At 33.7% G+C, this 53,028-nt stretch overlaps 1 protein-coding gene across 2 annotated transcripts; it reads right to left on the bottom strand.

Moving 5' to 3' along the window:
* Window positions 1-11,075: 11,075 nt before the first annotated feature.
* Window positions 11,076-48,490, bottom strand: LOC143053594 (serine/threonine-protein kinase NIM1-like). Of its 2 annotated transcripts, none has more exons than XM_076226387.1 (4): window positions 48,373-48,490; window positions 40,178-40,610; window positions 20,050-20,318; window positions 11,076-15,689 (listed from the first exon to the last, which is right to left on the bottom strand). In XM_076226387.1, the coding sequence occupies exons 2-4, from the start codon at window positions 40,470-40,472 to the stop codon at window positions 14,961-14,963; spliced, it is 1,293 nt and encodes a 430-aa protein (XP_076082502.1). In that variant the 5' UTR covers window positions 40,473-40,610; window positions 48,373-48,490; the 3' UTR covers window positions 11,076-14,960. The 2 variants fall into 2 exon arrangements, with proteins under 2 accessions (XP_076082502.1, XP_076082509.1); XM_076226394.1 differs by having other exon boundaries at window positions 48,378-48,489.
* Window positions 48,491-53,028: the final 4,538 nt, after the last annotated feature.

Below are 53,028 nucleotides of genomic sequence, written 5' to 3'. Positions count from 1 at the left end.
GTTTCAAACATTTGCTTGGCCTTGGTGTGTGTTCACTACTGTACAGCTGTTCTCTGGGACTAGTGTAAAGTTTCAAACATTTGCTTGGCCTTGGTGTGTGTTCAATACTGTACAGCTGTTCTCTAGAACTAGTGTAAAGTTTAAAATATTTGCTTGGCCTTGGTGTATGTTCACCACTGTACAGCTGTTCTCTAGAACTAGTGTAAAGTTTCAAACATTTGCTTGGCCTTGGTGTATGTTCACTACGTCCTCTAGAGCTAGTGTAAAGTTTCAAACATTTGCTTGGCCTTGGTGTATGTTCTGTTCTCTAGAACTAGTGTAAAGTTTCAAACTTTTGCTTGGACCTTGGTGTATGTTCTGTTCTCTAGAACTAGTGTAAAGTTTCAAACATTTGCTTGGCCTTGATATGTGTTCACTGCTGTACAGCTGTTCTTTAGAACTAATGTAAAGTTTCAGATATTTGCCTGTCCTTGGTGTGTCTTCACTACTGTACAGCTGTTCTCTAGATTTAGTGTTAAGCTTCAGATATTTGCTTGTCCTTGGTACATGGGTTCATTACTGTAAAGATGTTCTCTAGATTTGGTGTTTTAAGTTTCAGATATTTGCCTGTCCTTGGTGTGTTCGCTACTGTAAAGATGTTCTCTAGATTGAGTGTTTACGTTTCAGATATTGCCTGTCCTTGGTGTGTGTTCACTACTGTACACTAAGCTGCATCATCTGTTTTTACTTTGTCGACATCGACAAATAGTATTTTAACACAATACTGAAGATTTGTAGCAACAGTTTTCATTGTCGTTAAGTTCTTAGACTCCATGTAGTAATCTTTCACATTATAAAAAGAACTGCATTGACTTTGAAGGTTATATTACACATCCACTTTTTTATTTTCATAATTTTTATATACATTCAAAGTCAAGAATATCTGTTAATTCGTATTGCAGTGAAAGTAAAATATCTAAGGACGTTTGATAAGAAATCTAACGATTTGGTGAAATATGAGTGGAAACTTCGGAAATTTTTCTATCTCTGTATTTGCCTTTATTACTTACATAGGAGTAAATGATTGGGTTTTCAAATGAAGATGTATTGATTTTGTATCTTCATGAAGAACGGTTCTTAGAGATCAAAATTTCAACACTTTACAACAACATAGACTGAATAAGAAATAAGAGTAACAAGAAAAGAAACTGATAATGTTCATGATCTCAGCTGGTGCTTACACATAATTATCTGTTGGTCACATACTTTAGTCTCAGGCAGTAAACCTAAACAATTGTTACTGTATTATAGGGTTATTGCATGAATATTGGGGAATATTTTCCCGAGTAGAATTTTATATTGCACGAGCTTGCGAGTGCAATATATGTTCTACGAGGGACAATATTCCCCAATATTCATGCAATAACCCTTTTATTGTATAGCAATATAATATTTGAAAGTAAAAATTGGTTTAAACTAAGATTTTGTCATTGATGACGTCATGAATTTTGAAGATTTATTGCACTAGTGCAATATTAGAATTTACTGCACGCTAACTTTTGGTTACTTTCTGCTGGAAATATTATATTGCTATACAATAAATAGGTTTATCAGTTGCTATTAACCGATAATTTGTATCTTCTCTTTGGACAAACATACGTGTGACCAGACTACCTATTGCGCTACAGGCAATTATATCTTGAAAACTGTTTTAAATTAATCAAATATTTGAAAATAAAACAATACAAAACATTGATCATCTGGGCCATTTTTTGTCGAGCCTGCGATTTTTGTCGCAGAAAGCTCGACATAGGGATACTGATCCAGCGGCGGCGTTAGCTCACTTCTTAAAAGCTTTATATTTTAGAAGGTGGAAGACCTAGATGCTTCATGTGACGAAGTTTCCGTCCGGCAGTCACATGTTCAATGTCCTTGACCTCATTTTCATGGTTCAGTGACTACTTGAAAAAAGTTTTTTTGTAATGTTAATTTCTCTCTTATTATAAGTAATAGGATAACTATATTTGGTATGTGCGTACCATGCAAGGTCCTCATGCCCGTAAGACCGTTTTCATTTGACCGTGACCTCATTTCATGGATCAGTGAACAAGGTTAAGTTTTGATGGTCTAGTCCATATTTCCGATTCTATAAGCAATATGTCTAGTATATTGGGTGTATGGAAGGACTGTAAGGTGTACATGTCCAACTGGCAGGTGTCATCTGACCTTGACCTCACTTTCATGGTTAAGTGGTTATAGTAAAGTTTTTGACTTTTGGTCTTTTTTTTTTCTAATACTATATACAATAGGTCAACTATAGTTGGTGTATTGAAATATTTTATGATCTATATCTAAGTCGCACAGGTTTTACTTGACATTGACCTCACCAATCCATCATTGCTCTGTGTAACGTTTTTTGTGTTTTGGTCTGTTTTTCTTAAACTATAAGCAATAGGCCAACTATATTTGTTGTATTGAAGAATTGTTAGCTGTACATGTCTGTCTGGCATGGTTAATCTGCCCTTGTCTCATTTACATTGTTCATTGGGCAATGTTTAGTTTTCTTGGTTAATGTTTAGTTTATGTGACAGTTGTAATAAAGCTTTATATTTAGGACTATCAACATAATATCAATGATTAGTAAGAAGGCGAGACATTTCAGCGTTGGCACTCTTGTCCTTCTCATCTTGAAAACGGTTAACATTTCAAAACCGTAGCACCACAGTATATCATACAGCAACTGTGTACAATGTAGAAACAGGATGTTCGCTCTATATATATAGTTATAGAAATGATCTTGAACGTTTTTGATAATAAACCGGGTTTCCTTGTAATAAAAAAAATGGGCAGATTACGTCAGTAGGTTAATAACGATCGTGTATGTTGGGCATTCCGGAGTTATGGTCTTTTATTGATTGTAACTTCATGTCTCAAATTCCAAATTGGAGATCAAGAATAGTAATTTTGACGATTTTTATTTCTGCTGTTTAGGCATGTTGCCCTTGTGGCTTACTTCACAGAGCACTAACACTACAGTTAAAGTAAGATACCCAGTTTGTTGTAACTTAACAACCTTTGATATTCTTATTAACACTAAAGTATTTAGACCACATACTCTGTAGTCTGAACTTTTGGCTTTGACAATCTCTGGTGATTGATTTCTCTCGGTTACAAACACTTTTGAACGGAACTGTCAACTATTAAATATCCTTCAAATGTAAATCTTTGAATTATCACTCATTTCTCTTTGTTAACATCTTAGTGAACTAAATATCATCAGAATATTAATATCTTGTCGTCACGGACAGATCTTATTCGACTGATTATTTTATCATCAATGTAGAAAAAACTCCAATAAAGCTAGAAATGTGTGGTATAATTGCCGATAATATACAACTATCCACCAAAGATCAAATGACCACGAAGTAAACACATATAGGTCATTGCAGAGCCTTCAATAATGAGAAAAACGAATAGTCGCTAATTAATGATGAATCGACTAGTTACAACTAGCATTTACTATTTAACACAAATATAGCGAAATAATAAACAAATGTTTGTATATAATACATTGATCTCGTTCTTGTAAAGAAGGTCTTAGCACCAACATTTAGACTAGCTATGATAACTTAACTTCAAATGGTTGAACTGAAATGTAATATTTGCCACTGGACACAAAACACCAATTGATCATCATTAAGCATTGACTTGCGTACGTGAAAATTGATTTACAACTGTAAATTAATTTCCTCTGGTGCGCATTTCTGGATTAGCCTTATGTAGGAAAGTTGAAACCCAAACATTCAAAGCCAGAAATGATACTCTATAATTTATATGGCAAGAAGAGACCTATATGAAATATAGCCAAACTTATCTTAATTGGACATTGCCTGTGGGAATTGGAACCTATAGTTTTTAGTTATCACACTGCTGTAAATTATATAATAGATTGATGTTCTATATCTTGCAGGAGTTATTGTCGTTAAAGAAGATATTTTTCTCTTATTTTAGCATGTTAGCGTTTCAAAGTGTTTTTTTTTTTTCAACAAACAGAAACATAACCAAAACTTATCAGCTATACAGAATCTACAAAACTGTCTCTTTTGCTGAGCAATAAACTTAACGAAAGACGTTTGTCTTTTATTTTTAACACTGAATGGTATACTACTAGACAGAAACTAGTAGTTTCTTTCTATCTTGAAAACAGTTATTGATAAACAGTAAACACCAATCATTGTCAGCAATATAAGATTAACAAGAATTACCCAATATGAATGAAACAATTGACCTACTCATAAGAGTTAATGTCGATTGTTACAATTTTATTGTCTCTGCTTTTGATCTCGTAAACGTTAGTAGCCGTTATATAGTGGGCGGGGGGACTTAAAATATCCTAGTCATTCATTAGATTGTCACAATAATCATAAGTCAATAATTATCTACGATCATGAACAAACTCAAAACAAACAAAAAAATGAATTTAGTAAATTTGGATTAAGGGGACATTTGAACTTTAGTCATATTTTGTTCAAAATTAAACACATCATATATGTGTAGTTTGTAAGATTTTTTTTTGTTGTAAAAAATAGGGTAAAATTATATAGTAATCTAGTAGATTTGTGTGCTTTTATTTGTGTGAGTTTGTGTGTTCTTCCTTACTGTGTGATGGGTGAACAAATTTCACTTCAATAAAAAAAAACCTTCCACGACCCTATTTAGCCAGAGCTTGACCTCACATACTGTAAGAATAAATGGGTTAAGATACGTTTAGAATCTTGCACTCAGCAAATTGTTATAAATAATGACAATTCCTTTTTACCTTGGACATTAAATAGAGTGTCTTATTCACTACTCTTTGATATTGAATTATTCACTATACTTTGATATTAAACATTCGATTCTTTTATAACCAGTCAATGACTCAGTCGTATTAAAATAATAATCTTCTTATATAATGCATCCCGTAAGGAACACAACCATTTCTAAAGGTCATAAAATATTTAATGTGACGTGATACGAAAACATTATAAAAAGAACTGTATATAAAGTATAACATATCGACAAAACAAAGATCATAAACTATGGAAAAATATATAATTTTTTTTTTACTTCTGATATATGAAATTATAATATATTAATAAAAACAGATGAATAAACAAGACTGGATTTGACCAGAATATCAGGTAACCTTCGTAATAAAAAGCAAGTGTTCCTTTTCTTTCTCGGCCGAGAACAATTTGCATACTAGAAGGTTACCACAAACACACTTATCTAGTTGCATTATATTTGGACAAGAAATAATAAAGTTTCAAAATAAACTTTTAAGTTGAAAGCTGATTATTTGTTATTTTCGTATGCCAATCTTTTATATTAGAAGTTCCCAATGTATTCGTCATGTCTGGTCAATGATTTGGTCCGGAGATAATCGGGAACACTTTTCAATGTCTTTTTGTTAATTTTCCTTTCCTTGGTGATGTTTGTACTGCTTGTTCTTACGAAACAGGGAATGCTAATGTACTGATATTTCAAATTGCAAAAATGTCCATTTTTAATAAAAAAAAATAATTGCCATTTGTCTGTAAAAGATTATCATTGTCAGTGTTCACAAAGATTATGAACGAATTTATTGTTTACACTATATTTTAGAAGGAAATGATTGTTTTACTGTAAGGCTGCTGTATTGCTGAAACAATTACTAAGGTCTGACAAATAATAACAGGAAGCAGGACCAAATACGAGATCCCATCTGTGCTTCGGATATAGAAATTGAACCAAATTTCGTCTAATAAGGCTATATAAGGAAATGAAAAAAAAATCTTTATGTTATCTTATCTCTTGAAAATTTGTTCAAAAGTCCGTTATAATATTTTGTTTTCTTTTCCAAAATATATGCCAAATTAAGGTTTGAACCCAGGTACGCTAGTTCAATGAACATAGAAAAGTGCAAGTTTGCGAGCGTGGTATGGTGTCATATGAACACAGATTATTCTTCTATTTGAAAAACGAAAGTACATGGAAACATTGCCATACATTTTATATGTCTCCGAGAATAAGGAGCAAAATATAACTTAGTTTTAATCAAAATTTAAACATGCATGGCTTACAATTATATTTTTGAATTCGCTTGTAAAATCATACGGGATTTCATCTCACAAATTTTGTATGGACATGCAGGTCTCTAATTATTCGACTTCCCTTGAAAATTATATGAGGAGAAACTTTGTCGTTTAACATTTCCATTTCTTGAACTATACATAAAATCTAATTTAAAACTCCAATTTGTCATAATTCGTTTAGAATTCTAATCAAGAAAATGAAAAAGAAAATTTGCATTTATGGATGACTTATTTGCTTCATACTACGTCATTAGACAGATGAGATCTATATGGTATCCAAGAACATATATAAACAGAAAACAACATAATTATTGTAATCAATGAGTGATAGCATAGCAGGTTTGGTGCATTCGAACAGAAGTGATACATTATTCATCAACTTATTATCTTATATACAGTGAAAAAAAATGTAGGTGTTAATCTCTCTGATGCGATATGTTAAATGTTAAAACATAAAATTCTCAATAAATTGTTGGCTATAAAAGTTACAATATAAATTTCAAATTAGATCGCACAATATTGACAATTGTTCTTTCAGCTAAATGCACACAAAAAAATAATGAAATATCGTACGGCCATGTTCCTACAGCTAATGCAACACAATAAAGGGGTTGACTATAGTAGAATGACTAAAGTTATCTTAGCATTTGTCATATTAAGCAAACCTGCCTTTGCATGAAATATGACCTGAAAATATTAAAATTAAAAGTTGTCAAAGTCGAATGTTGAAGACAGTGACTGTTGCTCAGTAACTGGTTTTTGGTTATTTCTGTGACTGTCATTGGGTCACTGTCACATTGGTGCATTACCAACTTTCTTTTTATTCATATAAATATAAGCCTTCCAATCATATTATATGGAACTGCTTGATCACAAACCAACTATTGATCAACATGCCAGTCTTGCTTTAACTGAAAGATTTGTTTACAAAAATGACAATGAAACAAAGCAACCCAACAAAACAAGAAAACAAGAAGCGAACATGTCACTTCATGTTGTCACTCCAAGATTTTAAAATTTAAAAAAAGCAATTGGTTAAGTATAGTAGTAGATTTGTTTTTGTGTTTTTGAACTGCAATTGCTGTCTAATAGACACTTTTTTTGACAATTCTTGTTCAAAGTCCGGTGGTCTTCAGCGTTTGCAGGAGGGGACAATAACTTCCTATAGTCATACTTTTGATCTGAGTTAACTATTTGAAATATCATTCCAGTCAGCTAAGAGGTATTTTTGAAAAATTAATTCTGTTTTGTCTTTATGTTTGTGTATGTAGTGCTTTGTTTGAATGTAATATATTGTACCTTGTTTTGTGGAGAGGGCTTACATAGGCTATGCCTGTTGCCCAATCCAATTCAATTTATTTGAATAAAATATTGTTTAAACAATAAACAACTTCCTATTTCCATAATTCCACAACTTAAAGAGTCCAAAATATGAATGTAAGCATAAACTGAAACTAAACTTTATTTTAACATATTACGTTTTTATATCATACTAAAGGAGACAATTTCAAATATCTAAAAGACACAGAAACATAGGAAATGCGTTGTTCATAGGTCTTTAGGCACATGATGTTCGACTCTGAAAGTGCAAATGCTTGTTGATGTCAACACCTGGCATGATCCAACACAGTTATGAGGGAATAAAACATCTTTCAAAACTAGGAGGAACTGTTATAGACTTGCTACAATTCCCTTTCTAATATTTCTCTCTTACTAATTTATATGTTTACTGATAAGTGCCAGCCTACTGATTGCCCTTGGAGAAAGGTATAATTGTAATCTCCTAGTTATAGCAGTAAAATTATTAAAGGGGCAAAATTGAAAAAAATAATACTAATTAGGAAGGGACATGTAGCAAGTCTAGAACTGTTATAGTTGACTCAAACCTAATATCTCCCTTATGACCTGCATCTACAGAAACATACAATATTGAAGGTATGGTTTCTAGTTCAAGGTGCACGTCTTACATTGATGACTTATTTGTAGATTTCCCATACACTGCAGCTCAGTCAAAGTAAAAATATTTTTGATTTTTCCTGGGTAAAGATTAAAATTAAAATAAAAAACAAGCTTGAAACAATTTTCCTAAAATTTCAGCTTATTTATAGGTACATTTGTACGGTGAACTTGACATTAGTTCTACTTTCCAAAAGTTAAATAGGTCTCAAACAGCTAAGTTTGGTGAAAATTTGAAGTATCATTCATGATTTCATCAAGAAACCATAAACTTCAGTCTAATCAATTTCTGCTGTGACCTTGATCTTTGGTCTAGTCACCTTAAATTCACTAGGGATCGTTTTTTCTCTCTCTTATAAAGGCAAATTTTCCTCCATAGATTTGAAAATTAATTATAACAGCATTATAGATATTTTCTGGAAAATAGAAGCTATTCCATGTAACACTTCAGTAATTTATTGTACTGTGCTTCAAGTTTAGTTTGGGGAAGGTTTTACATATTGTTTGTATATCATCTCAAAATGAAATTTTTGCCTCAATTTCAATCTATCAATTGCTTCTTTGACCTTTAAGAAGTTGTTACTTCAAAATCAATAATGATCTTCTTCATCCAATGAGGTGTTATTTAACTACAGTGGTAACTTGAATCTGAGCAATTTCAGTGTATCAATTGCTGACCTTTGTCCTAGTGAGCACACAATCAATAGTGGTAGTTCTACCCACTGAGGTATTATCAAACAAAGTTATGTGAAGAAGCTATTTATGGTTTGATATTTGTTGTCCTCAACACCAAAACGTTGACCAACATTTAGAACAAACAAGACTAAAAATCAGGCCTGGTATGTTATAAACAAGAGGCTCTCAAGAGCCTGAATCGCTCACCTTAATTCTTTTGGTTAAATCTCTCATCAATGATTATTTTGGCTTTTCAATTTATTTAAATGTTTTTTGGATCGTCCTTTTTTCTTCAAAAGCCAAAAAAAATAATCAATTTCTCCTATGTTCTATTTTAGCCATAGGAGCTATGTTTCTTGACATACAAGGAAATAAAATATAAAATTTATACTAGATACTCTGAAACTCATTTAGCCTAAGTTTGGCTGAAATTGATACAGCAGTTTCAAAGGAGAAGATTTTTTAAAGTAAGTCAACATGATGAACAAATTGTGAAAAAAGTCTTTAAAGGGCAATAACTCCTTAAGGGGTCAATTGACAATTTTGGTCAAATTGACTTAATTGAAGATCTTACTTTGCTGAACATTATTGCTGTTTACAGTTTATTTCTATCTATAATTATATTCAAGATAATAAACAAAAACAGCAAAATTTCCTTAAAATTATCAATTCAGGGGCAGCAACCCAACAACAGGTTGTCTGATTCATCTGAAAATTTCAGGGCAGATAGAAATTGACCTGATAAACAATATTACCCTTGTCAGATTTGCTCTAAATGCTTTGGTTTTTAAGTTATAAGCCAAAAACTGCATTTGACCCCTATGTTCTATTTTTAGCAATGGCCACCATGTTTGTTGATAGATCATAACTTCGGATACAATTTACAAACTAGATACCCTAAGGAACATTCAGTTAAAGTTTGGAAGTATTTGGCCCAGTAGTTTCAGAGGAGAAGATTTTTGTAAAAGATTACTAAGATTTACGAAAAATGGTTAAAAATTGACTATAAAGGGCAATAACTCCTAAAGGGGTCAACTGACCATTTCCGTCATGTTGACTTATTTGTAAATCTTACTTTGCTGAACATTATTCAAGTTTACAGTTTATCTCTATCTATAATAATATTCAAGATAATAACCAAAAACAGCAAAATTTCCTTAAAATTACCAATTCAGGGGCAGCAACCCAACAACAGGTTGTCTGATTCATCTGAAAATTTCAGGGCAGATAGATCTTGACCTGATAAACAATATTACCCTTTGTCAGATTTGCTCTAAATGCTTTGGTTTTTGAGTTATAAGCCAAAAACTGCATTTGACCCCTATGTTCTATTTTTAGCAATGGCGACCATGTTTGTTGATAGATCATAACTTCGGATACAATTTACAAACTAGATACCCTAAGGAACATTCAATTAAAGTTTGGAAGTATTTGGCCCAGTAGTTTCAGAGGAGAAGATTTTTGTAAAAGATTACTAAGATTTACGAAAAATGGTTAAAAATTGACTATAAAGGGCAATAACTCTTGGTTGGATGGCCAGGTCATCTGACACATTTTTCAAACAAGATACCTCAAAGATGATTGTGGCAAAGTTTGAATTAATTTGGCCCAGTAGTTTCAGAGGAGAAGATTTTTGTAAAAGATCGTTAATTATCCATTTTTAGATGGTGACATTCCCTTGTTTCAGAGGAGAAGATTCTTGAAATAGTTTACGACGACAGATGACGGACGACGACGGACGCCAAGTGATGGCATAAGCTCACTTGTCCCTTCGGGACAGGTGAGCTAAAAAGTTGATACAGACAAAGCTAATTGCTCTACCCACTTGTTGGCAAGGGGGATAAAACACATTAACAACAGATCTGTACATATCTGGTAATAAACATCGCACAACCAAGTACATTTACAGATTTGTGATCAGTCAACACAATGAAATATCTCTTGTTCGTGTTAACTTTGCTGAGTTTGCTGCTAAGAAACTAGAGGATCTAAAGAAACTTAAGTCGATCACACAGGCTATTCTATTTTACCCCATGTTCTATTTTAAGCTATGTTGGCCATGTTGGTTGACATTTCTTAAACTAAAGACCCCAATATTGATTGTGGCTAAGTTTGGTTATATTTATTCAGATTCAGAGGAGAACATTTTTGTAAAAGTTAATGGATGGTGACAACAATGGAATGCCAAGTGATGAGAAATGCTGCCATTCAACAGTGTTTGGTTGACCTAGCTAGTAACTACCATCTTCACCAACAACACAACACTGAATTAAACATCAGTTGGTAAGCCAAACATAACTCTACAGATCTAAATTTTGTAGGAAAACCAGGGAAAAAATAAAATTGATGAAGACTTCTTATTTTTTATTTCATTTGTAAATGAATTGTCAATAACCATATTGGAATGTCTACAATAATTAACAATTTATACAAAATTACACACAAAATAATTCCTATTCTATCACACTATAACAAGTTGTTGGAGATTCAATCAAATGTCCGAATGTCCCATTTTGTACAATGATTATGCTAATTTTTATTAGATATGCATTTGGATGAAATTTAAACAAATGCATAGAAATTTTATAAATTTAAGTACATGTATTGCTATGATTCCTGTAGTTCTTGAACCAACTAAAATATATAATATGGTCAAAATACAATGAAATATTCTAATCGGTTCCCGCCAAATCAAACAGTTATTTTTTTTACAGTAAATTTAAGTTTCCTCCTTTTTGATACTGAATCTATACACAATCCGATGTAAAAATAGAAAAAACCCAACCATACAAACAACTTGAAATATAAATTTTAAAATATTGTAAGGTACTGTGATTGTTTTGCCACATCATTTAAGTGCCTAAATACACAACATGAAAGGAGTTCTTGACTTCAATAGTTTTGGTTTCATCTCTGCCATTCAAAATCCACTTATCAACAACCTCATATAAAATATAGATTTTAATACTCAGATTCCAACAAATATTCCATAAAACTGATAACAAGTCTAATCTAATAATAACTTTGTAATGCTGTATTGAACTTGAATTCTTATCAAAATCAACAATGTAAGCACTAATAAGATAAGAAGCTTCATTTGAAAGAGAAAGTTGAAAGTTTTTCACCCTCTTTAGCACATCTTAGCATATCTTGTCCAAAATACATTACACACATCAATAACGACTGGAATTTCAGTGGCGCATCCAGAACTTTGCCTAAGGGGGGGCCCGCTCCAGTCATGCTTCAGTGATTCCCTATATAATCAACCAAATTTTTCCCACGAAAGGGGGGGCCTGGGAATTTGCAGATTTGTTTTTAATATAGGCGTAAATCAGAGACAATGTAATGGGCACTTTAGCATTTGTATTAAATTTTCCTAAAAATTGTATTCAAAAACACAGTTGGTATCTGCTTATTGTGTTTTTATGTGCAGTAATAGGAACAAGATTTGCTTGCATTGCTACTTTTTTGCATTTAAATTCCCATTTATTTTCATTTTAATCAGAATCTGGTTGACCAAATATAGCCTTCATCAATCTCTCTACACTCCCCCCCCACCCCCCCCCCCCAAAAAAAAAAAAACGTGAAGTTTTTGCCTCCATTTTATCAGGGTCATAAACTTTCCAATGTTTTTTTTATTGACCATACAAATTCAACTCTAAAGCCATGCCTTCAAAATCTGATAAGTTAAATAACTTGTCACGAAGTTCATTGTGCGTTAAAAGTAACAGTATTAATAAACAAATATAAACACTGACTAAATTTAAAAAACAGCTTGTATAATATACATGTATGTTCTAGTTTTTATATGGGCCTTTTGATTCATACATGAAACTAACAACTTTCTTTGGGATTTAAAATATGTGAACTAATTTTAAACAAAAATAAGACGAGAAGGGAAATTAAAACATTATTTAGTTGCTTTCCATTTTGTTTGTACTTTAATAATACAATTATCTACAAATCAATATAAAGAGAATCAAACAATTTCATTTCCAAATTCTGTCATAAATATTGTAATCATGTACTTCAACAATAAAAATATGCTGCATTAAAAATCATATCACATTTTGTGTTTAATTTTCGGGATCAATATAAAACAACAAATATCTATAACCTGTTGTTAATATTATTGACAAAACAGTAATACAATTGATGTAAAATTAAACATTCTAAATGTGTGTAACACATGTTACAAAACAGTATATAAATATTTATGAAAAAATTGTAAAAAGGCCATATATATTAAAAAATATTTTCTCATAAAATTCTTCAAAGAAAAATTTGTATTAGTTAGCATTGAAATTATTATAATGAAATGTTACCTATAGAGGATACATATATATACTTATAATTCTCAAAGTACATGTAATTATAAGTATGAAACAGACATTCTGTTCATTTAACATTATTTTCAAGAATTAAAAATGAAACCACTTCATAAAATATCACAGCCTTGTTAGTTCAGATCACATTTATGTATATATACAAAAAAATAAATATTAAAAGTAAAGAAACCAGAGGCTCACAGTATCACCTGATTAGGATGAGACTCCAACTAATAAACCAAGGTCTCCTCATCACATTTGCTTATAATTTTTTCTAGCCAATTTTTGGATTTATTATCTGGACATCCATCAACACTAAATGATTTATATAACAGAAAGGACTAGAAAACTTCAACTTACCAGAATTCAATTGGGGACACATTTAATTTGGAAGAGACCATTAAAAATGCTAGCAATTTGGTTTCAACCAGCCAATGCAGACTTCAAGTTTAAAATAAACCATTTTCACAGATGGACAAATCTTTTGACAGATGACAAGTTACGGCAAAAGCCATCATGATCTTTATGCCACGAAATCTAATAAATAGCACTTACAACAAAACCAGGGAGTCTGTAAACTTAGTATAAACTGGGTTTCAGACAATTTTCTCATTATTATCAACAGAACATTTCTGTATCATAAAAAATTAATCAGAAAATAACAAAAGAATTCACTTGCACCAATATGTCAACAAGGGTTATTTTTCTCACATTTCCAATAACAACAAATTTATAATAATCAACATTTTTAATAACAAGATATTATCAACATTTTAAATATGATTTATTGGCTCATTACTATATCCCCAGTTTTGCCGGGGAAAACATGTACTCAACTGCCATGATGTAGACAAACTGTCAGTATCAAAACATGCTACAAGAGGTTTATCAAGTTGTACCAATTATTAAAGGCATTTTGATTAGGATTTTCTGAAAATGCATCATTTAGTATATATTTACATGTACTTTGTATATGTTTAGTTCATAGGAAGGCATTATCTGGCAAATAAGAAACAAAAGGGTGGGATGAATAAAAATAAAAGCTGTCATGATATGTAGCTGTTGAGAAAAATATGTTCAAAATCCTATCCATGTGTACATCATTGTATTAAGTGTAATGCATGTAATAAACAGTTTAATTTGTCCACAAAAAGCTTTGTACATGTTGTACTGTTTACTCACAAGTTAGTATATTGTGTGATAGATAGAAACTAGGAGCAAAGAAAGGGGTAAACCAGTATTTCTTGTCCTTTAGAGCAGGAGTATAACATGATAATCTCAGCACTTTCAATAGAATTTTACTTCATGATAATCAATATTTTAGCCACTTATTTTTGACTCAGCAAATCTGTAAGATTTATAGATCAATTCTAGTCAAAAGCTATTGCTATATATAAAACTTGTTGTTACATGCATAAGATTTGTTTATATAATGATCATTGTTCTTCACTACCGATCCTTGCTAGCAATTGTCAGTAGATTTGTTACTTATAATTCTCTTGTGTATTTGTAAAGAAAACATGATTTCCTTTCCTTTCCTGTAAAAATGTTTTAGAATCTTTTTTATTACAGAATTTTCAAGTTATAATGCCAATTTAAAAATCATTTTGTGTAATTTTGAAAAAAATTAGCAAAAATTAATAATAATTCCTAAAACGAAAAAATTTAATTTGACATGTATTATTATTTTGCATTTTATACTATAAACTAATCAATTTTCATGAATAATTTAAATCTCAAAAGCTTATCCTTGTCATCCAAATACTAATTGATGTCAGAAGAGCCTAACATTAATTAATACTGATCACAAATACAGAAGTTTTGGCAGTTCCATGTTTTTTACTTCATTACATGCCACATGGTGACATGAGGAATAAAATAACTACTTTACTAATGGTGACAATCATCATAATATAACACAAAGTTTGGATTGTTTCTGTTGTGCTGGGGCTGGAGCATTAATACTCTGATTCAGTTTTTGTTGTGACTCTTCAGACTCCAGCATACCATGACTTTTCTTCTGTACTCGGTGTAGTATTATTCTGTAGGCACCGGTGATACTGCTGCGAGAATCTCTATGTCCTGATTTAAAATGGTCATCGCTAATTCCTAAATCTAATAAAATTTGCCGAGTTTCTTTTTCTTCTGTTGATAGTTCCCCATTATTATGGTTTGGATTAAGATTATAGGGCTCTAGTTCTTCTGGGAATTCACAACCTTCCAACCATTCACTCGACTCTATTTGTTCAAGTGTAAATCTATCCTGTGGAATTGGTTTCAGAATACTTTTAATTAGAAACTGACAGGTAGTAGACACATATGAAGGTATTGTATAAGCACCATCCAAAATACACTTTTTCAGTTTAGCAACAGTTTCTGCACGGAATGGCATAATACCAGTCACCATAAAATATAACATTATTCCTAAAGCCCAAATATCCACATAGATTCCATAGTAATTCTCATCTTTAAATAACTCAGGAGCTGCGTACGGAGGTGAACCACAGAAAGTGTTGAGTGTTTGATCTACACGACTTATTGTACTAAAACCAAAGTCTCCAATTTTAACAATATTTGGTCCTGCGTAGAACACATTTTCTGCCTTAAGATCTCTGTGAATAATATGGTATCTGTGCTGTAAAATAAAAATCCTCATTACATTTGAAATAGAACACATTAAATTATATTATTTGATTCTTATACAAATGGCATCTGTGCTGTAAAATAAAGTAGGAATCCTTTGATTCTCAGACATACATCTTGTATATTCTTTTTTTTTCCATTCATTTTAATGTGCCTTGTTTATTTTCCTGTTAAATTTGCAGGCTGTAAGAGAAATAAGCAACAACAAAAAAACCCCATATTTGAAGGCCAGAAACCTACTTGAAGCTACTTGAAGGAGTATTGTGAAATTATCTCCCTTTGGCAAAACTGGACTAGACCACCAGTATCAAGATCAAGATACTGTTGTTACTTATCTATGAATTTATAATTTAGGGAGAATTTCAAGATATATCCTTTTCAAATATAAAAACATAACTGATAAAATCCTTCCAACTGTAATTATATAGTTTTGACTACATCACAGCAATGTTCGTCATGATGATGTTATTGAGGTTCCACTAGAATAAAACATGTCCTATATACTCCAGCAGTTTCGAAATATAATAAAAAAAAATATATATGTTTGATGTCAGATACATTGGGTTGTTATTTTCATAAAAGATTATTTCCATAATGAAACAACAATAAAAAAAATCACATGATAGTTTCACATACAGATCACAGTGATGGTGTTAACTCTTTTTTTTCTTTTTTTTTTTACAGAATTTGAAAAAAGAGGCAATTTAAGAAAAGCTCTATTGATTTTTAAAACCAATATATATAGAATGTTTGAACATTTTTAAACAGACATGGAAAGTTAATTATTTCATTACATGTTTAGCTGCTACAATTACTGGAGGTCTGCATATGAAAATTAGGAGCTAATGTATGATAATTATCCATATACATGTACAATAATTTGGAATGCATTTTACCCATGTGAATTTTCTTTATTATTTAATATGCAACATACAAGGTAAATAAGCTGATCACTATGATCACAGTGTTTATCTGTCCTGGGGGTACAATTGATTAAACTTAATAAAGTGCTCAAGATTCTTCAATATCTGTTTATAAACACTGAGATTTACTCTTCACAGGAAAAATCTTTAAGGTTGATGACATTCAAGTTGGCAAGCATTATAATAAATTGCATAATCTTTTCACCAGGTATTTAAAATAAAATCTATATTTTCATTTTTTTTTAAATCAATTTAAAAAAATCGGTGTTCATGTACTGGTTATACCAGGTCCTATTTAAATCTCTGCATCAATATTATAACAAGTGCCATTAGCTATTTCATATTGAACTGCATGGGAATACTCCATCAATTTATAATAAAGGACATTACGTCTGATCAAAGTATTTCCCTTGGTTTTGATCAAGTTAAAGTATGGATTAATTACAGCATTAATAACCTAAAAGGCAATCTGATGTCTATTCTCATATCCTTGTTTTAAAATTATTTCCTTTTGTAAAATGCATGTCCACAATCATAATAGTTAACATTAGGTATGACAAAAATACTTCATTTTAATGTTACACCCAAATTTGTTTAAGTGGTCTGGAACTGACTTATCATATAATTGATTTTTTTTAATGTATTAAGATATTTATTAAAATCATTAAAAACTTCATAAGGTGTCTGCACAAAAAGAATGTAAAAACCTTTAAAGAACTTCCCAATTTAAAAAATTTATAAGATAAAGTGGACCAAAACAAGGGAGACATTAGTACACCGTTATTAAAAAGTGTGAGTTACCATAAAGTATAGTTACATGTACTGTAGTTGTAAATTGTCAATGACATAAACTTTACATATTTCTGTGAAACAAAACTTGCTTGATTAAGTGTGAAAAGTAGGTCACAATGACCCAAATGCTGTGAATATATGAGATATCTTTAATATTATATAAGACATCTCATAAAGTTTATATATCTTATATAATTTATAAGATATCTTATATAATTTATAAGATATCTTATATAGTTTATAAGATATCTTATATAGTTATTAAGATATCTCATATAGTTTATAAGATATCTGATTTAGTTTATGAGATATCTTATGAAGACAATTATATAAGATATCTGATAAACTATATAAGATATCTTATAAACTTTATGAAATATCTTCTTATAAACTTTATGAGATATCTTATAAACTAAATAAGATATCTCCTATAATAAATAAGATATCTCCTATAATATATAAGATATCTTATATAATTTCATTTTTATGAGATATCTTATATATTATATGAGATGTCTTATATTTTATATAAGATCTTATATAAAATATAAGACATCTCATATAATATATAAGATATCTCATAAAAATGAAATTATATAAGATATCTTATATATTATAGGAGATATCTTATTTATTATAGGAGATATCTTATTTAGTTTATAAGATATCTTATATAGTTTATTTTATAAGATATCTTATATAGTTTATAAGATATCTCATAAAGTTTATAAGATATCTCATATAGTTTATCAGATATCTTATATAATTGTCATATTATATATAAGTTTATATATAATATGACAATTATATAAGATATCTGATAAACTATATGAGATATCTTATAAACTTTATGAGATATCTTATAAACTATATAAGATATCTTATAAAATAAACTATATAAGATATCTTATAAACTATATAAGATATACACTAAATAAGATATCTTATAAACTATATAAGATATCTTATAAACTATATAAGATATCTTATAAAGTTTATGAGATATCTTGAAGTAAGAATAAATAGCAAAACTGCTTGCCATAGAGATGTGTTGTGTCAAAATCAAGTTTCAAAAACAAATTACAGGGAGGACTCGTTACATAAAAATTGTTACTGTAATCCTGGTATCTTAGCTTTTATTTAAATGATCAAATGCAATGTAGTTCACAAATACCCTACAATTCAGTACTAAACTAAAACTAAGTTATCAATCCTAAACAGTTTAGAAAGTGAAACTGAGTTATCAATTCTAAACAGTTTAGAAAGTGAAGCTGAGTTATCAATTCTAAACAGTTTAGAAAGTGAAGCTGAGTTATCAATTCTAAACAGTTTAGAAAGTGAAGCTGAGTTATCAATTCGAAACAGTTTAGAAAGTGAAGTTGAGTTATAAATCCTAAACAGTTTAGAAAGTGAAGCTGAGTTATCAATTCTAAACAGTTTAGAAAGTGAAGCTGAGTTATCAATTCTAAACAGTTTAGAAAGTGAGCTGAGTTATCAATTCTAAACAGTTTAGAAAGTGAAGCTGAATTATCAATTCTAAACAGTTTAGAAAGTGAAGCTGAGTTATCAATCCTAAACAGTTTAGAAAGTGAAGCTGAGTTATCAATCCTAAACAGTTAAGAAAGTGAAGCTGAGTTATCAATTCTAAACAGTTTAGAAAGTGAAGCTGAGTTATTAATTCTAAACAGTTTAGAAAGTGAAGCTGAATTATCAATCCTAAACAGTTTAGAAAGTGAAGCTGAGTTATTAATTCTAAACAGTTTAGAAAGTGAAGCTGAGAAAGTGAAGCTGAGTTATCAATCCTAAACAGTTTAGAAAGTGAAGCTGAGTTAACATTCCTAAACAGTTTAGAAAGTGAAGCTGAGTTATCAATCCTAAACAGTTTAGAAAGTGAAGCTGAGTTAACGTTCCTAAACAGTTTAGAAAGTGAAGCTGAGTTATCAATTCTAAACAGTTTAGAAAGTGAAGCTGAGTTATCAATTCTTAACAGTTTAGAAAGTGAAGCTGAGTTATCAATTCTAAACAGTTTAGAAAGTGAGCTGAGTTATCAATCCTAAACAGTTTAGAAAGTGAAGCTGAGTTATCAATTCTAAACAGTTTAGAAAGTGAAGCTGAGTTATCAATCCTAAACAGTTTAGAAAGTGAAGCTGAGTTATCAATTCTAAACAGTTTAGAAAGTGAAGCTGAATTATCAATCCTAAACAGTTTAGAAAGTGAAGCTGAGTTAACATTGCTAAACAGTTTAGAAAGTGAAGCTGAGTTATCAATTCTAAACAGTTTAGGAAGTGAAGCTGAGTTATCAATTCTAAACAGTTTAGAAAGTGAAGCTGAGTTATCAATTCTAAACAGTTTAGAAAGTGAAGCTGAGTTATCAATCCTAAACAGTTTAGAAAGTGAAGCTGAGTTATCAATTCTAAACAGTTTAGAAAGTGAAGCTGAGTTATCAATCCTAAACAGTTAAGAAAGTGAAGCTGAGTTATCAATCCTTAACAGTTTAGAAAGTGAAGCACAGAAAAAACTTTATTTGAAAATTGTCAAATCAAAACCAAGAGTTTTGTTTTAACTCACTGGCATTAAATGACTTAAGAGGATTGATTTTTTGGCAGAAGAACTGCATGTGTTGTTAATCCTACATACCATATGATTAACTCCTGCTACAACTTGAGCCATAATATTTTTAGCCTCTGATTCTGCCATCTTTCCATCATTTGATATCTTATTAAAAAGTTCTCCTCCTCCTGCATATTCCATTACAATGTGCATTTTTGCTAATGTCTCTACAACTTCATATAAACGTATAATATTTGGGTGATGAAGTCTTTCCATACTGGATATTTCACGAGAAAGAAGTCTCTGTGTTTTCTGATCTAGCTTTGTTTTATCTATTATTTTTATTGCAACTTTTTCTGAAAATATATCAAATAGTAATATGTAAATCATAACATTAGTCTTTTAAACAAAAAGTTTAAACATAGTAATTAAGGCATGGTGTAAAAATGCATGGCACAAAACACAAAATCCAAAGCAAACTTAGATGACAGCACTGTTATTACTGAACAATGAGGCCTTCAACACAGAACAAACACTCAACATGGCACCAAAGTTAGACTAAACAATGAGGCCTTCAACACAGAACAAACACTCAACATGGCACCAAAGTTAAAGACTGAACAATGAGGTCTTCAACACAGAACAAACACTCAACATGGCACCAAAGTTAGACTAAACAATGAGGCCTTCAACACAGAACAAACACTCAACATGGCACCAAAGTTAGACTAAACAATGAGGCCTTCAACACAGAACAAACACTCAACATGACACCAAAGTTAAAGACTGAACAATGAGGTCTTCAACACAGAACAAACACTCAACATGGCACCAAAGTTAAAGACTGAACAATGAGGTCTTCAACACAGAACAAACACTCAACATGGCACCAAAGTTAGACTAAACAATGAGGCCTTCAACACAGAACAAACACTCAACATGGCACCAAAGTTAAAGACTAAACAATGAGGCCTTCAACACAGAACAAACACTCAACATGGCACCAAAGTTAAAGACTGAACAATGAGGTCTTCAACACAGAACAAACACTCAACATGGCACCAAAGTTAGACTAAACAATGAGGCCTTCAACACAGAACAAACACTCAACATGGCACCAAAGTTAGACTAAACAATGAGGCCTTCAACACAGAACAAACACTCAACATGACACCAAAGTTAGACTAAACAATGAGGCCTTCAACACAGAACAAACACTCAACATGACACCAAAGTTAGACTAAACAATGAGGTCTTTAACAAAGAACAAACACTCAACATGACACCAAAGTCAGACTAAACAATGAGGCCTTCAACACAGAACAAACACTCAACATGACACCAAAGTTAGACTAAACAATGAGGCCTTCAACACAGAACAAACCCTCAACATGGCACCAAAGTTAAAGACTGAACAATGAGGTCTTCAACACAGAACAAACACTCAACATGGCACCAAAGTTAGACTAAACAATGAGGTCTTCAACACAGAACAAACACTCAACATGACACCAAAGTTAAAGACTAAACAATGAGGCCTTTAACACAGAACAAACACTCAACATGGCACCAAAGTTAAAGACTAAACAATGAGGTCTTCAACACAGAACAAACACTCAACATGGCACCAAAGTTAAAGACTGAACAATGAGGTCTTCAACACAGAACAAACACTCAACATGGCACCAAAGTTAGACTAAACAATGAGGCCTTCAACACAGAACAAACACTCAACATGGCACCAAAGTTAGACTAAACAATGAGGCCTTCAACACAGAACAAACACTCAACATGACACCAAAGTTAGACTAAACAATGAGGCCTTCAACACAGAACAAACACTCAACATGACACCAAAGTTAGACTAAACAATGAGGTCTTTAACAAAGAACAAACACTCAACATGACACCAAAGTTAGACTAAACAATGAGGCCTTCAACACAGAACAAACACTCAACATGACACCAAAGTTAGACTAAACAATGAGGCCTTCAACACAGAACAAACCCTCAACATGGCACCAAAGTTAAAGACTGAACAATGAGGTCTTCAACACAGAACAAACACTCAACATGGCACCAAAGTTAGACTAAACAATGAGGTCTTCAACACAGAACAAACACTCAACATGACACCAAAGTTAAAGACTAAACAATGAGGCCTTCAACACAGAACAAACACTCAACATGGCACCAAAGTTAAAGACTAAACAATGAGGTCTTCAACACAGAACAAACACTCAACATGGCACCAAAGTTAAAGACTGAACAATGAGGTCTTCAACACAGAACAAACACTCAACATGGCACCAAAGTTAGACTAAACAATGAGGTCTTCAACACAGAACAAACACTCAACATGGCACCAAAGTTAAAGACTAAACAATGAGGTCTTCAACACAGAACAAACACTCAACATGGCACCAAAGTTAAAGACTGAACAATGAGGCCTTCAACACAGAACAAACACTCAACATGGCACCAAAGTTAGACTAAACAATGAGGTCTTCAACACAGAACAAACACTCAACATGACACCAAAGTTACACTAAACAATGAGGTCTTCAACACAGAACAAACACTCAACATGGCACCAAAGTTAGACTAAACAATGAGGCCTTCAACACAGAACAAACACTCAACATGACACCAAAGTTAAAGACTGAACAATGAGGTCTTCAACACAGAACAAACACTCAACATGGCACCAAAGTTAAAGACTGAACAATGAGGTCTTCAACACAGAACAAACACTCAACATGGCACCAAAGTTAGACTAAACAATGAGGTCTTCAACACAGAACAAACACTCAACATGACACCAAAGTTAAAGACTAAACAATGAGGTCTTCAACACAGAACAAACACTCAACATGACACCAAAGTTAAAGACTAAACAATGAGGTCTTCAACACAGAACAAACACTCAACATGGCACCAAAGTTAAAGACTGAACAATGAGGCCTTCAACACAGAACAAACACTCAACATGGCACCAAAGTTAGACTAAACAATGAGGTCTTCAACACAGAACAAACACTCAACATGACACCAAAGTTACACTAAACAATGAGGTCTTCAACACAGAACAAACACTCAACATGGCACCAAAGTTAGACTAAACAATGAGGCCTTCAACACAGAACAAACACTCAACATGACACCAAAGTTAAAGACTGAACAATGAGGTCTTCAACACAGAACAAACACTCAACATGGCACCAAAGTTAAAGACTGAACAATGAGGTCTTCAACACAGAACAAACACTCAACATGGCACCAAAGTTAGACTAAACAATGAGGTCTTCAACACAGAACAAACACTCAACATGACACCAAAGTTAAAGACTAAACAATGAGGCCTTCAACACAGAACAAACACTCAACATGGCACCAAAGTTAAAGACTAAACAATGAGGTCTTCAACACAGAACAAACACTCAACATGGCACCAAAGTTAAAGACTGAACAATGAGGTCTTCAACACAGAACAAACACTCAACATGGCACCAAAGTTAGACTAAACAATGAGGTCTTCAACACAGAACAAACACTCAACATGGCACCAAAGTTAAAGACTAAACAATGAGGTCTTCAACACAGAACAAACACTCAACATGGCACCAAAGTTAAAGACTGAACAATGAGGCCTTCAACACAGAACAAACACTCAACATGGCACCAAAGTTAGACTAAACAATGAGGTCTTCAACACAGAACAAACACTCAACATGACACCAAAGTTACACTAAACAATGAGGTCTTCAACACAGAACAAACACTCAACATGGCACCAAAGTTAGACTAAACAATGAGGCCTTCAACACAGAACAAACACTCAACATGACACCAAAGTTAAAGACTGAACAATGAGGTCTTCAACAAAGAACAAACACTCAACATGGCACCAAAGTTAAAGACTGAACAATGAAGTCTTCAACACAGAACAAACACTCAACATGGCACCAAAGTTAGACTAAACAATGAGGCCTTCAACACAGAACAAACACTCAACATGGCACCAAAGTTAAAGACTAAACAATGAGGCCTTCAACACAGAACAAACACTCAACATGGCACCAAAGTTAAAGACTGAACAATGAGGTCTTCAACACAGAACAAACACTCAACATGGCACCAAAGTTAGACTAAACAATGAGGCCTTCAACACAGAACAAACACTCAACATGGCACCAAAGTTAGACTAAACAATGAGGCCTTCAACACAGAACAAACACTCAACATGACACCAAAGTTAGACTAAACAATGAGGCCTTCAACACAGAACAAACACTCAACATGACACCAAAGTTAGACTAAACAATGAGGTCTTTAACAAAGAACAAACACTCAACATGACACCAAAGTTAGACTAAACAATGAGGCCTTCAACACAGAACAAACACTCAACATGACACCAAAGTTAGACTAAACAATGAGGCCTTCAACACAGAACAAACCCTCAACATGGCACCAAAGTTAAAGACTGAACAATGAGGTCTTCAACACAGAACAAACACTCAACATGGCACCAAAGTTAGACTAAACAATGAGGTCTTCAACACAGAACAAACACTCAACATGACACCAAAGTTAAAGACTAAACAATGAGGCCTTCAACACAGAACAAACACTCAACATGGCACCAAAGTTAAAGACTAAACAATGAGGTCTTCAACACAGAACAAACACTCAACATGGCACCAAAGTTAAAGACTGAACAATGAGGTCTTCAACACAGAACAAACACTCAACATGGCACCAAAGTTAGACTAAACAATGAGGTCTTCAACACAGAACAAACACTCAACATGGCACCAAAGTTAAAGACTAAACAATGAGGTCTTCAACACAGAACAAACACTCAACATGGCACCAAAGTTAAAGACTGAACAATGAGGCCTTCAACACAGAACAAACACTCAACATGGCACCAAAGTTAGACAAAACAATGAGGTCTTCAACACAGAACAAACACTCAACATGACACCAAAGTTACACTAAACAACGAGGTCTTCAACACAGAACAAACACTCAACATGGCACCAAAGTTAGACTAAACAATGAGGCCTTCAACACAGAACAAACACTCAACATGACACCAAAGTTAAAGACTAAACAATGAGGCCTTCAACACAGAACAAACACTCAACATGGCACCAAAGTTAAAGACTAAACAATGAGGTCTTCAACACAGAACAAACACTCAACATGACACCAAAGTTAAAGACTGAACAATGAGGTCTTCAACACAGAACAAACACTCAACATGGCACCAAAGTTAGACTAAACAATGAGGCCTTCAACACAGAACAAACACTCAACATGGCACCAAAGTTAAAGACTGAACAATGAGGTCTTCAACACAGAACAAACACTCAACATGGCACCAAAGTTAGACTAAACAATGAGGTCTTCAACACAGAACAAACACTCAACATGGCACCAAAGTTAAAGACTGAACAATGAGGTCTTCAACACAGAACAAACACTCAACATGGCACCAAAGTTAGACTAAACAATGAGGCCTTCAACACAGAACAAACACTCAACATGGCACCAAAGTTAGACTAAACAATGAGGTCTTCAACACAGAACAAACACTCAACATGGCATCAAAGTTAGACTAAACAATGAGGTCTTCAACACAGAACAAACACTCAACATGGCACCAAAGTTAAAGACTGAACAATGAGGCCTTCAACACAGAACAAACACTCAACATGGCACCAAAGTTAAAGACTGAACAATGAGGTCTTCAACACAGAACAAACACTCAACATGGCACCAAAAGACTAAACAATGAGGTCTTCAACACAGAACAAACACTCAACATGGCACCAAAGTTAGACTAAACAATGAGGCCTTCAACACAGAACAAACACTCAACATGGCACCAAAGTTAAAGTCTAAACAATGAGGCCTTCAACACAGAACAAACACTCAACATGGCACCAAAGTTAAAGACTGAACAATGAGGTCTTCAACACAGAACAAACACTCAACATGGCACCAAAGTTAGACTAAACAATGAGGTCTTCAACACAGAACAAACACTCAACATGGCACCAAAGTTAAAGACTGAACGATGAGGTCTTCAACACAGAACAAACACTCAACATGGCACCAAAGTTAGACTAAACAATGAGGTCTTCAACACAGAACAAACACTCAACATGGCACCAAAGTTAGACTAAACAATGAGGTCTTCAACACAGAACAAACACTCAACATGGCACCAAAGTTAAAGACTAAACAATGAGGTCTTCAACACAGAACAAACACTCAACATGACACCAAAGTTAAAGACTAAACAATGAGGTCTTCAACACAGAACAAACACTCAACATGACACCAAAGTTAAAGACTAAACAATGAGGCCTTCAACACAGAACAAACACTCAACATGGCACCAAAGTTAGACTAAACAATGAGGTCTTCAACACAGAACAAACACTCAACATGGCACCAAAGTTAAAGACTAAACAATGAGGCCTTCAACACAGAACAAACACTCAACATGGCACCAAAGTTAAAGACTAAACAATGAGGCCTTCAACACAGAACAAACACTCAACATGGCACCAAAGTCAAAGGTAAAGACTAAACAATGAGGTCTTCAACACAGAACAAACACTCAACATGACACCAAAGTTAAAGACTAAACAATGAGGTCTTCAACACAGAACAAACACTCAACATGGCACCAAAGTTAGACTAAACAATGAGGCCTTCAACACAGAACAAACACTCAACATGGCACCAAAGTTAAAGACTAAACGATGAGGCCTTCAACACAGAACAAACACTCAACATGACACCAAAGTTAGACTAAACAATGAGGTCTTCAACACAGAACAAACACTCAACATGGCACCAAAGTTAAAGACTGAACGATGAGGTCTTCAACACAGAACAAACACTCAACATGGCACCAAAGTTAGACTAAACAATGAGGTCTTCAACACAGAACAAACACTCAACATGGCACCAAAGTTAGACTAAACAATGAGGTCTTCAACACAGAACAAACACTCAACATGGCACCAAAGTTAAAGACTAAACAATGAGGTCTTCAACACAGAACAAACACTCAACATGACACCAAAGTTAAAGACTAAACAATGAGGTCTTCAACACAGAACAAACACTCAACATGACACCAAAGTTAAAGACTAAACAATGAGGCCTTCAACACAGAACAAACACTCAACATGGCACCAAAGTTAAAGACTAAACAATGAGGTCTTCAACACAGAACAAACACTCAACATGGCACCAAAGTTAAAGACTAAACAATGAGGCCTTCAACACAGAACAAACACTCAACATGGCACCAAAGTTAAAGACTAAACAATGAGGCCTTCAACACAGAACAAACACTCAACATGGCACCAAAGTCAAAGGTAAAGACTAAACAATGAGGTCTTCAACACAGAACAAACACTCAACATGACACCAAAGTTAAAGACTAAACAATGAGGTCTTCAACACAGAACAAACACTCAACATGGCACCAAAGTTAGACTAAACAATGAGGCCTTCAACACAGAACAAACACTCAACATGGCACCAAAGTTAAAGACTAAACGATGAGGCCTTCAACACAGAACAAACACTCAACATGACACCAAAGTTAGACTAAACAATGAGGTCTTCAACACAGAACAAACACTCAACATGGCACCAAAGTTAAAGACTGAACAATGAGGTCTTCAACACAGAACAAACACTCAACATGGCACCAAAGTTAGACTAAACAATGAGGCCTTCAACACAGAACAAACACTCAACATGGCACCAAAGTTAGACTAAACAATGAGGTCTTCAACACAGAACAAACACTCAACATGGCATCAAAGTTAGACTAAACAATGAGGTCTTCAACACAGAACAAACACTCAACATGGCACCAAAGTTAAAGACTGAACAATGAGGCCTTCAACACAGAACAAACACTCAACATGGCACCAAAGTTAAAGACTGAACAATGAGGTCTTCAACACAGAACAAACACTCAACATGGCACCAAAGTTAGACTAAACAATGAGGTCTTCAACACAGAACAAACACTCAACATGGCACCAAAGTTAGACTAAACAATGAGGCCTTCAACACAGAACAAACACTCAACATGGCACCAAAGTTAAAGTCTAAACAATGAGGCCTTCAACACAGAACAAACACTCAACATGGCACCAAAGTTAAAGACTGAACAATGAGGTCTTCAACACAGAACAAACACTCAACATGGCACCAAAGTTAGACTAAACAATGAGGTCTTCAACACAGAACAAACACTCAACATGGCACCAAAGTTAAAGACTGAACGATGAGGTCTTCAACACAGAACAAACACTCAACATGGCACCAAAGTTAAAGACTGAACAATGAGGCCTTCAACACAGAACAAACACTCAACATGGCACCAAAGTTAAAGACTGAACAATGAGGTCTTCAACACAGAACAAACACTCAACATGGCACCAAAGTTAGACTAAACAATGAGGTCTTCAACACAGAACAAACACTCAACATGGCACCAAAGTTAGACTAAACAATGAGGCCTTCAACACAGAACAAACACTCAACATGGCACCAAAGTTAAAGTCTAAACAATGAGGCCTTCAACACAGAACAAACACTCAACATGGCACCAAAGTTAAAGACTAAACAATGAGGTCTTCAACACAGAACAAACACTCAACATGACACCAAAGTTAAAGACTGAACAATGAGGTCTTCAACACAGAACAAACACTCAACATGGCACCAAAGTTAGACTAAACAATGAGGCCTTCAACACAGAACAAACACTCAACATGGCACCAAAGTTAAAGACTGAACAATGAGGTCTTCAACACAGAACAAACACTCAACATGGCACCAAAGTTAGACTAAACAATGAGGTCTTCAACACAGAACAAACACTCAACATGGCACCAAAGTTAAAGACTGAACAATGAGGTCTTCAACACAGAACAAACACTCAACATGGCACCAAAGTTAGACTAAACAATGAGGCCTTCAACACAGAACAAACACTCAACATGGCACCAAAGTTAGACTAAACAATGAGGTCTTCAACACAGAACAAACACTCAACATGGCATCAAAGTTAGACTAAACAATGAGGTCTTCAACACAGAACAAACACTCAACATGGCACCAAAGTTAAAGACTGAACAATGAGGCCTTCAACACAGAACAAACACTCAACATGGCACCAAAGTTAAAGACTGAACAATGAGGTCTTCAACACAGAACAAACACTCAACATGGCACCAAAAGACTAAACAATGAGGTCTTCAACACAGAACAAACACTCAACATGGCACCAAAGTTAGACTAAACAATGAGGCCTTCAACACAGAACAAACACTCAACATGGCACCAAAGTTAAAGTCTAAACAATGAGGCCTTCAACACAGAACAAACACTCAACATGGCACCAAAGTTAAAGACTGAACAATGAGGTCTTCAACACAGAACAAACACTCAACATGGCACCAAAGTTAGACTAAACAATGAGGTCTTCAACACAGAACAAACACTCAACATGGCACCAAAGTTAAAGACTGAACGATGAGGTCTTCAACACAGAACAAACACTCAACATGGCACCAAAGTTAGACTAAACAATGAGGTCTTCAACACAGAACAAACACTCAACATGGCACCAAAGTTAGACTAAACAATGAGGTCTTCAACACAGAACAAACACTCAACATGGCACCAAAGTTAAAGACTAAACAATGAGGTCTTCAACACAGAACAAACACTCAACATGACACCAAAGTTAAAGACTAAACAATGAGGTCTTCAACACAGAACAAACACTCAACATGACACCAAAGTTAAAGACTAAACAATGAGGCCTTCAACACAGAACAAACACTCAACATGGCACCAAAGTTAAAGACTAAACAATGAGGTCTTCAACACAGAACAAACACTCAACATGGCACCAAAGTTAAAGACTAAACAATGAGGCCTTCAACACAGAACAAACACTCAACATGGCACCAAAGTTAAAGACTAAACAATGAGGCCTTCAACACAGAACAAACACTCAACATGGCACCAAAGTCAAAGGTAAAGACTAAACAATGAGGTCTTCAACACAGAACAAACACTCAACATGACACCAAAGTTAAAGACTAAACAATGAGGTCTTCAACACAGAACAAACACTCAACATGGCACCAAAGTTAGACTAAACAATGAGGCCTTCAACACAGAACAAACACTCAACATGGCACCAAAGTTAAAGACTAAACGATGAGGCCTTCAACACAGAACAAACACTCAACATGACACCAAAGTTAGACTAAACAATGAGGTCTTCAACACAGAACAAACACTCAACATGGCACCAAAGTTAAAGACTGAACGATGAGGTCTTCAACACAGAACAAACACTCAACATGGCACCAAAGTTAGACTAAACAATGAGGTCTTCAACACAGAACAAACACTCAACATGGCACCAAAGTTAGACTAAACAATGAGGTCTTCAACACAGAACAAACACTCAACATGGCACCAAAGTTAAAGACTAAACAATGAGGTCTTCAACACAGAACAAACACTCAACATGACACCAAAGTTAAAGACTAAACAATGAGGTCTTCAACACAGAACAAACACTCAACATGACACCAAAGTTAAAGACTAAACAATGAGGCCTTCAACACAGAACAAACACTCAACATGGCACCAAAGTTAAAGACTAAACAATGAGGTCTTCAACACAGAACAAACACTCAACATGGCACCAAAGTTAAAGACTAAACAATGAGGCCTTCAACACAGAACAAACACTCAACATGGCACCAAAGTTAAAGACTAAACAATGAGGCCTTCAACACAGAACAAACACTCAACATGGCACCAAAGTCAAAGGTAAAGACTAAACAATGAGGTCTTCAACACAGAACAAACACTCAACATGACACCAAAGTTAAAGACTAAACAATGAGGTCTTCAACACAGAACAAACACTCAACATGGCACCAAAGTTAGACTAAACAATGAGGCCTTCAACACAGAACAAACACTCAACATGGCACCAAAGTTAAAGACTAAACGATGAGGCCTTCAACACAGAACAAACACTCAACATGACACCAAAGTTAGACTAAACAATGAGGTCTTCAACACAGAACAAACACTCAACATGGCACCAAAGTTAAAGACTGAACAATGAGGTCTTCAACACAGAACAAACACTCAACATGGCACCAAAGTTAGACTAAACAATGAGGCCTTCAACACAGAACAAACACTCAACATGGCACCAAAGTTAGACTAAACAATGAGGTCTTCAACACAGAACAAACACTCAACATGGCATCAAAGTTAGACTAAACAATGAGGTCTTCAACACAGAACAAACACTCAACATGGCACCAAAGTTAAAGACTGAACAATGAGGCCTTCAACACAGAACAAACACTCAACATGGCACCAAAGTTAAAGACTGAACAATGAGGTCTTCAACACAGAACAAACACTCAACATGGCACCAAAGTTAGACTAAACAATGAGGTCTTCAACACAGAACAAACACTCAACATGGCACCAAAGTTAGACTAAACAATGAGGCCTTCAACACAGAACAAACACTCAACATGGCACCAAAGTTAAAGTCTAAACAATGAGGCCTTCAACACAGAACAAACACTCAACATGGCACCAAAGTTAAAGACTGAACAATGAGGTCTTCAACACAGAACAAACACTCAACATGGCACCAAAGTTAGACTAAACAATGAGGTCTTCAACACAGAACAAACACTCAACATGGCACCAAAGTTAAAGACTGAACGATGAGGTCTTCAACACAGAACAAACACTCAACATGGCACCAAAGTTAAAGACTGAACAATGAGGCCTTCAACACAGAACAAACACTCAACATGGCACCAAAGTTAAAGACTGAACAATGAGGTCTTCAACACAGAACAAACACTCAACATGGCACCAAAGTTAGACTAAACAATGAGGTCTTCAACACAGAACAAACACTCAACATGGCACCAAAGTTAGACTAAACAATGAGGCCTTCAACACAGAACAAACACTCAACATGGCACCAAAGTTAAAGTCTAAACAATGAGGCCTTCAACACAGAACAAACACTCAACATGGCACCAAAGTTAAAGACTGAACAATGAGGTCTTCAACACAGAACAAACACTCAACATGGCACCAAAGTTAGACTAAACAATGAGGTCTTCAACACAGAACAAACACTCAACATGGCACCAAAGTTAAAGACTGAACGATGAGGTCTTCAACACAGAACAAACACTCAACATGGCACCAAAGTTAGACTAAACAATGAGGTCTTCAACACAGAACAAACACTCAACATGGCACCAAAGTTAGACTAAACAATGAGGTCTTCAACACAGAACAAACACTCAACATGGCACCAAAGTTAAAGACTAAACAATGAGGTCTTCAACACAGAACAAACACTCAACATGACACCAAAGTTAAAGACTAAACAATGAGGTCTTCAACACAGAACAAACACTCAACATGACACCAAAGTTAAAGACTAAACAATGAGGCCTTCAACACAGAACAAACACTCAACATGGCACCAAAGTTAAAGACTAAACAATGAGGTCTTCAACACAGAACAAACACTCAACATGGCACCAAAGTTAAAGACTAAACAATGAGGCCTTCAACACAGAACAAACACTCAACATGGCACCAAAGTTAAAGACTAAACAATGAGGCCTTCAACACAGTACAAACACTCAACATGGCACCAAAGTCAAAGGTAAAGACTAAACAATGAGGTCTTCAACACAGAACAAACACTCAACATGACACCAAAGTTAAAGACTAAACAATGAGGTCTTCAACACAGAACAAACACTCAACATGGCACCAAAGTTAGACTAAACAATGAGGCCTTCAACACAGAACAAACACTCAACATGGCACCAAAGTTAAAGACTAAACGATGAGGCCTTCAACACAGAACAAACACTCAACATGACACCAAAGTTAGACTAAACAATGAGGTCTTCAACACAGAACAAACACTCAACATGGCACCAAAGTTAAAGACTGAACAATGAGGTCTTCAACACAGAACAAACACTCAACATGGCACCAAAGTTAGACTAAACAATGAGGTCTTCAACACAGAACAAACACTCAACATGACACCAAAGTTAGACTAAACAATGAGGTCTTCAACACAGAACAAACACTCAACATGGCACCAAAGTTAAAGACTGAACAATGAGGTCTTCAACACAGAACAAACACTCAACATGGCACCAAAGTTAGACTAAACAATGAGGTCTTCAACACAGAACAAACACTCAACATGGCACCAAAGTTAGACTAAACAATGAGGCCTTCAACACAGAACAAACACTCAACATGACACCAAAGTTAAAGACTGAACAATGAGGTCTTCAACACAGAACAAACACTCAACATGGCACCAAAGTTAAAGACTAAACAATGAGGCCTTCAACACAGAACAAACACTCAACATGACACCAAAGTTAGACTAAACAATGAGGTCTTCAACACAGAACAAACACTCAACATGGCACCAAAGTTAGACTAAACAATGAGGTCTTCAACACAGAACAAACACTCAACATGGCACCAAAGTTAAAGACTGAACAATGAGGTCTTCAACACAGAACAAACACTCAACATGGCACCAAAGTTAGACTAAACAATGAGGCCTTCAACACAGAACAAACACTCAACATGGCACCAAAGTTAGACTAAACAATGAGGTCTTCAACACAGAACAAACACTCAACATGGCATCAAAGTTAGACTAAACAATGAGGTCTTCAACACAGAACAAACACTCAACATGGCACCAAAGTTAAAGACTGAACAATGAGGCCTTCAACACAGAACAAACACTCAACATGGCACGAAAGTTAAAGACTGAACAATGAGGTCTTCAACACAGAACAAACACTCAACATGGCACCAAAGTTAGACTAAACAATGAGGTCTTCAACACAGAACAAACACTCAACATGGCACCAAAGTTAGACTAAACAATGAGGCCTTCAACACAGAACAAACACTCAACATGGCACCAAAGTTAAAGTCTAAACAATGAGGCCTTCAACACAGAACAAACACTCAACATGGCACCAAAGTTAAAGACTGAACAATGAGGTCTTCAACACAGAACAAACACTCAACATGGCACCAAAGTTAGACTAAACAATGAGGTCTTCAACACAGAACAAACACTCAACATGGCACCAAAGTTAAAGACTGAACGATGAGGTCTTCAACACAGAACAAACACTCAACATGGCACCAAAGTTAAAGACTGAACAATGAGGCCTTCAACACAGAACAAACACTCAACATGGCACCAAAGTTAAAGACTGAACAATGAGGTCTTCAACACAGAACAAACACTCAACATGGCACCAAAGTTAGACTAAACAATGAGGTCTTCAACACAGAACAAACACTCAACATGGCACCAAAGTTAGACTAAACAATGAGGCCTTCAACACAGAACAAACACTCAACATGGCACCAAAGTTAAAGTCTAAACAATGAGGCCTTCAACACAGAACAAACACTCAACATGGCACCAAAGTTAAAGACTGAACAATGAGGTCTTCAACACAGAACAAACACTCAACATGGCACCAAAGTTAGACTAAACAATGAGGTCTTCAACACAGAACAAACACTCAACATGGCACCAAAGTTAAAGACTGAACAATGAGGTCTTCAACACAGAACAAACACTCAACATGGCACCAAAGTTAGACTAAACAATGAGGTCTTCAACACAGAACAAACACTCAACATGGCACCAAAGTTAGACTAAACAATGAGGCCTTCAACACAGAACAAACACTCAACATGACACCAAAGTTAAAGACTGAACAATGAGGTCTTCAACACAGAACAAACACTCAACATGGCACCAAAGTTAAAGACTAAACAATGAGGCCTTCAACACAGAACAAACACTCAACATGACACCAAAGTTAGACTAAACAATGAGGTCTTCAACACAGAACAAACACTCAACATGGCACCAAAGTTAGACTAAACAATGAGGCCTTCAACACAGAACAAACACTCAACATGGCACCAAAGTTAGACTAAACAATGAGGCCTTCAACACAGAACAAACACTCAACATGGCACCAAAGTTAGACTAAACAATGAGGCCTTCAACACAGAACAAACACTCAACATGGCACCAAAGTTAGACTAAACAATGAGGCCTTCAACACAGAACAAACACTCAACATGGCACCAAAGTTAAAGACTGAACAATGAGGCCTTCAACACAGAACAAACACTCAACATGACACCAAAGTTAAAGACTGAACAATGAGGCCTTCAACACAGAACAAACACTCAACATGACACCAAAGTTAGACTAAACAATGAGGCCTTCAACACAGAACAAACACTCAACATGACACCAAAGTTAGACTAAACAATGAGGCCTTCAACACAGAACAAACACTCAACATGGCACCAAAGTTAGACTAAACAATGAGGTCTTCAACACAGAACAAACACTCAACATGGCACCAAAGTTAAAGACTAAACAATGAGGCCTTCAACACAGAACAAACACTCAACATGACACTAAAGTTAAAGACTGCCACTAGGACTGCAGATTTTGGTCATGTTGACTTATTTGTAAATCTTACTTTGCTGAATATTATTGCTGTGTACAGTTTATCTCTATCTATAATAATATTCAAGATAATAACCAAAAACAGCAAAATTTCCCTAAAATCACCTATTCAGGGACAGCAACCCAACAACAGATTGTCCGATTCATCTGAAAATTTCAGGGCAAATAGATCTTGAGCTGATAAACAATTTTACCCCTGTCAGATTTGCTCTAAATGCTTTGGTTTTTGAGTTATAAGCCAAAAACTGCATTTTACCCCTATGTTCTATTTTTAGCCATGGTGGCCATCTTGGTTGGTAAGCGGGGGTCACCGGACACATTTTTTAAACTAGATACCCCAATGATGATTGTGGCCAAGTTTGGTTAAATTTGGCCCAGTAGTTTCAGAGGAGAAAATTTTTGTAAAAGTTAACGACGGACGCCAAGTGATGAGAAAAGTTCACTTGGCCCTTTGGGCCAGGTGAGCTAAAAAATGACAAAATATTGAAACAAATTGATTATAAAGGGCAATAACTCCTTAAGGGGTCAACTGACCATTTTGTTCATGTTTACTTTCTTGTAGATCTTACTTTGCTGAACATTATGGCTGTTTACAGTTTATCTCTATCTATAATAATATTCAAGATAATAACCAAAAATGTCAAAATTTCCTTAAAATTACCAATTCTGGGGCAGGAACCCAACAACGGGTTGTCTAATTCATCTGAAATTTCAGGGCAAATGGATAGAACTGATAAACAATTTTACCCTATGTCAGATTTGCTCTGAATGCTTTGGTTTCAGAGATATAAGCCAAAATCTACATTTTATCCCTATGTTTTATTTTTAGCCATGGCGGCCATCTTGGTTGGTTGGCCGGGTCACCAGACACATTTTTTAAACTAGATACCCATATGATTTTTGTAGAAGTTAACGACAACGACAGACGACGGACGCCAAGTGATGAGAAAAGCTCACTAGGCCCTTTGGGCCAGGTGAACTAAAAATACTGTTGAATTTGGCTTTACTGTATGATAATCTTGGCATCACATCATCCTTAAATATTTCTACAAATTTAAAATTAATTTGAATGATCTTGAATAGTAAAGAAACACTCTTTATTTGCTACATTTTTCAAAAAGAGTTGTATAAATGCTGCCTTGTTTCATATTTGTCTCTCAGATATTCAATAGAAAAGGCTGTTCATAAAATATTGGTTTGACACTTTTTTAATTTCATGCATTTTACTGAAGCATTTACTTTTTCAAAAATGTATTCAACTTTTTAATACTAAAGATCCTATTAAAAAATTTAGATACACTTTCTATTATCATGTATTTGATGTCAAATTAACATGCAATTGAAATAAAACATTCTAACATCTAAACTCTTACATTTTATAAAAAAAAAAATACATTACAAAGCTACATCTTGTTCCGTTGATATTTTATCATTAATTTTCTTTTTTTTTTGTTGTGAAACTATTACTTTTTGTCAGGTCATTAAAGTTTTTTACCACTTGTATTGTGAATGCTGATGTGTCGTAAAAGCTATAATTTTCGATTTTAAAAAACTATTATTATTAATTTTTGGATCTATAGTTTTGCAAGTAGACAGGGTTTAATATAATCTTCATGTTATTAAAAGTTATTAATAAATAAACTGCTGGTACAGGTATATAACTAATCTTAAGAAATCTTATTAGGCTGTGAAAATACTTAACTACCCTGACATCATAAAACATAGAGCAAATACAATTATTACACACAAGGGCAGTTAAAAATGGATGATCTTCTTAAAATATCTTGTATTTGAATGACAATTTTTAAATTGAGTGCCCTTGACCTCTTAACTATGATGATCCCCCCTTTTTTTAATGAATTAAACCCAAAAACTAGGAAACATAAAATCTAAGGTTTATTAGAGACAAAAGGGAGTTCATGTCAATAGATATAAACAATTCACCAAAGATTCATGCAAATTGGTTAAAGCATAATCCATTTTTCAGTTAATGTCAGGCATGTTGACGAAGGATGGACGAACAGATTGACAAACACTGAGATGGACAGACAACAGTTTACCATAATACCTCTCCTAAATGGGCATATGAAAACAAAAGAAAAATAGGATTTGGGGTTTCATCTTTTCACCACCCAGCAAGCAGATAAATTGCTGTGAGACTGCTGCCAAGTACAATGAAGTAATGATGGCAATGTAGCATAAAAGTATACCTAATTAAAACATTATCATTGGCAATAACATTGTGCTTTATTTGATTAATGAAACACAATACATATTTTATATTGTTGGAAACTGATCCAATCAACTTTGGTGTGACAATCAAAGACCAAAGCAGAGGAAAATAAATCAAACGACAAATTAGAAAAACAGAATGCCTAGAAGGGAATTGAAATATCTATCCTTCTGGTCAATACTGTCATATATCTCATCACGAGCTCAATGCAATTCACACATGAATTCCCTACTAAAACACCTATTCTGTTATGTCAATATATTTATCCTGGACACATTAATATTTGTGTATAATTAATCAGAGGACAGGTGCCATTGAAGATATATGATACAGTGAATATCAAGGAAAGTCTGACGTAAAATATGAAACAGTTATCAAAATATCCAATTAGCTTTTACGATAAATCTTCATCAGAAATGTACAGAACCAAATGCATTAAGCTACAAAACAAGATTGAGCCAAAAAGGGAAGTCTTTTTTTGAGTGGCTGCTTGGAAAGTAGTAAGTTTTATACACAGCGCTCCCTGCATCTTAGATCATTTATGACTTAACCCTTTCCTCCATACTGATGCCTTTTGACGCCACCCCCCTTTATTCCATAATGACAACTTATAATGCCTTTTGACGCTAGGCAACAACTTTTTTCTAAAAGTTTAGTATTGTAATGTGTGTTCTATACTTAGTATTGAACTTGTAATACATACATCATCATCATGTATGTTGTATTCTGTATAAACATATGATTTTAATATGTTCTTGTTGATAGAGGGTCCGTTATACATTGTAAACTGGAACTGCAGATAAAAGATGGCTGAGTAAAAAAATTAAAGGACTTTAAAAAAAGTTTCAATTAGGGAGCACATACAATACAGTTTTGATTCAACAGAGATTTGTTGACCAAAAGGCATAGGTTCAATAAGGCCCTAAAATGGCCCCCTTTTTTAGCTTAAATTTCAAACTACCGGTAAGTTTTATTGACCAATATCACAATGTATCATAGCTAATACATTGACTATTATAGGAAATATGCATTTTTGTTGAAAATTTATGTTCCTGCGTTGTATACATGACATCAGAAATAGTACTTATTTAAATTTCCACCAAAAATCAAGGAAAATTGGGTAAATATCCATTGGTTATTGGGCAGGAAACATAGAGCGCAAACGTCGACAACGTTTGAATATTTAGGTTGTTGGTGCCTGCCCTCTATGTTTCCTGGTCCTAAATTTGGCTGAAATCCAGCCAATTTTGACAAATTTTGCCAAAATTTCTTATTTTGACCTTTTTGGATGTAAAAAATCTATGCTTAAAAAATAAAAATTTTGACCGTAATAGTTATATCTAACTTTCTCCCATGTCTTTAAGTCACTCTAAAACATTTTTTATCTTGTAACATTGAACTTTATTATCAGGGCAAAATATGGACCTTACCAAAATTACTCCTTTGCATACAAACTATTTTTCACCTTTTCAATTAAGATATGCAATATAAAAATAGAGGTAAAGGGGTGAAGTTTTAGACATTTATTCTAAATTTATGTTTCTTGAACAATTCTATCCTCAAACAAATATACCTAACTTTTTGTTAAAAAACTTATAGCACATGTCATTTTTTGTAAAAATGATTTAGGAGATCGTCTGGGAGGTTGATCCTGCCATTTTTATTTAAAATGGGTTCTCAAATCAGGATAATAGGGAGGCAGGGGGGTTCAACTACATGTCCCCATTCAATAGAATTGATCGTCCAAAAAAGGGGTGGGGTCCCAACCCCCAGAACCCCTCTGCATCCGCCATTGCTTCTTTACAAATGTCATTTTATAAAAGAGGGTTCCATGTACTTGTTTTCCAGCTAATGTTTGAAATTAGTTGAAAACTGCATTTTGTCTCAAAATGTCACAGTTTGGCATCATAAAAAATAACAATATATGTTTAACGTCATTACCTCCACTGTTAATGTCACAGTTGTATGACCTTAAGTTAGAAAATAAGTGTACATGTATCTGAAATTATTTACAAATCACTGTTTGTTTCAAACTGTTGTCTGTATTTAAAATATAAAACCTTTCACGTCTCCAAATGAGAATACGGCACCTTCTTCATATTAACACTGTACACATTTTTTGTAATATAATGAAATGAGAGCAAAAATTAATAGCTTAAAATCATGTAAATGTAAAATCATTTAAGGATGAAATGGAATAGTATTTCATAAATGGTAATATTTACAAAATATATGTTATACTTATAAAAACTGATATCATGATTTTTTTCCTTCTCAAACATTTAAATTACCTTTGACTAGTGCATGGATTCCCATTTTGACTTGAGAAAAGTTCCCACTCCCTAATTCTCCACGAATTCTGTAAAACCCAATCCTTTTTCCTAAAGTTATTTCTTTCAAGCATCTTTGATCATTAGTTAAATCGAATGAAAGGCGTTCGTAAGGAGTAGATTTTCTCTGTTTAGGTTGTTCCTCCTCGGAAGTCTGAGGTTCTTTTGGCTCTTCTTCTGGGTTTGCAGCTTCTCCATTTAACATCTCAGACTGATTATTGTTAGAAACTTCTTTCATCATATGAGTTTCCACCATATCACCAGTTTAATATTTATCATGTTGATAGATTCTATGTCAGTTCCATTGCCAGATAAATGTTCATCACTATTTACTGTGCATCAATTGATCAATTAACACATATGATCACCTGTCTAAAACACCTGTCACAACAATCTGAAATGGATACAACTGAAATTAACAATCTATAAAGTGCAGGTCCTGACATTACTGTATACTGCCTGGTGAAATCCTCCTGAGGAAGTTAAGCTCAAATCTATAGTTAATGAGAAAGAAAACTGGTTGCTTTCAAGTCCTTAATCAATAATATCATGGTATAGGTAATTATGATTAAGATGACAGAAAGTGACGTATATATAAAGTGAGAATGAGCATAGTAATGCTCTCACAACAAACAATAGGGCAACAATTAAAGTGGAAATTCCACAGGCGTCAGAACAAACCAATAATAGGATTTGTAAATCCAATTTTATAGATTGCTTGTTTATCAATCTTGCTTTTTACAGCCTCTCCGAATCTATAATTGTAAATTTCAAAACTACTACCTTCAAAACATTTAAAGTTTATAAAAATCATCATTAATGGTAAATAACTATAAATTTACATTGTAAAATTGTCGACTATTTTGATTCAATTTCCAGTATACATATTGCCAATTTTTCTTATCTACTTAATAAAAAATGTTAAAAACAAAAATGCTTAAACATGGTTAAAATTGCCATTCATGTTCATCAACCTCATCCTTGTGGTCAAGAAAACTTTCGAGTCAGTTTTTGTACTTGTACTCTAAAATTAACCAATCAAAATGTTGGATTTCATGTTTCAAGCATGATTTTTGTGCTCCAAGCACTGAGCAAAGTTTTATGACTTCAACCCCTGGAGTCAATTTAAGGTTTCAGTCATATCAGAATTTTTGTTGAGGGAGAACTGTTCACAATTTCTGTATCATAGTACAGATGCTATATAATTGTTTTCAAAGCCAACATTTTTAGAACAACCACTCACAAGAGTCAATCAATAGTTTTAGTCCCATCAGCATCTTTGCTTTTTCTATTATATTCAGAAAATAATCAAATAACATTTAATAAGGGCAATAACTCCTATAAGGAATCCATCAATGGTATCAGTCAGCAGCATAAATATTGTAGTGCTCATGTTTTTGCTCTTTTTATATGTTACAAGATTTAAAAGTAAAAGTGGTCATTCAAGGGCAATAACTCTGAAAGGAGTCATTTGATATCACTATCAAGTAAATGTAGGAAAATTTTGATATTCTGAACATTGTACATCATTTAACATTTCTCTTGTCTACAATCATTGTTTGGATATTCAACAAAAAAATGTAATTTACCCTTTAAATCAGCTGTTTCAAATCATAGAGGCCATGTTGTAATGATTACTGTCTCATCATTAAAAGTTATAAGGTAGATCTGTCAATGACAGGCTAAGTTTGGTTTCCATTTACTTCAAGCTTTTACATAGGGAAAGATTTTGATTTTTTTACACTGGATGATTTAGGACAAATGCCAAGTGATGGCAATTAAAAGCTAATGCTGGCCCATAATAAGCTATAAAGGACTTCATAGACCAAATACGCCTTCGTTTATTTTTCTTTAAGAAGTTTTGATACTAATTAGCCAAGTATATTAATAAATCCTTTTTTTAAATATTCTTCAAATCATTAATGCAATACCATAATCTGTTTCTAGGCACAAAACACTTTTTTACATGATAAACTCTGGTAATCATTGTACAAACATTAAACACTCAGAGAAACTTCAGTCAACACTATTTTCTAGATAATTAAATTTCACTTTTTCACAGGAAATACAATATAAATCTTCTCTTAAGCATTCAGAAAATAAGATATAAACCAAAGTTATTTCCAAAATAAATGATTTATCTTTTATTTCCTAGAAAAACAGCAGTGGCATGGGAACGTCAACAAATGGTACAAGATTAAAGAAAAAAATCAGCATTGGCAAATATAAAAATAATATAAAAACTTTCACTTGCACGTAATAAGTTCTTAATAAATGCATACTGAAGACTTATTGGTCAATCCTTTAAAAATCTAGGTAACAATGATGGACACTTGTCTCGTGTCCACAAACTTCCATGTACATGTTTTTAACCAGATGCTCTACAGGGTGCAGCTTTATACGACCGCAGAGGTCGAACCTTGAACAGTTGGGGCAAGTATGGACACAACATTCAAGCTTGATACAGCTCTGAATTTGGATTGTGATTAAAGAGTTGACACAGCATAGGTTTCTGACACAGAATGAATGTGGTCTAGCGAAATTACAAAAAAAAAATATTTGCTTTTGAGCAATTCACTATGCTGTTAAAATAACTAATCTTTTAAATACATCATAAAATATTAAAATATAAAATGACATACAGTCATGGTTAAAATTAATATTAATAAATAATAACTTCTAAAAATAAATTTACAGCTAATCATCGCAAGACAATCATCATTTTTTAATACATAATAACAGCTATTCTTTAAATCTGACTTAGATTACCTCCATTACACTGCTTATAATTTTTTTTAAATTGTCCTTTAACCAGAAACAAGAGTGGACACACTGAAATGTCTCGCCTTCTTTACTAATCATTGATATTATGTTGATAGTCCTAAGTATAAAGCTTTATTACAACTGTCACATAAACTTTACATTAACCAAGATAGCTAAACAAAGACCAATGAACCATGAAAATGAGGTCAAGGTCAGATGAACCATGCCAGACAGAATGTACAGCTAACAATGCTTCCATACAACAAATATAGTTGACCTATTACTTAAAGTTGAAGAAAAATAGACCAAAACACAAAAACTTAACACTGTGCAATAAACCCTAAAATTGAGGTCATGGTCAAATAAAACCTGCCGTACTAATATATAGGTCATAATATATTTCCATATACCAAATATAGTTGACCTTTGGCATATAATATTAGATAAAAAGACCAAAACTTAAAAACTTAACTTTGATCACTGAATCATGAAAATGAGGTCAAGGTCAGGTGACATCTGCCCGTTAGACATGTACACCTTACAATCATTCCATACAACAAATATAGTAGACCTATTGCATAAAGTATGAGAGAAACAGACCAAAACACAAAAACTTAACTATAACAACTGGACCATGAAAATGAGGTCAAGGTCAGATGACACCTGCAAGTTGGGCATGTACACCTTACAGTCCTTCCATACACCAAATATACTAGCCCTATTGCTTATAGTATCTGAGATTTGGAATTGACCACCAAAACTTAACCTGATCCATGAAATCTATCAACAATCGAATCGCCAAATATGAGAGTACAAGGGGAAAGGCTGTAGATTTTCTATAAAATTTCTATATGAATAGCATTGTATCATTACAAGTGTACATAATCCTTATAAAGCCTTTATGTAGAGGAATTAATATTGTGTAAAGTGCAACTAGAGGAGCCTGTGTCGCTCACCAATATCTATGTGCATCTTTAACAATGAGTACTCTCCATCTTTATGGACTAAAGACTAAATTAAAACTCATGACAAAATCTCTTCTTTGTTGATCTAGCTACTAATTCTTTCTATTATTTTTGCTTATTTAATTTTCTATCTAATATAGCTTTCTCAGATAGCACCCAGGAATGCAAAAAAATATGATAAAAATCCTTATTGAAGAGATTTACTCCAATGAGGGTTATCAGACAAATTAAACCATGTTGACTTTTTGTAGATCATGTCTTGCTGATCATTTTTTGCTAATTTATTCTATCTATCTGTTATAGTTTTTTCCCAGATATAAGCCAAAATCGCAAAAAAAAACTTGTCAGATCTATCATTAAAGGACAATAACTTCAATAAAGGATCATCAGAAAAATTTTCAACTATACTAAATGTATATTTGTAGATCTTGTTGATCATCTTTATATATTTAAGTTTCTATTTATCTATTATACTTTTCAGATATTACGCAAAAAAATGTCCTTGAGGGCAGTAATCAGCGGTCATCAGACAATTTCACCCATGTTGACTTATTTGTAGAACTTATCTTGCTGATTATTTGTGCTATGGTATATAAAGTTTCTCTCTATTATAATTTTCAAAGTAGGCACAAATTAAAAAAAAAGTACAGTGATTGTACTAGTGAAAATGTTATTTTAGGCCTTATAAAAATCTGACATGACACATTCACTATAATGTGACCTTATTATATAATTCAAATAAGGTCAAAGATGAAACATAAAGTTCAAAAGTGTTGAGAGAATTGAAGATTATCAGCTGTTTAAACAGTAACTTTACTAGTATATTTGTAGTTCACACCGTAATTAGCCTACAATAAGTTTAAATGTTACATGTATACAGTGTGTATCCAACTAAAATCTTGTTCATTGTAATAATCTGTGGGGCAACAAAATAAACATATAAACTTAAATGACAATAGGTACAGATCTAACAACAGGTATATTTTAAGGTACAGATCTAACAACAGGTATATTTTAATGTATCACCTTGTCAAAATATAAAAAGTTTTAGAAGAAGAAAAAAAGTCTTTACTGTGGTTTTTATTGGTTAATCTTAAACTAATAGAGCGAATACCTGTAGATAATTCATTTTACCTGACAAATTTAGTTTTTAATAATTTTGACTACCAATTTTTTTTTCTTATAAATTGGAAAATAGAAAAACCCATTTCAATCAAGTAATGCTGTGGGTGGTATTTTTCAAGTGTTCTCTTACTAACAAACACAGCCTTGACCAAAGAAAACATTATCTAGTGACAATAAAGATATTGATTCAATACAGGCAAGACCTATACATTAATATAAAAATAAGGAGATATGGTATAATTGCCAATGAGGCAACTAATAACGTATTGATACAAAATTAAAATCTTCTGCCTCCACAGGGGCGGATCCAGCCATTTTAAAAAAGGGGGGAATCCCAACCCAGGATAAAGGGGGGTTCCAACTATATGTCCCCATTCAAATGCATAGATCGGCCGAAAAAAAGGGGGGGGGGGGGGGTTCCAACCCCCAGAACTCCCCTCTGGATCCGCCACTGCTCCATTCAATAATGTACAAAATGTAAGCACTGCATGAAAAAAACATAATATATATATTTGTCAAATCTTTGAATGAAGGGTAGATAATAATAATAAAAAAATAATGTACCCTGTAGTTCAAATTGATTGCTGCTCTTTATGAGCGTGGTAATGGGGACGTTCATGACGAATAAGGGTAAAAATTCTTGTCAAATGATGTTAACCGTAATTTCTGGTGCATGACAATAAAATGCGCACTTTCTTTTAGACAATAAAAAATTTGATTGATTTTGACGAATCACTTTAATTTTTTTCCGAAAATAAAAGTAACAATAATCAATTGAGAGCTCTGACGAATCCTGAGAAGGATATTTTGACGAATCACGTTAACATTTTAATCAATTGATGATAATTGTAGCAGGAAATGGTCGTTTGACACCTGACGGTAAAGTGCATTTCTACCCTCCTTTATCTCAATAGCAGGTGGCTTGTCCAAACAGTTATTTTTAAAACATATTCTATCAGTTCAGCGTCTACCAAAACTTAGGTGATACTATTTGAGAACCACTTTATAAGACTTCAAGTGAGAGGCAGGGATAATAAGTAAATTTTGTAAAATTGATAACAAATTATTATTTATCATCAGAAAAAGGATTATACACATGTGAACCAAGACAAGCAGACAATCTGATAGTGACTTTCATTCTCTCTCTACTTTCAGATTTACAAGAAAAAAATATTTCTGTAAATAAAATTTAAATCTTTTATCATAAATTTAAGGGGAAAGATTTTTTACATAACATTTTTCTATCCATCAGTTTAGTTTTCACACAGTCAAATTTGGCAGATGGTTCAAAAAGCATAACTTATTCTGACATAAAAAAAATAACAAAATTAGTCCATCAGGTCTACAAAGTTTCAAATTGTAATATTGCAAGAGAAACATTGCAAAGCGATAACAATTTGTCATATATACCACTTATTCACTAACATATTGCTGTTACCTTCTGAAAACTAATTTTACTTCATTTATAACAAATTCTCTGTTTTTGGTTGATTTATGAAGATATAGGGATATGCGTTGTTTTCTGTATTAATTTAAACATACACCTTTGGGGACATGACATAATATTGCTCTATGATAAATGTGACTAAAGAAAAATTATCAATTTCAGACAAAATGTGATTTTTTTTTTCTTCAAGTGGCATAAACATTTGATACATGTAAGTTCAGATTTAGTCTAAATAATTATGATGTCTGGTATTAAAGGCTATATAAATTTTTTTCTGGGACACCTTCCTTCCAGGAAAAAAATTAAAATAGCCTTGCCAGACGTCATAATTATTTGGACTAGTTCATAATTAGAGAAGGAGGAAAAGGACCTTTCAAAATTAACATGTTTGTATTAATACTCTATATTTCTATCTTTTTGCAATGATGAATTCCTATGTAAGAAGGCCTCAGAGCAAAAAAAATAAAATAGCCTTAAAGTTTCAAGACATCATTTTAAATATTTGAACTAGATTAATGTCAAGAATGATGAAGACTACCGTTAAGTTTAGTTTATTTGACCATAGTACATGTACATGTTTGTTGCATGACACCAGAAGGTTTATAACTTATTCTGAGACAGATCTAAGGTCAATCAGACCAAATTCAGATAAAAATATAGAAGTGTAAATAGGTCTATACATATTGATATAGGAAGATGTGGTATGAGTGTCAATGAGACAACTCTCCATCCAAGTAACAATTTATAAAAGTAAACCATTATAGGTCAAGGTAAGGCCTTTAACACAGAGCCTTGGCTCACACTGAACAGCAAGTTATAAAGGACCCCTAGTATTTCAAAGGCTAGATTAAAAAGCAACAATAACAGGTCTTTTAGTGTATCCTCTTCAACAACTTTCATATATTCATCTTTAATTTAACATATTTCTGCAATTCTGATGTCACATATAATCGGTCCAACGATTTACAGAAAAGTGCGACGATTTACAGAAAAGAACCTTTTTTTGGTCCTTTTCGGTTCTTTTCTGTAAATCGTCGCTCTTTTCTGTAAGTTGTTGAACCCAATATAATTGCTTATCTTATAAAGTCACAGTTTGAATCAATTGTTCAATAATGTCATCTTTGCCAATAGACCCCATTGATAAAACATCAATTCTTCAACAATAATTTGAAACAAATTCCTATATTTATCAAGAAAACATGATGTTGACATAATTACACCTCATGTAAGAATCTTGGGTTTTGATTGGTTGATTTTTCACCAATTTACTATCATCAAATATCGTTTATTTTTTAACGCCGCCGGGGTATATGCAAAAAGGATGTGCCTTTTTTACCCTCTTTGCCATGCCAAAAAATACTCCATCCGACTCAACGCTTGATAAACGTCATGATCATCAATGCGTTTTTGAAAGTTAATATTTGGTGTAATTAAACAGATAAAGCATTTTCTTGAGGCGTATTTGCGATAAATACCAGTCTTGAGAATGAATTTCTTTCGCCTTACGGCTCGCAAAATTAAACATTCTCTGTTTATAAGATATTAGTCTATAACCATGCAGTAACAGCATACTGGTTATAGACTAATTGTTGTAAAGCTGGAATAACCTTCAAATGATAAATGAAAGATTAAAAAATAAGGTCTACTGTGACAAATAAAGAAATTTGATAATAAATATATAAATGTCCAAGAACTGCAACCGAGAACAAAAATTTTTACATTTTGAACTCATCTTCTTTTTACCTTACCCGTTTACTGAACTGATCATTCATGCTTGGTTGATGATCTTAAATCAGAATATTTATAATTTCATTAAGAACCTTATTCGTTTATGATGTTTATCGCTCTTATCTTACCTGACCTTTGCTGCACTGGTTGATGAAAACAGGTAAACAGCACGAAATAAAGCAGGAAATAGGTAAAGCGCTTGGCGTTACTAATAGCAACAACAAGCAAGTCTTCGGGTTAGACAAAGTTCGACAACTCATTTCCCGCCATATGATAAAACCACATATTTTTAATAAAAATTGTTTAAGTATCTGTCAAAGGGTCCGTATTAGTTTAAAGCTAAGGGCATATTCAATTCCGTAAAGGTTTTATAATGAAGAGTGATAAAAACAAATGATCTCCAAGTTCATCAAGAATTAGGCTACCGAATATCGGAAACAAGAAGTCAGTATGTATGGCAAGCCGTTTTGCTATTTATTCTTACTTCAAGATATCTTATATAGTTTCCCCAAGGGTGACTAGGGGTATAGAAATATGGTCACTTGGTCTGGCCGACCGGCAGTAAAACGCTTGCCGAAGTGGGGCGTCCGTTTGGCTGTGCGGGGGGTACCACGATTTCCCGAGAACTACGAGAACAACATAATATCCCGAAAACAAGATTATATATCCCGAGAACAAGATTTTTTATGGTTTTATATGTGTTTTTTTGCTTAAATAAGTGTAACAGCATACAATAATTAAGGTTTATGGCGTTCATAATTAATAAAAGTACACGCAATCTTCAGAAAATAGATTTTTATGTCTTGTTACTTATATGCAAATTCCTTGTTGAAAACAAACCAAACCAAAACCAATTTTACTGATATGTGCTTATATGCCCTGTAATGGATCAAAACAAGCAAACACCCATTTCAAAGAATGTTTAGATCAACTTCATGAGATAATTACCAAATACTCAGATACATGTACCCCAGTTTTATGTGGCGACTGGAACTGTGATTTGATGAAATCCTCAAAGAAACTGGCAAGATCAATCTGGATGGAAGAATTTATCAACTCTAAAAAACTTGCATTTAAACCTACTCCTCTAACATTCATCCATCCGAATGGCAATGAGTCATCTACAATAGATTATATCTTTGTGCATAGCAACTTGGCCGACAAAGTCAACAACACCATTAGGCTAGACATGTTACCAAACAATACCTCCGACCATTATCCTTTATTAACAGAAATTGAAATAGAAATGGATTCGGGGAAAGAAAAAGATAAAAATTTTACTTCAAACAAAATTAAATGGGATAAAATTGATTTACTTCAATATCAAGAATGTTTAACCAAAAGCCTCCAAGAGAATATAATTGATTTCGAAAATGATCCAACTGCAATAACTAAACTAATGGATACCATCATAGCTACTCAAGAAAGTATTGTACCAACATCAAAAAAGTCATCACAACGTAGCAAACATATATGGAATGATGAGATTGAAAATTCCTTAAAAACGAACAAAAAAGCACTCTATGAATGGAAAATGGAGGGGAAACCACAGATTGGTGAAACAATGCAAGTCAGAAAAAGAACCAAGAAACAACTGCGAAAAGCCAGAAGACAAGAAATTGCACGACAAAGGGATGAATCATTACAGACAATTATGAATGCAAAACAAAGAGACAGTAAAATCTTCCACAAACTAGTTAATGCACAGAGGAAGTCGAAAAGAAATGGCATATCAGATCTATGCGTAGAAGATAAAACATATTCTACAAGAGAAGAGATACTCCAAGGCTGGAATGAGCATTTTAGCAAGCTTGCAACACCGGAAACTACTGATCTCAAATCTGATACCAACAAGAAATTTGATATTGATATCATTGAAGAAATTTGCAAAGAAAATGCGGAACCCCTAGTCTTTACATCAGAAGAAGTTGACAAAGCTATAAACCAGCTTAACACCAACAAAGCACCAGATATATATGGCATAACAGCAGAACACATCCGATATGGTGGTGATGCTTTACTACAAGGAGTTACAGCAATTATTAACAACATCTGCAAGGAAGCCTCAGTTCCAGATTGCCTAAAACATGGAATACTAACCCCAATCTTCAAAAATAAAGGGTTGTCAACAGATGCAAAAAATTACCGAGGTATCACTGTACTTCCAATTATTGGGAAAATACTAGAAATACTCCTCAGACAGCTGATCCGAGACATTATTGATATTCTTCAAAATCGTCTACAAAGAGGCTTTACTCCCGGAGTTTCTCCACTATACAGTGCTCTCATACTATTAGAATCAATTGCAGAATCCATGGACCAAAAACTACCTATTTTTGTTGCTCTACTGGATGCTAAGGCTGCTTTCGATGTCGTCAACCATGATAGCTTGCATCGTAAACTCTTCTTATCAGGAGTAGGTGGAACACTCTGGCTCTTAATACGCCAACTTAGTACTTATGCCATAACCTCCATCAAATGGAATGGTTTAATATCAAATCCATTCCCTGTTCACCAAGGAGTACGACAAGGTGGAATTCTCAGTACCGAACTCTACAAAGTTTATATAAACGACATTCTAGACCAACTGGAAAATAGCGGTCTGGGTTCCTACATTGGGAATATATATTGTGGTTCGCCGACCTGCGCTGATGATGTCGCCCTGGTTGCAAATTCACCTTCAGATCTCCAGTCAATGATAAGTACAGTTGAAAACTACAGTATTCAGGAAAAATATAAACTCCAACCCACCAAGAGTCTTGTACTGAAAAATGTGCCCTCCACACGAAATACAGACTTTGAATTTGAGATCAATAATACAGCTATGCTTCAGCCAAGCTCGGCTCTTCATATAGGAATTAAACACAGCTCTGACTTAAAGAAAACAATCAATATTCATATTGAAGGAAATATATCTAAAGCCAGACGGACAATGTATAGCCTAATGGGTGCTGGTCTTCACGGAAAGAATGGTCTCAACCCAATTACTTGTCTACATATTTTTCAAATATATATCCTACCTGTCCTTATCTATGGACTAGATATATTACTTCCAGACAAAAAACACATAGAGCCATTAGAAGTATTCTATAGGAAAGCAATGAAACAAATCCTATCACTGCCAAATAATACTGCAGATGCAGCTGTCTATACTATGACAGGAGTAATTCCAATACAAGGAACAATACATAAAGCTGTCATAAATATTTATAACAAAATATGTGGAATGGAATCCTCAATAGAAAAGGAACTAGCTGAACGACAACTACTTATGTCTGGTTTCAACTCTCAAAGCTGGTTCTCAAAAGCAAGATGCATTCTAGCCCAATATAATCTACCTTCAGCTCATGATCTAATGCTCAATCCGATCAACGCAAATCGATGGAAAACACAAGTAAAAAAAGCAGTTGACAGTGTCTGGCATGATCAATTGAGAACAAAAGTATCCCTATATAGTTCTCTCAATTATCTATCCACTAACAATATACTCTGGCGAAACACTCATCCTTGTCTTGCAAGTGTAGGCACATCATCTCAGGATATAAGTCGTCTTCAAACAAAACTAAAGCTCCTTACAGGCACCTACTATCTTCAAAGCAACAAAGCTTCATTTAATCAAAATAGCGTAGATCCAACCTGCTTACTATGCAAAGAATCCGCAGAAACGGTAGATCACTTCCTTCTGGAATGTAAGACTTTGCATGATATCCGCATACCATACCTGCATGAACTTGAAAGCTTTCTTTGTAGCTTTAGAAACTGTACCAAATGCTTTAATCTTACTAACGTTGTAATAGACGCACAGCTCATTTTAGATCCGAGTCACTTATTATGTGCTTGTGGTTGCAGGTGCAAATGCACTGACAATTGTTTCATGGTAGAATACATATCCAGAAAATTATGCTATGCGTTACATGCCAAGAGAAACGAACTCTTAAAGACTTTACCGTCTAGCAAGAGCAAGAGTCAAAGACTGTAGCCAACGTACACCCCACGGGGCGTACATTTATATTTATATTTTTTATATTTTCAAACTAAGTGTGTATAGACATATATATTCATTGTGAAGTGCTCCTTTGAAGGAGGGATTTCCTAATACAGATACAGATACAGATACAGATATGGCGGACGTTATATTTTGTAAGGTAGATAACTCGACTTGAAAGCAAAGTACTGTAGTACTGTTTGCTCACTGAGGATTTTGTGTTGTAGAATTTCGTTATTTGTGATCTGGTGCATTTGCAATATCTAATTGTGATCATTCTGCATTTGAACTGTGTTGATGCTATTTCATTAATTCTAATGAATGAATTTATGATTGACTCATTGACATAGTACCACAATAAATAACGTATGCTTCTCTTTGGATATATAAAATAAGAAATATAGAGATCAGATTATTTATTTGAAGTACAAATCCAATGTATACAATGGTATAAAATACAAGAAATTTAATGTTTAAAACAAAAGTGGTACAACATATAATTACATGGTCTTTTCAATCATAGTAACATAATTTGTTTAAGAAATCTTGAAATTATAAAAGTAACATATCAAACAAACCATTCAATTATCAAAATTCCAAAATAAGATATTCAAAATTTGCCATTTTTTTTTTTTTTTTTCTTAAAATTTTATATGTGTTCTCTATTATTTTATGTCAGTTCTTCTAAGATCTTCTAATACTTTGATTTTCTTAAGTTGTCTACCTTTAGAATGTCCGCCATATTGTGTCAACAAGGATTTTGCATACAAGACATAGAAAATGATTTTTTGACCTGAAA

This window comes from Mytilus galloprovincialis, chromosome 1 (genome assembly GCF_965363235.1).
Source record: "Mytilus galloprovincialis chromosome 1, xbMytGall1.hap1.1, whole genome shotgun sequence".
Lineage (NCBI taxonomy): Eukaryota > Metazoa > Mollusca > Bivalvia > Mytilida > Mytilidae > Mytilus > Mytilus galloprovincialis.
This window is presented reverse-complemented; position numbering and strand designations above follow the sequence as displayed.

Bases quoted from the DNA above. Each gene is read 5' to 3' on its own strand.
- LOC143053594 (XM_076226387.1), bottom strand. From the start codon at position 40,472: ATGGTGGAAACTCATATGATGAAAGAAGTTTCTAACAATAATCAGTCT. The intron at 20,319-40,177 runs GTAATTTAAATG...ATATATTTTCAG, and splicing joins AATCCATGCACTAGTCAAAG to AAAAAGTTGCAATAAAAATA. The intron at 15,690-20,049 runs GTATGTAGGATT...TTTATTTTACAG, and splicing joins TAGCAGGAGTTAATCATATG to CACAGATACCATATTATTCA.